We start from the raw sequence: 71,269 nt of genomic DNA, 5'->3' as shown, positions 1-71,269 counted from the left end.
TGATCTCTTATAGGTATTGTGGGTATATAATCCATAAATTAATCATACAGAATTGCAAATCAGCTTAGGAAATGTCCATCCTAATCTACTGCTGTGGACCTCTGCACCCAAAAGCAATGAATGATGTCTGTGTAGGTAGGAAAAAAAGAGTCTTGATCAGATACATTGCTCCAGTGGACAGGCTTGGAAAGCTGGAGAGGGTGAGAATTTAGGGACATCAGCAATCAAACTGTGAGGTACCTGAAACCAGAAATTGGCCAAGTTTACAGAGGTAAAGTGTGACCATTTTTGTAACAATCTGATGTGAATATTATTTATAACACTACTGATTATAGGCACAGCTGACAGGGAAAGCTTTTCTGCCTTTCTGTGAATATTACCAAAGGGTAATGTCTTCAAAGAAGTGAATGATTTCTGTTAATTTGGCTGTGGTCTCTCCCTGTAGAGAACCTGCCCCTTCAGCAGGTGATGGCACTGACAAAGGGGTTTTGGGGTTATGCTTCCAGCAGGTTTTCCTGCTGACAGGAGGAGGCTGAGTGGAGCCTGCATGAAGCAGGAGCTGGCTGAGCCCTTGGAAGCAGCAAGACACATGCACAGTGATGTGTATTGAGTAAAACACACATTTATCACTCCATTGCTTTTTATTAATAGGAGGAAAGATACTAAAAAATAACTCAACCCCAAGACACAGAATGGAGATAAAGCTGTTTTATAGCAGCTGAAAGCATGTGGAAAAATTGTTGCATGGCTGGAACTTATTTGGCACTAGGGAAAATGTTTGTTGAGCTGCCAGTAAAAGTGCAGAAGAGGAAATGCTTATAAGAAGGGATCTAAACAAGCACTGAGCTTCCTTCCCATCAAGGTCAAATAGAGCATTTGAAATCATTAGAAATAAGTGAAAGAACAGATCATATTGTCACTGTAATGACTCAGAAAACAATTGGAAATTCAATATTTATTGTGGTAATCACATTTGTAAGGATACAAAAACTTTCTGCCACTCATGGAACTGCCCAAGATTTATTTCTTGAGAATTCTGATTCTCATAGCTGGGGCAGAGTTCCCAAAATTCAACTGGTGTGGCCTGAAGGGTGAGCTGTGCCTGCAGTAGTGCCACTCTTGCTCATATTTAACCCAAGGGGATATTTCCCTGCCCACCACCCTCCATGCAGGAGATGTGGCAGCATGCTCTGGCACAGCCCTGGCCAGCTGCTGCAATGCAGGGCACTGGAAGACTCTGTGGCTAATCTGGCTGCTTTAAAGGATGCACCTTCTGCTGAAGAAAACTGCATCCAATTTGCTTTCATGTGGAAGCATTGGCTCAGCAGAAGCACTTTGTGTCCTGTGGCTGCAGTGATTTTTTCCTGAGTATAACACACAAACCCAGCTGCTGAGAACATTGATATAGAAAGTATTCAGTGGCAGTAGGAAATCCCAGGCAGTCAGTGCACTAGAAAGTTGACTGTTGTAGGCTGCTTTTGATTTTCACTAGAGTTACACTGGGGTGTTTTCAGATGACAAGCTGACTTCAGGAACAGAGAAAAAGCTCTATATATTTTGGCATTATTTGAAACCTTCTTTTATTTTGTATTGCATTTCACACAAGAGAAATAAGAGGTTTCTTTCTTGTTTTCAAAGCAAAATATGCATTTTGCTCTGTTTCCATGGGCTCTAACTAAGAGTCTTCTGTGATCATCTTTTGCAGCCAGTGTGTTGCTGGTTTTTTAAGAACTTGTGGTCATTATGGAAGATAAATGACAGTCCTTGGAGCCCATGGCTGAAGCACACATTAGTCACTAGTAAATGATGTATAAAAAATATTCAGCTTGCAAAAAGATAATGATGGTTCCTGTTTGAAAATGCAGAAAAATGCACATATCTGGAGCACAAAAGTGTCTCATCAATATCTCTGTGGGTAGAAAACTAACCTGTCAAGAAGAAAATGTTGAAAAGATGGGGATATTTATGCACTTGCAGCACTAGATCGTAATGATCTAAAGGACTATTAAAGCAAACTTAAAACATTAGATACTGGAGGTAGACCACATAATTGTTTTTTTCCATGCAGCCTAGGAATGCTCTAAAAAAATTCAGTAAGGAATTGCTCATTCCACATCTTTGACCTCCAGTGATCCTGCCTTTCTCCATTTCATTGTTATCTGTAAATTAATGGCCCTTCCTGATGTGACCTTTTACTGACAGCAAGGTCCTTCAGCCCCTGCAGTGCTGGAGCTCAGCACTGGGCCAGGGAGGGAGCCCAGGTGTCAGCAGCCTGTCCTGGTGGCTCTGGCCAGGGCTGTGGCAGCAGCCACAGTGCAGGGCTGGGGTGGCCTCTTGGCTGCTCTGTCCCCTGGCCCTCTTCCCCACATGGCAGCTCCCAGATGAGCCACCAGCCCTGCATTACACAGAAAACCTCATTGCTTTCCCAGAACAGGGAGTTCTGCCTTTTCCCCTGGTGGGGTGTCAGGATCTCTGCTTGGTCAGAGTGACCCCGAGAAAAGTTGGAAAGTCTCTTTTCCCAGCCCGGCTTGAAGAAGGAGTCAGGGCTCTTCAGTTCTCGGTCTCAAGGTTGTTTATTGTATCTTATCTGTAAAAAAATTTCTCCTGTCCACCTGAGGTCTGCTCAGCAGGACAGTTCCAGGCACTCTGCCTGCCTCCAGGGCAGGGTTATGTCTTTATACTAAAAACTACATGTACAATGTTTACAATTACTTCCCAATATCTATCACCTATGTTAGACAGTGAGCTTCTACTCTAAACCAATCCAAAAGTGCCAACATCACAGCAGAAGATGGAGGCCAAGAAGAAGAGGGAGAAAGGCTGGACACACCCAGTTCCCTCCATCTTGCCTCCTGAACCCCCATACCAAAAACCCCAAAATCTACTTTTTCACCTCGTGATAACTTCACTACTATTCTACCTAAACTGTTGTGGCTTGCTGATTTTCATATAAGGTTGGTAACTTCCTCCACGGGTCATAATCAAACCCACAGGTGTTTTGGGCTCTGTGCCAGGGTCTCTGAGCCCCTGGCAGGGGTCCTGGCTGCTCAGGACAGCCAGAGGGATGTTCTTGGTTCTGACAGTGGGGAATTTGGTGCATTTATCCCAGTGCAGGGCTCCAGCCCCCAGGCTGGGCTGAGTGAGTCACACACAGGGCCAGGAGGTTGGGGTGTGGTGCAAGGGGGAGCTGCCTGCCAAGAGTAGGGAATCCACTTTTAGCCAATGCTTTATATCCTTGTGAACCTGTTTTTCTCACCTCCCACTCCTGTCTCTGTAAACCAACCTAAGGGAGAACCTTTTCTCTGTGGGTTACCAGCAGGATTGAACTGGCTGGCTGCTGTTGTTGCTGTTGCTGCTGCTGGTAGACCCAGAGCTTGATCCACTCATCCAGAAACCTCCAAATATTGATGTGTATCTATAAATTACCCAGCTTGATTTTCTGCCTGTTGTGTGAGATCAGCAAGAGATCCTCCCTGGAGCAGGAGAAAGGAGTCATGGGGTAGACATTGCAGGATCACCCCTTCCCAAGTCAGTGAACCACTGATGCAGCCCATCTGTGCTTTTGAACTATTTCTTACCCACTTGGAGGGCTGGGACTCAGACCTAGACGGAAAAGTCAATTGATCAGGTTATGTTTCATTTTCTTTTCCATTAGTAACTACAAAATCTGCAGGAAAGGAGAAAAATGGCAATACAAACTCCTTCACAAGAGACCTTTCTGCATGGGCAATGCTCTGTGGTCACTCTATGCCTCTACTGACTGATCGTAGAGATAAATATTCACCTTTAGCTCCTTCCTGGCACACGCTGCTGTGAAGGGGGTGATACAACACTGTCACAGACATCTTTTATGGAAAATCCTTTCCTTAGGATTTTTCCTCCTGAGAAGCTGAGAGGCCTCAGGAACAAAATGTAAACATTGATTATCTGCTGCTGTGGAATGCAACAGGTGGATCTGGGATTGGCCCATGTTGGTTGTTTCTAATTAATGGCCAATCACAGTCAGCTGGCTCAGACAGAGAGTCCGAGACGCAAGTCTTTGTTATCATTCTTTTTCTATTTTTAGCTAACCTTCTGAAGAAATCCTTTCTTCTATTCTTTTAGTATAGTTTTAAGAAATAATAAACCAAGCTTTCTGAAACATGGAGTCAGATCCTCGTCTCTTCCCTCAACCTGAACACCATCACACAACTCCACAACCTGAAGGGTTATATATTCCTCCTTTTACAGGAAAAGCCTGTAGGGTGCAAAAGAAAAATCATTCAGTGGCTCTGGACATCAGTAAATGATGTGTGTCAGTCAGTCAGGTGCTGCCCAGTGCTCAGAACAGGACCTGGGGTCTCTCAGCTGTGCTTGAGGAGTCTGTCACAGCTGTCCTGTTGCAGCAGAGATAACCCTGACTCTCTCTGAGTGCCTCTCTTCATCCTTTACAGCTGGAAAGGCTCCCAGAGCTTTGAAATTTTGATCTACAGTCCTTTTTTCCAACTTTCATAACCCATGGAAATGAGGGGATATTCTGTGTGAAGGGAGGCTTGCAGAATTCACCTTTCTCCTGCCAAAGGTGCCCTGTGTGGTCTGCCCTGGGGGGGTTGAAGGTTTAACTCTCAGCAGAGCTGCAAGAAGCTCTTTGGCATCACACAGCAAAACAACAAATTGAACCTGCCCACCCTCTGACCTGTGCAGCTCTGCTGGAATGAGAAGCAGTCAAATTCAGCATGCTGCAACTTTATTATCAGAAAACAGAACGAAATCTCTTTAGCAACACATTATTTACTTCAGAAATAACCTTGAGTTGTCAGCTGGGGAGAAATATGCTGCTTTTCTGTATCCACTTCACATTTCCCTGGCTTCCAAGGTTCAAATCTGAGGCAGTTTCTGCTGCTGTGGGAGAAACAATAGCCTGTGCTGAGTGCCTGGTAAAGGTATTTATAGGTGTACATTATAGTCAAAGAAAGTGCTGTAGCATTATGTTTTCTAGACACAAAGAACAGCTCCATGTTTTCAGCTAAAATGTTTTTTATTTGAAATGAAGACAGCATCATAAAAAGTACAAAAATCCAACTCACGCTGAGGAAGCTTGCAGAGCATTTTTCTTGTGAGCTCTGCTGCAGGAACAATGACAGCAAAATTGTTTCTTTGCCAGGAGTACAGGGAGCCACTTTAGGAACTCAGTCCCCAGCTAGCAAAGGTAGTTACCTCATGGCTGCTTGTTAGAGCAGGTTGGAAAAGATGCTTGCTGTCATCCATGGCATTTCTATTTCAAAAGAGTAGGTAACAAAATATCCTGAAGTTTTCACTGAAAATGGGGGAGATGGGAGGGATTCTGAAAGTGCCATCCTCTTGTTCACATCTCTTCCCCTCCTCTATCTCCCTGCTGCCACTGCTGGGGTATCTGGGGTGGAAATAACCTTCCAGGCTGTCTTACTTTGCATGAAAGGTTTTGTATTTGTGCCCTGCATCCTACAGAGTAAGGAAGATTTATACAAAGAAAAGGAGAGTAGAAAAACAACTAAATAGACTGGAATCTGCCTGGATTGCCTTATGTAAAACAAACAAAACCCAATATGTGTCAATTGGGAATATTCTAAATTTAATGCATCCTTATGTGGTTTGAGTAAAGTCAACACAAACAGTTGACTATGGAGATTAAAACTTATAAAACACAAACCTCAGCTAGCAGAAATAATCACAACATTATTTTAAATGCTTCATATGTCGGGCTGAAGTGCAGCCATGTACTGTTATGGAGAAAATAAAAACACTGTGAGGCAGGATGCTGGGGGAAGCCTAGCAAGGTTTTATAGCTTCTCTATATGGACAATATGATTTTATGAGGCAAATTTTCCATTGCACATCTCAGCAAGTTGCCCCTTAGCCACTGACAGTCCTTGTAGCTTATATATTTTTCTCTCCTTCCACTTTCTTCCCCTCTAGGGAGAAGAAAATGTGACCTCTGAGCAGTTTAGTTGAGAACAGAACTTTTGGGATGCTGAGAGGCAGCCTTGTGGTGGAGTTGTTTTGATGGCCAAGGAAATGCACTGGGAGAAGGGACTTTACTGAGCCTTGTGGCCCTTTCCAGTCCTGGTGAATCTCTCCTGGAAGTTCTTGGAAGGGAAGAACAAACTGTGCCCTAAGGGGCTGTATGGGACCAATCTGCCCAATATTCACTAGATACACTGGGGGAAAGTCAAAGTTTCTGAGCTCAGGCAAATGGTTTCTAGCCTATGATCATTGCCTGGAAATTAAAAGGTTACAAGACAAACAGTGGCTTTTGGAAAATAATGTCCTGTTAAATACTAAAAATTTGGGCTAATTAAAGCTACACCATCCTTTGGGAATGGGTCATTTGTATGTTTGTTCCAAGACTAAATTTGGATTTTGGTGGCTGTTTGCCAGCAGTGATGAGTATGTTTTATATTTGTTTTAAAACATCTTCAGGATTTCAGCTCACAAATGGAAATGGAGAAAAGAGGCAGATTTTACTGGAATAAATAAAACCCTGTGGTCTAATGTGACATTTGAATAAATTACATTAATTACATAATGTCTTGGAAATTTTTTGTGCTGGGTTTTGACAGGGTTGGCCTCCAAATGATAAACTACACTGGAAAAGTTATCACTAGATTGAAGACCCTGAGTCACATTAGCAAAGCAAGATTACCAGCATCACATTTTTGTTAATTTCTGGTGCAAAGTCAAACAAAGCAGTAAAATTGCAGCATGGCAGGGGAAAGAAAGGCAATGGGAACAATCTCTGCAGTACTCACAGTGTCCATTTAGAAAAATACCTTTGGGGAAGTGGGAGGCGTTTGCCATGCCACGTAATTCTTCTCCCAGTGGTCAGGTATTGACACAAGAGCAATGAAGCGCAGGGTGTTTTAATTCAGTCAAACAGCTCAAAAAACTCAATGCTCTGAGCTTTCAGGCATCCCATTCCCCCCTGCTCAGAGGCAGCACAGCCCCTGCCATGGAGCAGGCAATCCCACTGCTGGCTGGGCATCCAACACCTCCCTCACACTGCCTGGATCACTGAACATTGCTCCTTTAGGTCCCTCTCTTGGTTTCTGTCTTGGTTTGGAAAGACAGGAGGCTGCTAAGGAAGGCAGGAGCCTCCCCTGAAATGGAGAATGTAAACCCTCCCCACCCCTCCCAATTGCTATAAATTTTAAATTAAGACCTCTCAGGTAAAAATATGGGAGTAGAAATAACAGTTCCTTAATAGGGAAGGAAAAAATAAAAGGATAAAATAAACAATGCAGTACACTAGAATAACACTGACAGAGTCAGAACCCAACCTGACACCCTGTGGGGTGTTGGTGGCAGTCCCATTGGAATTGTGGCTGCAGCCCTTCTGCAGTGTCAGGGGTGGTTCTGTTGGAGCAAGGGGGTCCTGTAGAGAAGGATGTATTCTTCCTCTGAAGATCCAGTGGAAGGAGAGACAGCTGCTGTTCCTCTGGGGAATCCAGTGGAGAAGCCGTGCTGGTGTCTCAAAAACCTCTGGATTATATCTGGGTAGCAATGCTTGGCTCCTCCCTCTGGGCAGAGCATCTCACAATGGGATGTTGTAGTTCTTATCAGTCATGCAGTGCCATTCAATAGCTGTTATCAGCAGATGTCCCCTCCCGAGGGAGGTGTGAATGTGGTCACTCAAAGAGAGAGATAAAGCAAACTGCCCACTTGACAAAGGTAATCTGCCATACAGATGGTAATTGAAAACATCTTGCATTGCATCTTCAAAAATTTCTTTCCAAAAAAAGTATCCACAACCTGAAATCCTGAATTGCTTTAGCAGGACAGGAAGGAAGGTGAGGCTGCCTTGGTTTGAAGCTGCTCTCCTGGTGCACTGTGGGGAGCAGAGGGAAACTCATGCAGTGAGAGCATCCTCACCCACAGAGCTCTCAGAGAGCAGAGAGGCTGAATTAGAGAATCCTAGTTGCAAAGTGTCATCAAATATCCACTGACCTGGGCCTGTTTTATGCTTGCCATCTCTTCAGAGTTTCCTGCCTCCATCCTGGCAGCAGAGGGGTGATGGTGCTGAGAGCTGGCATGTGCTGGGACACTGGCAGCCAGCTCTGGGAGGGGAGCTGGCAGCATCCTCCCTGCTCCAGGGTGATGAGGCTGGAGTCGTTGTCATGGGATAAATAAAATATTCACGTGTTTGAGAGATGTATTTCCCTCACACTTGGGCACTGCAGGTCAGAGCTTGTTCTCAGTGGTGAGGCACAAATCCCAAACAGCTGCTTTGCCTGTGAATGTGTGCATGAGATTCTTTTTGCATCAGTGTGAGGGGTACCAGGGAATCTGATGCCTTCTACAAACTGTTTGGAAGCTGTTGATTCAAGAGGAGAACCATTGCCAGGCTTTAGGGATTGCTGTTTATACAAGTATTTTAAATAGCAGTTGTTCTTGGAAAATCTGATTTAAAAATAGCATTATGCCTTTGTATTCCTCTGATTGCCAGATGAGATGCTCTGTGTTCCCAAGGATTTGTTTGGGTTTACTCCTCTCTAAGTGCCAACACTAGAAATTCAATCTCAGTTCTGAGAGCAAACCACGTCCTTCTCTTCTCACATATCCTCAGCAGTAATAAAATCCTAAAGATCAAAGCATGCCCTTGGTGGCACTTCTGCAACCTCTTTATTTGCAGTGATCAGCTCTCAGCTGGAATCCTGTCAGCACTTCTGTCCTGGGTGCCTGAGGAAGGGCAGGACCCAGATTGCTCCTTGTGTTTTGTCTTCCTCGACAGCCAAAGAAAACCAAGTGCAAGACAATATCAAAAGGATGGGGATGTGACTACACGTGCTATACCTCACTGTTACTGGGTGTAATATTATGTCAGTGTTGTTGACCTGCTGAGAAAGTGCTGATTTTGTCTTTAGGGAAAAATTTTGCATTTTAGTGCACCTTTAGTGAACTGACAAATGCCAAAGTTGCTGTTCCCAACAAATGTCATTTAAGCCCAGGGAGCAGAGGAAACAAACTCTGAAGCCTCCAATCCATGGCTTTAAACCCGAGGAATTCAAACTCCAGTGACACTCCCTTAGGCTGTAGCTCATTCTCTCCCCTCACACCACTTTCCTGGCCCCAGAAGGACACCCCTGATGCTGTGGAGTCAGGGATGGCAACAAAAGACTCCAGTCTTCAGAAGGTAAATCAGAAGGCTTTAATGAAAAGTAGCACATCTTTTTATAATGTGACTCATTAAGGTGAGACTTGATTGGTCTCAAAATAAAAACCTCTCACACTATTGGTGAACCATGAACTCTGGAGAATCATATCTATCAACAATGGCTACAGAAAGAGAGATAATAATTGTTTTAATTCTTTTCTCTAAGTTTCCCAAGCTTGGCCTGGGAGAAATTATCTCTGTTTCTTTGATTGAACTGAGAATATCCACACACCCCTGTGGTGGTGTTCACAGGGGTCTCAGAAAGAGGGAAGAGATGAGGATCTGACTCCATGTTTCAGAAGGCTTGATTTATTATTTTATGTTGTATATTATATTAAAGCTATAATAAAAGAATAGAAGAAAAGATTTCATCAGAAGGCTAGCTAAGAATAGAAAAAGAATGATAACAAAATTCTGTGACTGACTGAGACAGTCCGGACAGCTGGACTGTGATTGGCCATTAATTAGAAACAACCACATGAGGCCAATGACAGATCCACCTGTTGCATTCCACAGCAGCAGATAACCATTGTTTACATTTTGTTCCTGAGGCCTCCAGCTTCTTAGGAGAAAAAATCCCAAGGAAAGGATTTTTCATAAAACATGTCTGTGACACACCCCCACAGAAAACAGACTGAGACACCCCATTACACAGACTGCTCAAGCAGTTCATGAGCATTTCAGACATGACACGCTCAAATTTAATAACTTATTGAAACAGGTTCTGCTGGCATCCAGGTTGTGCTTTCTGCCCTGGGGGTGGCAGGGAGGGCTTGCAGTGCCCCGTGGCCCTGAGCCATGCCTGGAGAGCCCTGCAGCTCACAAGGATGCCCGTCCTGTGCTGGCTGCAGCTTCCAGCCCTCATCTTGCTGGCACCAAAGCTGTGCCCAGCCTGGGATGTAAATTGAATCTTGTGGGAGCTAATGGAGTGAGGAATTTGACACACCTTTTCCTTCTCTCTAGATGGGAGCCATATGGCTCCTGACTCTTACAGCGTTCCTCAAACTGAAGATGAATGAGCATTAACATATGTTCCCTGGAGTAATTAAAAATGTGATCATAAACAGAGCCTGACTCACTGAAGGCAGATTGTTGTTATCAGGGAAAAACTGAATTGAGGGCAGTGCTTCAGAGGTGAGCACCTACCTGGGGTCCCAGGTGCAGGTAAGGGTGCAGGAGTTTGCATTCAGCATCAGTAACAAAGACACTGGGAAAAAGGAGGGAGATGTGTTTGATGTAAAACCCATCAGCTTAAAGCACTCTCAAGGAAATTTGAATTAAAGCATTTCAAGGGTTTGGGCAGATGTGGCTGGTGCAGCTTAGTTTGGTGAGGCAACTCACTGAGCCAGAGGATTTTAGTTCTGTGCCCAAGTCTTAAGAAATTCCAGCTGCTAAATTTGAGGGATGTTTGAGAATTTCCCTGGAATGCACGTGAGGAGACAGAGAAGCAATCTCTAATGCTGGGGGAAGAGGTTTTATGTGTCTCCGAAATGAGCTGTATTCCACAGCCTGGCTCTATCAGCAATAGAGACACAGAAATATTCAAGGGAAATTCAAGTAACCCATCATGGAAAGCTCTCTGAAAAAGGAAGAAGTTTCCTATTTTCCATCTCTCCTGAGAGGAAGAAGTGACTGGGTGTGAGGAGAAACCAAAATAGTTAATGGCTTAAACACTGTTAAGGTCATTGGAAGACTTTAGAGCAGAGGACAAATTTTAGGAAACCAAACTATGAAAGGCTAATCTGAACCCAAGGAGAGGTTTGGCAGTGCTGGGTTAATGGTTGAGTTTCATGAATTTAGAGATCTTTCCCACCTAAACTGTTCTATGATTTTGTGAAGGTGGTAAGAAAACTAATAATATCAAATGTAGGAGAATTTCACCTCAGGAAATACAATATTAATAAGGGCATAGGGTATTTTAGAGGTTTCAAAGTGAAAATTTTCAGTTGGTGTTCATGAATATTGCAAAACAGATGTTCTTCAACTGATTCAAGGTTCTCCTTGCTTATGACTGGGAAATTATAGACAAGGTGTGTTGACTTCTCCAAATCAATGAGATCTATTAACAGGAAAAAAATAAAAAAAGAAAGAAACAGGCTATTAAAACCAAGATAACATCAATAACCCCCCCATGATCAAACATATATCTTTGAATTCAATGCTTTATCTGATGGCACCAGCTACTTTATTTCCTGTTTTAGAGAGCAGACATTTTTATTTGAATTACTTTTGTAGAGAATTTCCAAATGTATCATAGGTCAAAAGGCAAGCAGAATAAAAGGCAAATTTGATATAAATCATTTATTGCAAATACTTTGCTTAGTGAATGATGAACCAGAATAACAGAATGGATTTAGATCTTCTGCCCTTCTAGGTCATGATTTATTACTGCCTGCAGGTCTTTTCTCATTCTTCACCCACTCATGTCTCCATAAAATGTCTTGAAAAAAAAGTGAATAATATCCCAAGTCCTGTTGTCCAGGGACTGTCAAATGGGTGGAGAAAAAAATGCATCAAATGTAAATGTAAACTCCACTCTGCAATGTAATGGTAGGGCATGATTTGCATAAATATTGTTTGCAAAGAGCAATTAGCACTTCATTTACATTCAGTGAAGTAGCAATTTGCACATTTTCAGGAAACAATTTCTTTACCCATATGTGCAAATTTTGTGCACTGCAATTGACACGCTAATAAAAAGATCTTAATAGACCAATTTTTTCTGAAATATTGATTCACCCTCCTGAAATATTGATTCGGTGGGCTATTTGTAAAAACAGAAAAATGCAGATTTGAATTTTTAAAACTTGCTTTCTAGAAAAAAAATCAGAATTAATTTAAGATGTCTGCAATCTTCATGGTCTTTAAGTGGTATTTTAATGGGTATCTTTGTCAGAGAAATATAATAAGCATTATTAAAAAGCATTAGCAAATTCAGTCTCCTAATCTGCAATAACAATGAGTGTATTTGCATATTGCAGTATGGAAATAATACAGTCCATTTCCTAGTGTCAATGACAAACTCAATTCTCCATTAAATGTTAATAAAAATATTTCACATTTTCTCCAGAATGAAGAAACTTCCTAATTAAGAGACAAATTTCATACTTACAGCAAATGCAGAGAATTTTTATAAACAAAAATTTACTGGAAGTTGGACATGAAAAGAGCAACACAGTGAGTTCAGCCAGCTGTTGTCAATGGCCATTTCTGGCCTCTGCAGCAGGAGAAATTGATGTTAAGTGATTTATTTAGACCTCCTGCAGCTGTGTCACTAACAATTGCCCTGTTTGTACAGTTTCCTTCACTATTTTGTCATTTCTCCTATAGATGCACATTTGGAGAGAGGTAGGGATTGGGGTTCCCACAGAAGTTGGGTTGTGCTGTGCTTGGTAGCTTTTGGAGGAGAGAAATCTTTTGGGCCAAGATTGCTGATATTTGGAACATTGCATTTTTCCATTCTCAGTCTGAGTTTCCTAGAAGGGTTTATTTTTGGAGGTTGTTCAGTTGCCCATTCTGGAAGGGTAAGCATGAGGACACAGCAGCAGAGGATGCAGATGTTCATGGATTTCCCTGCCAAGCAGGCTGGACACAGGCTGCCCCTGCTCTGCAAGCCTCGTCCCGACATGTCCTGGATGGCAGGTCCTAGCAGGAGACCCTCAAATGGAAATATTTGCTAAATTGTCCCTAGTTATGAGTTCAGGCAGTCAAATGCTCAAAATTCTGCCTGTTACTCTTCAGAGGCAGTGCAAGAGAAACATCCAAACATCACAGGGCACCTTTGAAAACCTTCCTCATACTGTGCATTTTAATAAAAGGCATTATGTATCAATCTTTGAACAATCACAAGGAGAATGAATAGCAAATATGACAACAAACAGCAAAGCCTCCACAAAGTCCCAGTTTTATGTGCTTATTAAAGTAATTGTTACAATAATGATCTTGTATTCTTTGCCTTTTCATCTCTGTCACAAGAGAAGGGATCATTATGGTTGCACCCAGGAGTGTGACATCCAGATCTATTTTGAGGTCTCATTATTGTTGGTGTTGTCTTTTTACTTCACAAATCACATATTTATATTTCATCTCCTGTGTCAGGTATTCAAAGCTCTGCTTTGATCAGTGTAAATTGCATGTGCCCCTCACATAAGGTGGGACCTTTGTTTGAACCTACAGAGTAGTTAATTTTGAGATCTCATGTGAATCTCTGAGTTACTCATCATTGGTTTACTCTATTTTTATTTAGCCTTTTTTTTCCTGTTTTTTCCTATTTTTCTTCTTCTTCTTCCTCCTATCTTTCTTTGTCTTATTTTTTTTTCTAGCATTCTACAGAGCCTCTGAGACCTTTAGCAATATTAACTCCTAATGCAGTCGTGTCCCAGCCATGCAGTAACTTCTGGGGTGCTCAGGATTTACCCAAGCAGTGGGTGTTTTCCTCCCTGTACAGACCTTTAAACTAAAAGTCCACCACATCATTATGTACATTACAGACAAAAAACACCCTAATGAGAAGGGGCATAAATACCTGAATCTTTAATGTTTCTATAGCCTCCGTGGGACTACATTTTTCAAATGCCTCATAACACTACAAGAGAGGCTAATGATAAGAATGCAGTAATGACTCAAGAAATTTAGGGGTCCTCTGACCTTCAGCAAGCCCATGGGTTTATTGTTTGCAAAACAAATAGATTTATCCAATTTTCTGTTGATTAACAATAACTAAATCCAGTGACAGCAACTGATCCATGAGCAGGAACAGCTGTGGCCAGCCTGTGTGGGTACCTGGCAGGTAGCTGGGGCTTGGGCTGAAAGATGGAAATTGATCTCTGCAAAACCACCTGGATTTTGTGGTTTCATCTGCTGAGTTGAAAACTGCACCAAGCCAAGAATGTGATGATCTGGGGCTATTTAAAAAGAAATAGAAATAAAATTCTCCTTCTTTCTCAGTAGCCTTGAGAGATGATGCTCCAGGTCAGACCTGCTGGCTGTTTTAAGTTGGTACCAGCACCTTCAGCTGGGAAGCTGAGCTGAGGAATGTCTGTCTCCATCTCCCATATGAGCAATGTCACTAGTGAAGCCACCATACAAGACAGAGCTGTTTGAGGGCCACACCCATCTGATTTCCCACTAAATCTTTGTATCTGCTGTTTTACTGGGGCTGGCTCTCAGTTTCCACAGCCACCTGCCTAATGGGCATTTTGGTGGTGGGACTGAAGTTGAAAGTCTTTAAAATGCTGAGTGTGGGCTGTGACAGGATTGCATGATAAAGAAGCCACAAGACCCTTGTACTTCAACCTTTAGCTATGGTTCCAGAATCAGTCTAAATCTAGTTTTCCCCATTACAGCTGCAGTGCCCCATCTACAACCAGTAGAAAAACCACAGTTTAATGTTTTGGGTTTTTTCTTGCCGCCTCATCAGAAGTAAACAGTCACCATGAAGTTCCTCCTGTCTCCAGGAATTAAGGATGTGCTTCTGTCCTGATTTATTCACTTTTGAGACAGAGTTTAATTTTGCAAAACGTCTCTCTCCTCAGTCTTTGCATTTATTTTTGGCAGGAGCAGTTGCCTGCGGCATGAGCACCGAAGACTGGCTCAGTGTTAATAGTTGTCAGGGAAAATGAAGAGGCTATTTCTCACAGCAGACTTTCACCCTGCATGACAAATGCTGGTATGAGCAGATTAAAAATCAGTGCATGGTACAATATGTCACACATAAAGCAGCTCCATGTTATTAATTGGCATGCTACCCATTAGCTGCCCTCAGTGTGTGCCTCTGTGAGTGGAACAGGAGCTGCTGAAATCAGGTGGGTCAGAACATCCTCTGGTATGAAGGTTTGCAGCACTGATGGAACTAATTGAGGTGTTCTGATTCATAGCACCCAGTTGCTTGGATAAGGGTTTGAGATGCTTTTCCCCCCTCTAAAATGTGATTCAAACTGCATTTTATTACAATGAACAGCAGAGATACTCTGTGATATGTGTTCCCCTGAACCCTAAAACCTTTTTAACCACAATGGGCCATTTAAAACCTTGATGTGATTTAGACAGTTTTTTTTTTTTTTTTCCTTCTTTTCTGCTGTTTTGTGACAAATCCTAATTATTGAACTTGAAAATTTCCCAAGGAAGTTATTTGGTCTTAGGACACAAATTAGTTGCTACACACAAAAATGGGTTTACAAAGCAAAGCAAATCAGCAAAGGCTGAAGCTCATTTTCCAAGTCATATTAGGGCTGGGAATTTTTTCAATAATCTTCAGGAAAACCCCAAAAGCTAGAACATAATTTTCAACAGGTTCAGAGTTGGAGTAGCAGTCTTGCAAGTGCTGGGCACCCCCTACACCAGACTTGGCGCCAGCCTCCCTTCTGCCAAGTTTCCATGACAAGTAGAGGCCTCAGGATAAAACAGCTTGGAGGTCTAACCTAACGTTGCTCCTAGGGTTCTGCATGCTGGGAGAGTTACCCTGGTTAAAGAAACTTTTCCGTGAGGGGGGATCAGGGACAGCCCAAGGGACTCTGTAGCCCTTTGTGTGGCTGGTGAGGCACAGCCTCGCCTGCTCCTTCTGCTCAGTGCCTCTCAGAGCAGCAGGGACATTGCAAAGGGGCACAGCACAGCCTTTTTCCAGGGGAAATAGTTCCTTTCCAGTGATTGCACAGGCAGGAAAAAGCAGTTCAGACAGAGCAGGACACTGGAACAAACTGTTGCAGCACACAGGGGCTTTTGGGTGTGAATGTCTGCAGGTACACAAGGCACAAGCTCTGAAGAGTTTTGAGCAGACACAGGGCTGCTCAGACACATGAGACCTCAGTGACTGCTTGACTTGTGGTTGTAGTGATGTTGGAGTCCTTGGCAGTCACAGGTTAAGCTGCAGATGTAGGATGTTGATGTCATATGTAATGACCCCATTTAATCTGAAGTGGGGCAGAGTTGTATTTACCCTCAGGCTGGGATTTCTTGCTTGGACACTGTGGGCTCCTAATTTGCTGATCTCTCTTCGGTTATTTTTTTCCCCCCTCCCTTTCATTCCTTTTATTCTTTTAAACAGTCTCCAACTCTCCCTTGCTTCTCTAACATCTCCTTGGTGCCAGAAGAAAATTCACATTCACTCCTGAAGCCTGTTTTCCTGATGCACTCTCCACCTGTGCAGAACCTGGGATCAGAACCTTACAAGAGTTTGTCCTACCCTTGTCATTACCTCTATCATCCTCCAGAGAACAGCAGAGGCAGCATGACCAACTCATGTACCCTTTTGGGGACACATTCCTGCCAGATGTCACAGCTCTCACAGGCTGTAGGGTGCTGTGGAGTCTGACATGCACAAGTCACTCAGATTTGCATTAATAATGCTCTGAAAATCTCAAGCACCCTTTTTTATTATTATTACTATTATTCATTATTACTATTATTTTATTTAATTAAATTTTAGTTTAATTTAATTTATCATTATTATTTTATTTAGTTTTATTATTATTACTACTATTTTTAAATTTTATTATTATTTTATTTAATTTTCTAAATTTATGTCTTAGCCACAGCCTGGGCTTGCTTAGTTCAGAATGTGAATATGTTTGTTTTTCCTTGGCTATCAAAATAGAGAGGTTATTCTGTCTGGACACATTCATGATAGTCAGTTGTTTCCTGATAACTGCTCCATTAACATCTGTCAGCATGGCCCCCTCTGCTCATAACCTCCACACAGACCAGACAGCTTTCCTAGCAGAAGGGACATACAAGAAAATAAAAGGCAAAATGTCAGCATGTTCCCAAATGAGGTGCCCTGGGAGATTCATGACACAGTGGTAGCTGTGAAGAAATGCAGATGTGACAGGTGGCTGACAGTTTGCTACTTTGTCTATAATCCTTCTGAAGTAGTGGCAGAGATTTTCTTAAATACAGTGATTACCATGAGAAACCTCTCCCCAAAAGTGTTGTTTACATCAACAATCATAAGATGATAAGTGACAGGCCTGGGTCCTTTCCATTATTTTCAGAGGACAAATACCATGGGTCAAGACTTTTGGAGGAATAATAATAATAATAATAATAATAATAATAATAATAATAATAATAATAATAATAATCAGCAGCAGCAGCAGCAGCAGCAGCAGCAGCAGCAGCAATGGATTAATATAATAATAAAAACAGACCAGCAAGCCTGAATAAAATAGAACACAGTCTGAATAAAACAGACTCCAAAGCCTGGGGCAAACTGCATTTGCTAAACCATTTGGTAAAATGGGCTGAGGCAGATATTTGCGCTAAAGTAAATCAGGCAGAAGTTGCCTTTGAGTGATTGAAGGACAGGCTCAAAAGCATTTGGACGGCCCAGAATACAGACATATTGCTCCCTGGGCATCCTTCTGCAGAGGAACTGCTGTGGCTCTGTGCTTCTCTGCAGAAATAAGCAGAGCATTACTGGTAGCAAGGTGGTAGCCACCTTCTAGACATGCTGCTGCTATTTTTCTTGGACCACAGAAATGATATATCCAAGGTAGAGTAAATATAAAAACAAATAAAACTGCTCTCAAAAATGTTTTTGTCTCAATAATTAATTCCTCAGCAAATTTTCTCATCATAAAACATGTCCTAATGAGCTACCAGGAGGAGAGGAAATTCATCACTTACCTCACAAATATCAACTTGAGAGCACTGCTCATGTCAGATGGCATAATTAATGACTTGAGAGGGAGCATGGAGCAGCACAGCCAAAAACACCATCCCCATCAGTCATTCCACATCAGCCCAACTCATCCATGATGCTTGATCTACAGAGGATTAGCCAGGCAGCTAGAAGGAGATATGGGGCTGAAGGGAATGCAGGCAAATGTGGTATATCTAATCTTGATTTATCCTAGCTGGTTTCCTGCTTGTCACCGAGGTGCCATGGCAGTTGGTCGTGCATTGTGTTTTGTTTTTGTGGTTTTTCTTTTTTTTCCCAGAGAAATAAGATTTAAAAACTTTGAACTTCACCCTCCCTGATGCTGAGCAAGCCATCTTCAGCCCCCTGTCAGAACAAGGTCCTCTTGGGGTTCAGCTCCTGTTCAGCAGGCCTGGGGGGTGCACAGAGCAGGTGAGACCTCTCTGTGCTGTGGTGAGAGTGTCACAGACATCTTTTGTGAAAAATCCTTTCTTTAGGATTTTTCCCTCTTCTGGGAAGCTGAGGCCCCAGAGAAAGAATGTAAACAATGGTTATCTGCTGCTGTGGAGTGCAACAGGTGCACCTGTGATTGACCCATGTTGCGTGTGTACAACTAAGGGCCAATCAAAGACCAAGCTCTCTCTGAGAGAATCAGAGAGAGCTCCTTTGTTGATTGATTCCTTTTCTATTCTTAGCTTAGCAGCTTCTGAACTTCTCTCTCTATTCCTTTTAGTATAGTCTTAACGCAACATATATCATAAATTAATAAATCCAGCCTTCTGATCATGGAGTCAAGATTCTCGTCTATCTCTTCACCCCTGAGGAACCCTTGCAAGCCTGGCAACAGTGAGAGGGGATGCTGTGGTCAGGTGGATCACAGAATGCCAGAATTTCTAGGTTGGAAGAGACCTTTAAGATCATCGAGTCCAACCCATGTTCTAACACCTCAACTAGATCATGGCACCAAGTGCCACATCCAGTCTTTTTTTAAACACATCGAGGGATGGTGACTGCACCACCTCCCTGGGCAGATGATTCCAGTATTTGACCACTCTTTCTGTGAAAAGCTTCCTCCTTAATTCTAGCCTGTATCTCCCTTGGCGCAGCTTGAGACTGTGTCCTCTTGTTCTGTCTGTTGTTGCCCGGAGAAAGAGACCGACCCCCAGCTCACCACAGCCACCCTTCAGGGAGTTGAAGAGAGTGTTAAGGTCACCCCTTAGTCTCCTTTTCTCCAGGCTGAACAACCCCAGCTCCCTCAGTCGTTCTTCATATGGCTTGTGCTCCAAGCCCCTCACCAGCCTCGTTGCTCTCCTCTGGACACACTCAAGCATCTCAACGTCCCTCCTAAAGTGAGGGGCCCAGAACTGGATGCAATCAGGGGGATGGTCATGGGGGGCTGCAGCGGGAGCACATCTGAACTGTTCTTCCTGTGGTGGCACCACCAGAGCTGGGGGAACGTGCAGCCTCCTCTCATCATGCTCATTGCTTCTCCCAGTGCTGTGCAGCTGCAAGAACTGCCCCACTGACTCCTGCAGTGTCTGCTCTGGGGCAGGTCCCTCCTGAGGGCATTCACAGGAGCCAGGGTGTGGGGGATGCTTTGGGGGAACAGCTCTCCCCACTTGGATGGGAAGGTGAGACACCAGGCTGGGGCTGCCAGTGTTGTAATGAGAGCCTGAACTGCCAAAGGGGGTCAGACCAAGGGGTGATCTCCTTGGGCATCCTATCTCCAAGGCTGCCAGGAGCAGCTGCTTGCTTTAGGGAAGAATAGAGGATGCTGGAGATGCAGAGGGATCATTTTGTGACTCCACCTTCCCAGCAACCTGCTTTGAGGGAATCCTGAGCTGAAGTTTAATTCACCACTGTCACAGGGGCTCTTGGATGAGGGGAGAGACGAGAATGTTGACTCCATGTTAAGAAGGCTTGATTTACTATTTTATGATATATATATTACATTATAGCTAACTAAAAGGAATAGAAGGAAAGGTTTGGTCTCAGAAGGCTTGCTAAGCATAGAATAGAAAAGATGATAACAAAGGCAGCTGGCTTGGACAGAGAGCAGGAGCCAGCTCTGCCGTGACTGGTCACCAAATCCAAAAAATCCACAGGAGACCAATCACAGATGCACCTGTTACATTCCACAGCAGCAGATAACCAATGTTTACATTTTGTTTCTGAGGCCTCAGCTCTTCAGAAGGGAAAAAATCCTAAGAAAGGATTTTTAGTGAAAAGATGTCTGTGACATTCCCCAGCTCTGCATTTCTCAGGTCTTTATGGAACTCTTTTTACCATTTATTTATCTAATATCTTTTGGCACCAGCATTTATTTTTTGCCCTCTGCAGTGTCCCATGATGTGTGCCACAGAACAATTATTGAAGTGAGAAAAATGTGCATCTTTTCCTGTGTTTCAGAGTTTCTGCTTGGCCAGTATATGTGGTGATGTTTGTAGGGGTCTCAGGACTAGGGAAGAGATGAGAATTTGACTCCATATTTCAGAAGGTTGATTTATTATTTCATTATATATATATATTACATTAAAACTATATTAAAAGAATAGAAGAAAGGATTTCATCAGAAGGCTTGAAAGGAAAGGAAAAGAATGGAAGGATTACAAAATCTTGTGACTGACCAGCGAGTTTGAGACAGCTGGACTGTGATTGACTATTAATTGAAAACAACTACATGAGACCAATCAAAGATCTACTTGTTGCATTCCACAGCATCAGATAATCATTGTTTACATTTTGTTCTTGAGGCCTCTCAGCTTCTCAGGAGAAAAAATCCTAAGGAAAGGATTTTTCATAAAACATGTCTGTGACAAGTATATCTCATGTTCTCCATTCCCTGTGATAAAAGAATGAATGAATGAATCATCATTCACCTTGCCTTTCTCCCTCAGTTTCACCATGCTGAGAAACGTAAGCCTATCAGATTTACTCCACTGAAATGACTCCATGTTTCTGAAACCAATTCCAGCCTAGCAGGATTTTTTTTTAGGATTTACATGAGAGGCAGCTCCAAAGTGAAGGCTGACAGGTTTTATCTCCATCCCTTTGCTCACTCCAGTGTGTGCTCACTGCTTAAAACCAAGCTCCAGCAGCTGTCAGCCTGCTAAGTGCAGCTGTTTTACATGTCTGCTCACATTTGCAAATGCCTGGCTGTGCTTTCTGAAACTCTCCAATAAATGCTCTCTTGAGTTAGTTCATCAGCCAAGACAACTTTATCTGCTCTAGAAGTGGCCCCACATTCCTCTGTGCAAGCACCCTGGTGCAGCAGAGCCCTGTGGCTGCTGCTGGCAAGATCTGAGCACGGGGCTTGCCCCAGGCAAAGAGCCCTTGGCACCTGCTGGCCCCTTCTCTGGGCTCCAGTGTAAGCAGTAACTGGGCTTTTATGTCGGTGCTGACCTCCCAAGTTAAGTTCAGCAAACATTATCTGGCAAATCTGATGTGTCACATTTCAAAGGAAAGAGTTTCCCACCTCAATCCAGGTCTGATTTCTTTACAGGTAAAGGATAAAACCCTTTGGGAACCAAGCACTTCTTGGAAGCAAGGTTAAGAGCAATAAACTTTCCTCCTTACCAATAGACTGAAATGTCTTTTCTGTTAGGAGCACACATCTATCCCCACAGGGCCAGGTCAGTGCTCTATAACTCATCTTACAAAACTGAAATACAATTTTTGATGATCAGAGCTGGGTAAGGATCAGAAAACTGGCCTGACACATTTCATTTGTAATGAAAAAAGTTTTTATTGAAGAGATGTGGCATTCACAAAGAAATGCTTTCCCTGCACAGATAGAGTGAGATTTCAAGATAATATGCATGACAAATGATTTGTAATGAAGCTGTGAATTAATGTCTTTTCTGAGAATTCCCTGAGTGCCCTCCTCTGTATCTGGACTGTATCTGTGACCTCTTACCAGCACACAGAAATAATTTTTGGTTGCCCAATGGAAACACCAGCCTGAATTCCCATGTGCATTATGTTTGGGGTCTCTGTCACTCATCTGCTTCTCTAAACACTGCCTGGGAAGTGGCACACTGATAAAATGAGCATAAACAGCCCTGGGATTGAGCAGTGATTTGAGACCTGCAGCTGATCTCAGATTGGATGTGGTTGGGAAATTAAATTAGGAAATTACCTGGAACTGGACATTAATTGTGGTGTCTTGTGCTGGACAAGGATTCATGCCAAGATGGAAAAATGAAATTGGGATTGTGAGGAAACTATAACTTGAGGACAGTTTAATTTGGATTTCTGTGCCAGAGTGATCTGAGCACAACTCACATTTCCCTTTTTTGTGCCTTTTGCTTTCTGGCATCCTGGCCTTGCAGTTTTGGGTCCTACAGCAGAGGGGCTGCTCTGGTGTCTTCCCAAGCATGGTATGGGGCAGGCAGCTGCTCAGCCCCAGGAATGAAATGCCATCTGTTCCTGCCATGTATTGGACAGCAATGTCCCCTTGCTGTGCTGCTCTGTTCTCAGCTTGATGCCCAGCAGGAACGTGCTTAAGGTTATTTTCTTCCAGCCCTGCTCCTTCTGCCAGCCAGGGGATAACAGAGCTGATCCCAACCCCAGGCAGCCCCTAAATGACTTTTCCAAGGCTCAGGAAAGTTATTCCAGTTCTGGTGAGCCTTTGGTCCCCTTGCAATAGCTTGGTAGGGGTGTGACAGCCTGGGCTAGGAACAAAACCACTGGGTCTGTAGGGGCTGGATGGAGTGCACCCTGTCTATTACTGCCACTGAGGCTGTTGGCCAGATTTTTACAAACTTGGGTCGAAATTTCCTGGGATCCAGCAGCTAGGATGAGGCCAGTCTGCTGGTTTGGGGTATTTGTGTGTGTGCGATGGCAATCAACAGGGTGTTGACATCAGTGACATCAGTGTCCTGTGTCATTTGGGGGATCCCCCACTGGCGGTCCCGGCCCTGCTGGAGACTCACGGACTGATTTAACCCCCTGGGCGCCAGAGGGTAGTGACAGCCAGATTTTCCCGAAGAGAAAACACAACAGCTGTTCCTCTCTCCTCTCCTCTCCTCTCCTCTCCTCTCCTCTCCTCTCCTCTCCTCTCCTCTCCTCTCCTCTCCTCTCCTCTCCTCTCCTCTCCTCTCCTCTCCTCTCCTCTCCTCTCCTCTCCTCTCCTCTCCTCTCCTCTCCTCTCCTCTCCTCTCCTCTCCTCTCCTCTCCTCTCCTCTCCTCTCCTCTCCTCTCCTCTCCTCTCCTCTCCTCTCCTCTCCTCTCCTCTCCTCTCCTCTCCTCTCCTCTCCTCTCCTCTCCTCTCCTCTCCTCTCCTCTCCTCTCCTCTCCTCTCCTCTCCTCTCCTCTCCTCTCCTCTCCTCTCCTCTCCTCTCCTCTCCTCTCCTCTCCTCTCCTCTCCTCTCCTCTCCTCTCCTCTCCTCTCCTCTCCTCTCCTCTCCTCTCCTCTCCTCTCCTCTCCTCTCCTCTCCTCTCCTCTCCTCTCCTCTCCTCTCCTCTCCTCTCCTCTCCTCTCCTCTCCTCTCCTCTCCTCTCCTCTCCTCTCCTCTCCTCTCCTCTCCTCTCCTCTCCTCTCCTCTCCTCTCCTCTCCTCTCCTCTCCTCTCCTCTCCTCTCCTCTCCTCTCCTCTCCTCTCCTCTCCTCCCCTCCAAGCACTGAAACCATTCACAGGGGCAGCTCGGGCTGCGGGCGAGGGAGCAGCCGTGTCCGGAGGAGGCATCGGACCGCACCGCAATCCATTGCATTGCACTGCGCATCCTCCCTCCCTCCTTCCCTCCCCACCGCCTACTGCTGCAGCCTGCCTTCCTCCCTCCATCCCTCCATCCTCCCCGCTTCCCACCTCACATCGCTCCCTCGTGTATCCCTCCTCCTACATCCCTCCCTCCTGCATCCCTCCTCCAGCATCCCTCTCTCCACTCCTCCCTCCTGCATCCCTCCCTCCTACATCTCTCCCTCGTGTATCCCTCCTCCAGCATCCCTCCCTCCTGCATCCCTCTTTCCACCCCTCCCTCCTGCATCCCTCTTTCCACCCCTCCCTCCTGCATCCCTCCTCCTCCATCCCTCTCTCCACCCTTCCCTCCTCCCTCTGCCTGCGCAGAGCCGCGGACATGGCGCTCAGCAATTTCCTCTTCGCTCAGTGCATCTGCTATTTCCTGGCCTTCCTCTTCAGCTTCATCGTGGTGGTGCCACTCTCCGAGAATGGCAACGACTTCCACGGCCGCTGCCTGCTCTTCACCGAGGGCATGTGGCTCAACGCCAACCTGACGGTGGAGCGGCAGCGCTTCACGGTGCAGGAGTGGGGGCCCGAGGCCGCCTGCCGCTTCAGCATCTTCACCGGGCTCCTGTCCCTGCTGCTGGCCACAGTGCAGGCCTGGAGGACCCTCTTCTTCCTCTGCAAAGGGCACGAGGAGTGAGTATCCCTGGGGCTCAGCCCGTCCCTGCCACAGCCCGGGGCATGTGGGAGCAGCCCGGGGGTGAAGTGCTGGGGTTTTCACCATCCAGGTCATTGGGCTGCCCAGAGGGGTTTGGGGAGAGCTGGTGTATCACCCATGTCTGTCTGTCTGTCTGTCTGTCACACACCAGGCACTCTCCCAGCCGTGTCCAGGACCTTCACCATGGGATGCTTCTGTGGGGTGAGGGGTCAGACCCACCCACAGGCCTTTGGCAGTCCAGTGTGGGCACCCAGCTGCAGTGGGCCTGGGAGGATTTGGGGGCTGTGGGGAGTGAGCCTGGGAGGATTTGGGGGCTGTGGGGAGTGAGCCTGGGAGGATTTGGGGGCTATGGGGAGTGGGCCTGGGAGGATTTGGGGGCTGTGGGGAGTGGGCTTGGGAGGATTTGGGGGCTGTGGGGAGTGGGCCTGGGAGGATTTGGGGGCTGTGGGGTGATGCTGGAGGCTGGGGCTCACAGGGGCCTCTTGACCACGGTCCCACAACACACCCGTGCCAAAGGAGGCCCTCCCCAGGTGTGCACTGGGCCTGTGAAAAACCTTGAAACAACATGGTTGTGTGTGGGGGGCCATGAGGGAGAAGTTGGTGCCTCCCCTCTCATTTTGGTGCTGCTTTTTCTGTGTACATGGCAGCTACTGCAGACAACAACTATTGCTTGGTTACAGCATGAGAGCAGTGCTGAGAGCTCCTGCAGCAGCTCAGGGTGGCACTGAGGGCTGGCTCCTGTGTCACACAAGCCAAGGGACAATCCTGTAGCAGTGTGGGGAAGGATTCCACAGCATCCCACCCCAGCAGGGGTGCTCAGAGGCTTGGTGGGCCAGGCATCAGCTCAGGAGCGCTGTGATGTTCTGTGCTTGCCTCTCTGGTGGCCTCAGAGGGCAGAGACCCAGGTGCAGGTAACCCAGGTGCTACAGCGCCAGGGCTGGACAATGCATTGGTGCCTGTCTAAACTAGGCAAATATTTTCCCCATGGTTTAGGAACCATGCCAAGGGTTAATCATTCCCATCCAAGTCTATTTGGACTAGAGGTTTCTTGAGTAAGGGACTGGTAACCCTGGAGACTGGGTAGCAGTGTTGTCTTTCTGGCTCTTTCCAACCACTCTCAACCTGTCTAATACTCAAACATGCTGCCGTAACTGAGGACCAGAAACTTATTCCATATTAAAACATACCTTACACTAAATACAACCACAGAGTTCTTAATATCTTTGAGTTCAGCTTCCTCTGGTGATCCAATATCTGTAGAGGGTTAATTGCACATCAGTGCTTTGCAGGTCAGAGCTAGCTGATTTTTAGAAGAAACCAGCAGTGAAAACCCTGTTATGGTGACATTTGGATTAGATGTTTGGCCTGCTTCCAAAAGTGGCTGTTAACTTCAAAACTGTTGGGCAGGCCCCTGAAAAGTGTCCCTTCAGGAGCTCCTTCAGGCTCCTTTGAGAGTTGTGTAACTCTGTTGATAGCTGCTCCAGGCAAGAAAGGCAGAGGGCTGTGTGGTGATGGGGAACAAAGACAAAGCAAGTTGGGATAATGAGATACCCACACAAGGCCACAGGATGGTACAACATGGCAAGATGCTTGGGAACAGCATTTTCTTGGTAAGAAGGAAAGTCTGTCCTGTTCCACATCAGCCACCATATGAAAAGCAGGCCAGGCTCACACTGTCCTGATTTTAGACAGCCGTTTGTTAACAGTTCAAATGGGTGCAAAACCATTTCTGTTTGGATGGAGGGATAAATGTGAACTCCTCACCACCCATGAAAATTGTCTGTTCTGATTAGAGGTTAGCTGAGGGGGAGCCAGAATGCCATAACTGATGATCCTGTTGAGGAGGATCACTGCTCCTGGGCCAGCTCCAGGGTGAGCCAGCCAAGGCAGTCAGGGTTAGTTAGCACCCTTTGCATCTTCCATGTCCAATGGCTTTGAATGATTGCTGACATGCAATCTAGCAGTTATGACTGCTAAAAAACCTTAAAAGGGTCTAAGCACCCCTTGTCTCAGCAGCCTGGGACTCTTCAGCTCAGTTGGAGGATAAAGGAACAACTCAGATACTTCATTGCTAGGATTGCAAAGCAACTTCAGGTATAAACATTCATTATTAAAGGGCATTCACTCAATCTGTAATGCATAGCTTGAAGTTCTAATCTAAGGAGGAAAAATCAGGTAATCTAGAGATCCAAATAAGCAGTCTGTCAGGATGCCCTGGCACTGGTGATGGTTTTTCTTGCCAGATGCAAATCAGGTGCAAGGCTTAGCCCTGCTTTGTCAGTGTGAGGTCAGATCCTGGGCCATGGAACCTCTCTTGCTGCAGGGTAGGAAACAGAGGGAGAACTGCAGATCCTGGGCTCTGATGACCCGCTGAACAGTCCTGGTTACTGGTCCTTCTCTAGAGCTGTTACTAATTCTGGTGCCACTTCTGTTTTAAAACAATTTTGTTTTATTCTGTGAACAGCTCAAGTCTTTTCTGCCTCCCAGGCCAGCATTCCATGCTAAGGTGCACACAGAGGATATGATCTGACTTCAGCAACGCTTGGGATGAAATCCAGGCTAGGTGGAAGTCAGGGCAGAGAACCTGCAGAATTCTGGAACCTCAAGCAGCTCTCACTGTATGGGTGACCTCAGCACACAGCAGAGCTGAGCTGATCTACTTCACCAAGCCCAGCTAAACCAGAGCAGGATTCAGCTTATTGTTCATCCAGAAGTCAGGTGTCCTGGCATCCATCACCCATTACAGTCTCTAGGGGCACTTCTTGAAGGTGGTTTATTTCACTTTTCTATCAGTCTTGGCGTGGAACAGCTGTTACTTTGGAGAGAGCCTAGACAGTCCCTCTAGGGCCTCATCAACCCAGAGCAAACATCCTAACTCTGCTGATAATTGCTTCCTCATCTCATTTTAAAGAACTTCCCCTGAGGTCACAAGTGTATCATGTATAACCTGTAGAAATTAGGATTGTCCAGCCCAGAACCTTCCAGGACTCAGGCACTCATTTAAAAAGCCTCTTGGCTTTTCATTTGATGAGCAACCAGAGAAAAGAAATGACTGAGGCTTTTTTTTTCTTCTCTGGGGTAAGTAGAATCATTCTATCACCAGCACAATGGTGAGAAATTTGTCATATTCATCTTTACCACTCACTGAATAGGTTGACCTGCCTCCTGGAGCTGCCAGCCTTTCCCCAGCCTGGAGCAGATGCCCAGTTTTTACATAATGTCACATTCCAAGGTGTCCTATTGTAAACAGCCACTTAGAGAAGTTTCAAGTAGAGAAGGGCTTTGCTGGGTGACTGGGATTAGAAACTTTTCACAGCTAAAATTCAGGTGAGGAGTTAAAGAGTGAAAATGAGTGAGAGATTCCATGGCCTTATGGGAAATCTGTAAGCATCCCACCCATCCCTTTCCAAACACTGCTTGTGCTGAGGGCAGGCCCTGCTGGGGCAGATTTAATGGGGCTGAGATGATAAGTTGATATTCAGCAGGCAGACACAGCATACTGACACCAAAGCCAGAGAAATCCTGGGAGAATCTGGCCTGCTCTGCAAATTGCCCATAAAACTGAGATTCGTGTCCTATGATGGCAGTACCTTGTGTTACATTGCTTAAAGTGATTGTAGCTATCAGTTCTGTGTTTTTTATTTTTAGTTTCTCTCTTCTAGGCAATTTTTGTCCCAATTATCACTTAAGTAATGTAATAATTTTAGCTGCAGTTACTACATAACTTGAGCTAATGACATTTATTTTAACAATGGTGATTTTCATCATTACAGCTAATGAAAGCCACATTGTGTATGAACAATCACCACTCATTATACAAAGTCACATCTTCTTATGTTTAAAAAAGAAATCAAAATCAAAAGCATTTGCAAGCAAAGGTAGTGTGACTCAAAATCGAGCCCATAGTATTTCAATGTATTAGGTGTTGTTAATTAAAGATGTGTTTTAAATGGGAACTGATATCTTTGAGCCCACTCTGTGCTGCTTACAGAGACTGCTGATGTTGTGTTTCAGCTGTTTATGAGTTACATTTTTCTTCCCTTTTATTACAGCTCTTTCTTTTACGCCTTCCTGAATCTGCTGATCAGCGCCTTTGTGGTGTTCATCACATTTATTGCCAGCACTATAGTGAGTGTAGGATTTAACATGTGGTGTGATGCAATTACTGAAAAAGGAAGCATGCCAGATAGGTTAGTATTGAAGAATACATTTTATTCCTTTTATTTTTTTTTCATATAGGCACAATTGAGCTGTGCTGTTACAAAATGTAGTTATTACACGCAAGGTGGGCAAGGGGGAGAAGGCATCTATAATATGAAAATCCAGAGTTTTTTCATGTGGAACAAAACAAAGCAAATCAAACTTCTTTTTGTTTGTTTATTTAGAAGCCCACAAAGAAAAGTGTGTTTCCATCATATTTTGTGGTCATGATAACATGAAAAACAAATCCATTGTGTTAAATTTTTTTTGTTTCCAGAGGAATGCTAGACTTAGAGTTTTTCTAAGAATAGGGGGAGTTGTGAGCAGGGCAGGGGGCTGGAGGCCAGGATTCCTAGCTTGCAGTCTTGGTTCTGCCCCCAACCCACTGTGTGACACCAGGCAAGTCACTTATCCTGCCTGTGCCACAGCTCATCATCAGACAAAACATTTGGGGTAGAGTTCCTTGCCTTGTAGTGATGCTCTGGATGCCCTGAGAGCCACAGGATGGAAAGCACATTGTAAGTGCCAAGTACAGATGGCTGACTGTTACAGTCACAAAATGCACAGCTCCTAAAATTGCCCAGTGTATCCCACAATGCTTATGCTCCTTATAGGGAACATGATAAGCCAAAGAAGATTTTCTCCTGTCAAAGAAATAATGACGAAAAGAGAGGAAAATGTGACATTTTATGTCATATGATATTGAATAAATGTACTACTTGAAGCATACATTTATGTTGCTGCACATTGTCATATGTTGTAAAATGCCATAGTGAATGTTCTGTTTAGGGCTGCAACGATTAATCGAATTACTCGAATATTCGGTTAAAAATTCAGTTCCAAAAAGCATCTAATCGAATATTCGGGTAAGAACCCGAGATGACCGACAGCACTGAAAAGGAGAGAGAAGAGGCTGCAGAAATCAACCAAGAGGTAGAATGACAATCTCAAAATCCTGGGATATTTTTCACACCAATAATGGTCCAAGTTATTTGTAAAATCTGTAGGCAGCCCCTATCTTACCATCAGACTATCGTCTCCTTGCTGGAGCATCCGAAACAAAAACACAATTCCTTCTTCTGAGGCTTTTCCTGATGAAGTCAAAAGGTAACAGAGGATCATACACTTTGTTTCATTGAGGGGTGAAAAAACCAACCTGGGGTGATGCCAGGGGCAAATCTGTGGGAGGCGAGGGGGCAGTGGGAAAGAGGGGATTAAGGATGCTGTTCATAATAACTATCACAATTCCACTTATGAAAGATTTGTGTTATCACTTACAAGATTTTTTTTTTTTTTGTAAAAGAAAGTAATTCTTATCTTAGTTTTAGAGAAGATCAGCAAACAACCTGATGATTGCAATAACTTAATCATCTTTTGATAGAATGTGCCATTGTGACTGTTCAAAATACATTTAATATGTTTTTTCATTTTATATTTGGTTTACCTAGAATATTTTAAATTTTTTCTTTTGTTTTTCCCTTCCAAATGCCTTTCTGAGTAGCTGTGAAGAGTTGCAGGATATAGATCTTGAGCTGAACTTGGAAAACTCTGCTTTCTATGACCAGTTTGCTATTGCACAGGTAGGTCAGACTAAGTCATGGTTCTATTCCTGTTAATTTGCCATTTGCTTATTGACCTGGGATTGCTGGAGCTGAACTACCATTCTCAGAAATCAATGGGAATGTTTCCACTGACTTCAGTAAGTGCTGAATCAGAATGATAGTGATGGGCACATTTGCCTTTTAAATTCAAAACAGACAGTTTTGAATACAGGTGTGTTAAAGCTTCACCCTACCACTAATCTTTGTTAATCATGACAGAAAATTCATTGTTCATCCAAAGGATGAGATCTGCAAGAGTTGCAGCACTTTGGTGTCCTGGATCTCTCAGTTACTGTTCAAAATAACTTCTGACCTGCACCACATTGTTGGGTTCCTAGTTTTACCTTCCTTGACTTTGAGATCACGTAAGCTATATAAATATTAGACCATTGAAAATAATCAAAGATTTATTCATTCAGATAGGGCTGTTTTCTGATGGATCCATGAGAATTAGACCCCTAAGGCTGTCAGACCTTTCTGTTGAATATTCTAGCTCCAAGCCAATGATCAGCCAGTGAACACTGGGACATGAGCACATACTAATTTTGCAGGGATGACAGGCCCATCCCTGCAGGGCTGTACCCTTACAAAAGCTTATGTTATCCCACATGGACAGAGGCATTAGCTTGTCTGGAACATTCCTTGAAGGTAACCCTGCCTCTTGGGCATGAGCCAGTTTTTTGTCTTTGTTGCCAACATTGGCATCTAGATGCCCAGCTCAGGCATAACTGCATTTAGGAATGAAATATGCCTTTGTATGAAGAACCCCAGACTCCCAGGATTTAGCTTGGCATGACTCCATGGGTTTTGGTGCAGCTGACGTTTGCATAATCACCTGGACAGCTGACTTTGTTTCCACAATACTGTGGAAACGCAATACTGTACTGACCTCTTTATGATTTCTTTGCTTCTCCAGTTTGGTCTCTGGGCTGCCTGGCTGACTTGGCTGGCAATTACCATCCTGGCTTTCCTGAAGGTTTATCACAACTACAGGCAGGAGGATCTGCTAGACAGCCTGATCCATGAGAAGGAGCTGCTGCTAGGAAGATCCCCTTCACGATCCTCTTTGCAAGATGACAAAAGTGGCATGATCTAAAGTGTAAGCAAATTTCCAGGGCAGGATCTAGATTTTATTATTCAGTAATGTGAGCTGAAGTTGAGTCAGGGTATTGAGTGTGTGAGATCTTTTCTTTTCCTGAAATGAAACGTAATTGTGAATTACTCACTTCCCCCATGAGAAATTGTTGGCAGAAATACTGATATTAAGATAAAGAGAATGAACTACCCTATGTGCCTGTGGCACAGCAAAATTTCTGTCCTGTGCAGGCAAAATTTGTAACCTGCCCTTGTCAGCAGAGCTCCCACGTGCCCATCGCTGGCTTTTGGGACAGGGGACATTTCTGAGGACTGAGCTGGCAAGACCAGGCTACAGCATCCAGGTTATTTCTTCAAACCATTCTTCAACAATAGATGTAACTGGAGCTGTATTCAGTCCCTGCTCTCTCCCTCTCCTCCCTTTTGCCATTGGAGCTGCCCCTTGTGGTGTTTTTATCCTGGGAAGCTGCAGCTCTGGTTGGGATGCTCTCACTGTCTCTGCTTTTGCTGTGTGTGGATACAGTGCTGACAAACATGTTGCTCCTGCTCTGATTTTATTTCAAACATAGAGACCTATGTTCCAGACTTGATATTTAATATTGGACAGTGTTAATGAATTCCATGAAACCTGTGTATTATTATAGCACCTGTCAAAAACTGTGTATAATATGGAAGGATGAAGAAGAACATTTTTTTCTGGTTGTGGCTTTGTTTCTTCTTAGATTTTGGCATGAGCAGCATTTATTATGACTCCTGAAGTGAACTGTAGCTAGAAATTGCTGAAGCTTGCATACTAAGAAATTAAGCTGAATAGATAGTAATAATGCTTGTGCATTTATAAATGTAACTTGGTCCCTAACATTGTATACTATTCTGTTTTGAATATTAGAATTTATTTGTGATATTTATTTCATGTAGGGTGTGCAAAATTACTGTAAGCATTTGCATTGTAGGTTTCTAGATATAAACATAGCAAGGAGTTCAAAGAGCTGAGTTATTTTATTGATAGTTCAGTGCTGAATGAGTCCATTCTCCCCACTCATGGGCAGGAGTTCCAGGGCAGATAAATTTTGCTGTGAAAAGGATAAAGAATTGCTGTTTACACAAAGCTCACTGGTGACTGTGTTGTTGCTTTCAGTTTTATTTGGCCAGTGCTTCAACAAATCAGGTGGATTGTTGAGATCAGAGGTAGCGCTGATGATTAAGAGGAGTCACTCAGAGGAGTGTGGGGTTTGCATGGCAGAGAAGTAAAGCTGTGCTAGGATTAGGCATTTATCCCCAGGTACCATTGCACAGAAGGCCCCAAATCAGCAGAAAACTTAAGCAAACAACTAAGTTTGGACTGAAGATTTTTTTGGGAGTACACTGACACTGCCTGTGGTACCTGTGTTTGAGTTGAGACTGAATTTATTGTAACAGAAGTGCAAACCACACATGATTATATGACCTGGTAAATCAGAATGAGGGGAGAGAGGACAGCAGGCTTCTCCCACATCAGAGCTCAAGCCTGGGGTTAGCACAACCATGCAGATTTACTGTTGGCTTCTAGGGACTCTCTGATGCTTAGCTAAGTACCAGCTTAAGCATTTCATTGAAACAGAATTTCATGTCATGACAAATCCCTCAATTATAATGTATTTTAGGGCATAAAATTTGACATTGTATTTAAGTGCCAAAATGTTCTCACAGGTTTAGAGAAAAAACCCTCCATGGGCCCTAAGCAGTAATCCAGCCCTGTGAATATTGCTTACAGCCCCAGCTAAACACTGCTTATAGCCACAGCTCTCTGTAGAGAGGCCTTGTTCTTCAGCATGATTTCTGCACTCAAGAAAATGCAATTCCTCTGAAAGCTTTGCAGCAGTGGCATATTTTTTTTTTTTTTTTTTTTTTTTTTTTGTAGTTGGGAGTTCACATCAGAGGAGGACTCCTGGAGAGGGAATCAGAGATCAAGTTAATTATTGCCAGTTTAAAATTCGGATATCAGGACTGTCAGAGTGCCTTTTTAAAAATTCATTTTGTCTAATAATTTGGATATTAAGAAAAGTCTCTTCACTGAAAGGGTTGTCAAGCACTGGAACAGGCTGCCCAGGGAAGTGGTGGAGTCGCCATCCCTGGGTGTATTTAAAGGAAAGGTGGATGTGGTACTGAGCGACATGGTTTAGTGCTGGCCTTTGCAGTGCCAGGTTAATGGTTTGACTGGATGATCCTAGAGGTCTTTTTCAACCTAAATTACTCTGTCTCTAGTAGGAGATACACTCTTGCAAGCACCTGAGTCCCTTGCCAGGGAATGTTCTTCTTCATACCCTGAAGAAGAGCTTGGGTCTTGCAAGTTAGCCTGTTTTCCCAGTTTCCCCAGTTGCCCCAGTTTTTCCAGCTGTGAAAGGCAGTCTCACTTTCACTCAGCAGTGATGTCTCTTGCCACAAATTACCTCAGTGCTTGCCTTACTCCTTGTGTGGAACCATGATGCTGCTTTGTATAACATATTTTATGAATATGCAAAATCAGACTTAGGCTGAAGTGAGGGGTGGGTTGAGACCACTGTTCCTGGTGTTTCCTGAGGGTTTGAAGAACCATGAGACAGAAGATAACAGGTGTCTTCTTGTGGTTCTTGCTCTGAGGTACCAAGGCCCAAACTTTGCTTCTGAAAGAGAGGATGCTGCTTGTGGGTGAGGCTGTCTGGAGCTCGTGCTCTCTTCTACCTCTCCTGTCCCAAGGTCTTTTTCCTCCTTTCCACTTCCCTGAAGAACAGCAAATGCTGGTCCTGGGTTTGGAGTTGCCATGCAAAATGGAAAGAGGCTGAAGCTCTCCTATGAGTCCCATGTGAATGGGGCTGTTTTTCACAGCTTTCCCATACCAGTCTGGTTTTCACAGCTTCCCTGCCTTCACCAGAGCTGGTATCTCCTGACAAGATCAGTGATGCTTAAAAGCAGAACTGTTTTTGATGGAAGCACCTGTGTGAGTCAGAAGGCCGAGCATGTAGTGAGAAGGCTGACCCAAAGGGAGGAAGGGTATCCTGCAACTCCCAGTTTTTGGACACACTTGGTGTTTTTTTATTTGCACTAATTTTTCTGCAACCTCTTCTCCTAAAGCTTAGGCACTCAGGCCAAGCTGGTGGTGCCAAGCTGGAAATGTGTAAGAATTGTGGTGTAATTTATGCACACACACATACCTACCTGTGGTATAATTTATGCACACATCCATACCTACCTGTGGTATAATTTATGCACACATCCATACCTACCTGTGCTCTCTCTCATGCACTTCTCTCTTTTGCACATTTCTGACGCCTGATTTTAGTTACCCATTGCCAGCCAGCATATCGTGGGGCTGAATCAAATTTTGCATTTCTGTGACATTTCAATACCTTTAATTTGCCATGTCCAAAGGCAGGGAACGCTCTAGCAAGAGTTGTATTCAAAGAACTAGAACACTGTATGGTACTTATACTGTATTTATTTATTTATTGTCACATGGTGCAAGGGGAAAAAGCTTTGTGGCCTTTCCAAGGCACTGGGCTGTTGCCACACTATTACTCTGTTGTACCAAATAAATTTTCTGGCTACCATCTGTGGTTAAATTCCCCACCATTTCCCTGCCAACAGTCCTCATTGGGCTGGGAGAATCTGAGCTAACAAGTATCATCTGAGCTTTTAGACTAATGCTGTTTCTTATTATTTTTTATAATGGAGAAACAATTGGAGCCATCTTTTGGAACAGAACTTCCTCATGAGTGCATTCATGCTCAAAACATCTTATACCACTGACTCATGAGGCATCTTTGAGCTGGGAAATTTCAGTGGGAATCACAAAAATAAGAGCATGATGATTTACTGTAAAAACTGCAGGACACATTTGTACTATAGCAGTGATTCTATGGCCCCTTAAAAAAGGAGGTGTTATAAAAACCAGTGATGGATGATTGAGTGTACAGACCTTGTCATGAAAGCATTCTCTGTGTGTGTACAATGTACACAGATAAATGCCAGTTCCACTGCTCTTCTGTGATGTGGGTACAAGTTCTTCTCTGAACAAGCAGCTTTGGCTGGACTAGTTGTTAGAATGCCTTAAATTTCTACATTTCCTTTTACTCAGCACTGGGACTTTACTCAGCAATGACAATGAAAAAAATGACAATAGTTATTATGATACCCAGAGGTGGAATTGATGTGGGCAGAGTAGGAAAGCACTGGCCAATGCATAACCTGCCAAAGGCTGAGATGAGTTTCTAATGCAGGTTTGCAGGTGTTTTAATTCTTCCCTTTTATCTGAATAACATCCTGCTGCTAGTCTAAATTAGTCCAGGTGGGAACAAAGTCAGATTTCCCTTCAAGGCCTTCACTCCTCCAATCAGCATGGAACATTGCTGATTTAACCTGTGTAGTGTTCAGGATGGAAGCAGAGTTGCAAGGAAGAGGAGCTGACACTTTACAGTCATGTTGCACACAAACCTGGTATTGGGTATATGTGGGTTTTGTCATCTCCCTTTTTCAAAGCCTTCTCAAACATATTGTATGTAAAATCACTTTTACCATTTAAATTATAACTTTAGCAAAAATTCAGGCAGTAATTTATACTGGAAAGACTGTCAGTACCTTGTGAAAAACCAATCTGGATTATGGCAAAATTTTGGTTTTTTTTCTGTATCAATGGCCTGAGTATCCTTGAGTGAATGAGCATCCTGGCTGTGTCCAGATCCTAAATCTGTGCCTCAGACCATTTCCTTTGCTGATGGAAAGAGCCCATTTTTATCTCTTGGAATCTTTGCTTAGGAGACCACAAATATCCTTTCCTTCTGGTTAGGCAATCTGGGAAAAGAGGAAGGCTTTACCTGCAGTGACAAAATGCTCATGTAACTCCTTAAGCACAGAAATTGTTTTCAAACTATTTCTGTCCATGGCACTAGTGCCTTGAATTACATATTTCTATTTTTGTCCTCCATAAGAAGGAGGAAAACTATCCTGAGTTGTATTTTAGTACTCACATACATGCACCTAAATGTTTGGTTTTTTAAATGACAAAATTCAACTCTGTGATTTATGAAGTTAAGAACTGCACAGAAAACAGGACTTTGATGCTCTCTTGATGTAGAAGGGAACTGCACTCTCTCAGAAAAACTATCTTTGTTTCTGAACAAACAGGAGGTTAGAACTAGAATTTACTTAAGATATTGTAAATACTGCTTTATTTCAGTGCAGGCACTTTATGAATAATGTCTTTGCATCCTGTTGTTGGGAAGAGTATTAGCATAGCCATGCTTTCTCTTTAGTTTTTTTTTTTTTTTTTTCCATGCCAAAGAGTGTAATTGAACTGCTATTGTAAACATAAATTAATGTGAATGTATGCACCCCAGTGCTTAAAGGTCTCTACCTCTCACAGCTACTGAAACTGCTTGAAAAAAAAAGAAAAAAAAACCCTGAATCCATGTGAGAGTTTAAATCCTATTTCCATAGACAGCTAAAGGATTTAGGATTTCATGCTTATTAGCTTGCTGTAAAATCCTCATTGCTAAAAACCAGGCATAAGTACCAGAGAAGTGCTTGTGAATAGCACTTTGCATTGGTCAAATAATGATATAATTTTAGTTTGGGATTTTTTAATTTATTTTTTTCTCACCAAAATAAAAAGACATCAACAGCAATTTGTTAGACATGAAAGGTTATCCTTGATCCCCCTTGAATCCTCCTGCTGGAGCTCTTCTACTTGGATTGAAATTCCTAAATAACAATTATTTAAAGTGCTGGCTCTGGTGTTTATCAAGGAGATAAACTACTTGGAAGCAAGAGCTGCTCACTGAAATAGCTGGAATTATTTGTATGTGGTGGAAGCCCAATATGAGAAGGTTTTGTTCCCCCTTGCTACTCGACTGTGTTGTAAAGTGAGGGTTGAGCCAATCTGCCAGGAGGTGAGAATGATGATTTGTAAGTACTGTTGGCATCTTGGATGATTTCTCACACAAGTGGGTAAACTGTCCTGAGACTAAACTACTCTTTATCTCTCCTTATTTTCTCCTTGTTTTCCCCTAGATTTGGGCAAATTTGACTCCACTGTGGATACAGACTCTGAAGTGTATTTATGAATGTGAGAAAAATCACAGTGTCTATGGAAAATTTTGTCAAAAAATTAAGAAAAGTAGTCAAGGATTTTCCCTGTTCTCATTCACCCTCTCTGGACTGTGCCACTGAACCCTTCCCTTTACAAAAGCCAGACCTGATTTGGGTGATGTGTTGCCTTGGGAGGTTTCCAAGGCTGGTGCCACCAGTCTCTCCAGGAACCTGGTGGAATTAAATGAGTGCTATGTTAAACCATAAAAAAACTGTTTGAAAACTGTCATGGTATCCCACATTACACAGTCCAGACCTCTTCACCCCATCTCTCCTGCAGCAGAGAGAATTATTTCTCCCAATTAACACTGAAATCCAGCAGTCTGTGTCTGAAACACAGCACATCTTCCTGGAACACACAGGATCTGGGTTGCATCAGTGAATCCATTCTATTTTCTAGGCTGCTGCAACACTTTTAGCCATGGTTGTTGAAACAGGGTCCAGCATTTGCCTTCATAAGCTTCTGGCAGCCTCCTTATTAAACCCCATTCTTTGAGAGCAGCAGGCAGCCCCTTTGCTCTGGGGTGCTGAGAAGTTTTGTACTCAACAGAATCCTTCTGGGGGGCACCACTCCACTGGGGTCTACAGCCAGTGCACACTGATGGCATCAGAGCAACTCTGGTCAAACACACTCTAATTAAAACAGCCCAAGCTACACAACTGAGGAATCAATATATGGTGATCTGAAGTACACTCCAGAGAGGTTTTTGAATGTTTATAACCAAAACAAAAATAACAAAACACCCCAACAGTTCCACTGAACTTTCCTCCCTCTGCATCCTTTAATCTTCAAAAACATTTCTGCAAACTTCAGAGAGGATTTTATTGCTATCAAGCTGATTGGGTCTTGTCTCTCACATCCCTTCCTAACAGAGGTATGACAGGACAGTGGCATCAGTCTGAACAGTGCATTTCCTGTGAGGGATTTCAGCTTTTGGGCTGTGACAGGAGGGAGTGGTTTTGACACTTGTTTCAGCCTCTGCTTGGCCTGCTCAGCCCCTACCTGCCTGTGTGGCCTCACAAACTGCAGAGCATCCTCTTGAAGCATGTGCTGACCTTAAGTCAGCTTCTGGAGAGAGCCAGCTGTGCCAGCTGTGCAGGTATCTGGTGTGAAGGTGCTGACATTGCCACCAGGTTTGGAGGAAAGCAGATCCAGATACCCTGCTGCCCTTTGTCCAGTGCAGCTCTTGATTTGCCCAGGGAAGCACTGACGATTCCCAAATCTCTGTAGAGTTGGCATTTGTGAGGACAGCTCATTAGCTCCCATAATTTTAAAAGGTTTTAAAATTTTAAAAGGTTTTGTGTGTTCCACCTGCAAAGATCTGAAGCAGATCTTTCTTGCTTGTAAGTCAGTTCAGAGCCTGAAAGCATTTCAGCCTCTCTGAAATATGTGTCCTCTCATGTATGAACTCAAGAGCTCCTGTCTCTTACAGCCACCTGGGAAAAGCTTTGTAAGAGTCTAGATGATCCAATTTTAAATGTTTAAATTTTTTTTTTTAATGCTGCTTAAGAAGTTCCTACAGTGGGTATTTGGGGAGAAAACAGAACACTTTTTCATAATTTGTTTAACCACTGAAAGCAGTTGAGGAGCAGATCCCTCACCAGTGTACATAGATTATCCTGTGAGCAGCTACACCAGTTCACAGAAGCTGAGGGTAGAGCCTGGCCTGTTTTGAATATTATCTCTATTTGTATGGTGTTTTGCAGTGTAATGACTGCTTTAATTGCATGTGTTTGACAAAACCAGAAAGGGAGTGAGGTTTATTATTGTTTTGATACAGTCTCAAAAGGGAAGCTTTTTACTAGCATTTTAATACAGCCCTTTGTAAACACCCAGCAAAGAAAAATACTGAATCCAATCCTTCTGCTAGTGCAGTCACTGAGTTTCCTGTGGCTTTAGTAGGAGCTGGGCTGGGTTCAGTGTATGTGGTACTCTCCAGCATTACTGATGATGAGTTAATGTGTTTTATATATTGATGCTTTTTGCTGAACAGTGCATCGGCTTTTTATGATTTGGTGAAATATAAAAATAAATTATTTGAAAATTCATTGTTTCTGTGCCTGTTCTTTGAAGGTGAGTTTAAATTGTTACAATATAAGATTAAAAAAATGTTCTCAAAGTCAGTGGTAGAGTCTTTGTAGTCATTCCCCAGCCTCTCCATGCCACAACTTGTGTAGTTAAGGGTACGTCCAACCATCCTCAGCTGCCTGAGCCCTTTTGGATCCTCTTCCAGCAGTTCACCCTAATGCCATTGGAGACAAGGAGAAAATGGTCCTGTGTCAACACGCAGCTGGTTTGTTACCAAATGTAAGGGGAGACCACAGGCTGCATGGTCAGGCCATTTTTCCAAATGCCAGCTGGTTAATTTCCTTCATGTAGCATCAGTCTTTCTCTTCAGAGGTGGGCATAAAGGTTCCCAACAGCTATCTTGGAGCAAAGAATTAACAAGAAATGAGTCCACACTATTATCTTAGAGGTTCCTGAGTTATTCCTTGAGGGCAGTTGGTAACTCTCATTTATAGTCACAAGTTGCCAGCTCTTCTGCTTGTTTCTAAGTGACAAAAGGCAGAAATGACAATTACAATTGCTGCTGTGGGCTCATTTCCAGACTATCAGAGTTGGAGAGATGAAAGGAAGGAAGGGGACTTGAGGCAATCTTTGGGACTGCCTTTCACTGGTGCTAATGCTGAGTGCATCAAAAGGTTAATGCAAAACCATCCAGTGTCATCTCCCTGTGTCTTTTTCTGTCTCCTCTGATCCTGTGGGTATGGATCCTGCTGCTGCTGCAATCAGGTGCTGTCGATGTGCCTGGAGAGGGTGTTGGCAGCTGCCCTCCATCCATTCACACTGCAGGAATGTGCTGAACACTGTCAAAACAACACTTACCCTTCTTCTGCTGTGGTCTGCTTGTTTCTGCTGTATGTTAGTTACATATCTCTGCAACAGGGGATTTAAGCAGCACTTCTACCCCTAGGGACTGCAATTAGTCCATTGTCATGCACAGACCTGCTGCCCTTCCCTGGCCTTTTTTTGTCTACTGCCACCCTGACACTGCTCCTGGGAATGCCTCTACCACTGTCTGCTTCAAAAACTGCACCACAGGTCCTGTCCTACATCACTCCCTCTTTCAGCCCTTTCTATCTAAAACACAGCCGTTTACAATTCATATATTTACAGTGCAATTGCATTCATTATACAATTGCCCAGAGCTGGTTGGCTGCAGCACTTTTGACTTCTGAAGCAATTCACCAGGGTGGCTCCAGTGTGAATTCAGGTGAGCATCTCCGCCTTTTGCAATAAATTATGAACTCTCTCTCTTTTTTACCCTCTATTGGGAAATTCTCAGGAGTTGTGCTGAAGGCAAATATTGCCCAGCATGGCCAGCAAGGGGATTATTACCCAACACAGATAATTTTATTTAACTTTAGAGAGCCAAACTCCCAAAGGTGTCATACCCAAAAAAACCCATTGTTTAACAAGAATAAGGAGATATCACATCCAGCTCACAGTGGTGAGGATAAAGCTGTGATGGCCAAAGAATGAAGGTGCAGAGAGGGAAAGGGGGTTATGTGTGTTTATACAGTATGGATGAATGGAAAAAGAGCTTCAGTGTGAGAAGGAAATAAAAGAGGTAAGTCCACAGTGAAGTTGTGCAGCAGTAAAGAAATGCAGGCCCAGGAATGGAATTTTTTTCTCCAATTCTCAGTCATGTTATTGACCCACTTCATTCACTCCCACATGCAGTGGCTTTCTTAACTTCAGTTTCTTCACCTACAGGATGCCACTGCTCTGCCAGAAACAGGTTTTAGCCTTCATTTTTTTCAAACCTTCTGGCTTCAAGGCAATTTTAGTTTGGCTTTCTGCTGCCTGCCAAGTATCTGGCTGAGCACAGTAAACAATCCTGACCCAGGAGACCTTGTAAAGCCATGGTGAGACCTCAGCAGTGGTCTCAAGATAACTTGAGTGCTGCCTTTTCCCATGCCCAAAACCGTCCCAAACAGAGCCAACACAAAAGCCAAAAATAGCTGTTCCTCTGCTGAATATCCCTGACAGCCCAGATGTGATAGCAGTTCTCCCTCCCACCAACAAATTGTGCTCCAACAGGAAGAATGTGGACATTTTCCTTTTATAGCAGGCTCAGTGTAAATGTGGTCCTCTCTCCATGCGCTGGGGAGCTGTGCAGGAAGGTGAGCACATGGATGGTCCTCACACCACCTCCATGTTTTCCCTCACAGTCCTAAGAGGAGTCAGCCCAGACCCAGAAAGAAACACCACTGATTTGCCAAAGAGTTTCAACCTGGACATTAAAAAGATCACAAATATTCCAAAAATGCAAACAGAAGTCGAAATCACCCCCCTGCCCCATGCAGGTACCAATCAAAACCTTTTCCCCAGAGATTCACCAGCACACAGGTTTAGAACCATTCTTCTTTATTACCTAAACAGCAGGGCTGAGGCAGGGTAGAAGGGAGGGAGGCAGGGGTGGGATTCACCCTTTGAGCTGGGGTACCTGAGTGATCTGCACACAGCCCATGAGCCAAGCCCTGCTCCTCCTGCAGCACCCTCTGCTTCCCTGGCCAGAGCAATCCCTGCTTCCCAGGCCAGCTGTGCCCAATGCCTGCCTGGGGCTTTGACGGCTTAGGAGGGGCAGGAGAGCAGTCACTGAAGGCATTTCTTTCTTTCTGTCTTGGCTGCAATTTTTCTGACTTGTTTCAATCAAGCTGCTGCCCCCTCTGCTCCTGAGAGGAGGTTGCAGGTTGTGCTCCTGTTTATCCTCTCTTTGTTAAAGTTCTTGGACTGCTTGGGAGAAGGTGGCTGGGGCAGATGTATGGCCCTCAGTTAAAAAAAAAACAAAACCTAGAAATAAAGCACCATTTTTTCTTTTTGATGGTTGCAATGGCAGGGGGAATATAAGCCAAGGTCTTGCAGACATCTCTTCATCTTCTCTGCAGTGTTCCCTGCCTACACTTTTTTTTCCCTTTTTCTTTTACTTACAGGTTCTGATGTCAATCTCACCATACAAAATAACCCCAAGCACACATCAGGTGCTAGCTGAGCAGAATCTAAAATCTAAAAGCTGGTCGAGCTGGTTCTTTGAAGCTCATGAACTTGCAGTCATTTGTTCTCCTCTCAGATACCCAGAGCAGCGTTTCACATGATCTCCATTAAAAGGATTCCTTCCAGAGAAATGCATAGTATGGTGGGACAATGATAAAGGAACTGTGCATCCAAAACCTTCATAAGCAGTCCATATTATCATGACATAAGGCCTTGGATACTCAGGCATAGCCTCTGTCTGAATACAAGCACTGTCATAAATCTTGCATGTCACCCTGTGGGGTTTATGAACTGAATCAAACCCAGAGGATTAAAACTGCTGTTGTGATTAACCTGGGTTTCAATGCTGCTATTTATTATGTTAGGCAAATAAACTATTTTCTGTTTAAATGAGTTTCCACATTCTTTTCAAGACCTGGGAGTCAAGTGAAGCATTAAGAACCAGCTTTTGCCCGCGGATGAATAAAATGCGTGAAAGGAAACAAGAAAGCCATTTGCTGGGATTTTACTAATAATCATTTCAGGTGTATAAATATAGCAGCTTGCCAAGCCTTTGGCCACCAGAGCAGTGTCTGTGCAATGGCTCAGCTTTATTTTAATCTTTGCAGAGTAATTCTTTGGAGACTTGAGGAGAAAGATGGTTTGGTATCTAAAGTCTTGACCCAGAAGAATTTTCGTCTGAGTTTGCTGCTGCCGACACAGATCAATTTATTCCTCTTTCTGCTTTTGCTCCTCATATCAGCAGCTTATAAACTCTGGGTAACCAAATCCAGATACTTGTTTGCTGTTCAGGGTGGATGGAGCACGAGCTTGGTGGGACCTCAAGGCATTAGTATGAATGTTCATTGATGTGAAACAAAGAAAAACAACAAAGAAGGAAAAAGGAGAACAAGTGTTTGCTGGATGGTGCACAGCAGGGCTGATTTCCTTGCTCTTTGAGGTGGATGCTCATGTGTTCCTTGCACGTGGCTGCAGTAGGCTGGGAGCTTTGCATTGATGTTTCTCAGCAGTGCCAGGCTGCAGGATGCTGCTACTGCCTCAGAAACCAAGTCCAGCACCTCTGAGCAATGTGTCTTATGTGCAGAAAGAAGATGACAAGTCGGGATTGAAATTCCTCCAGGACTGTGACATCCTGCTTCATGCTGGCGTAGTAGAGACTCACAGCAAGGATCAGCAGTGCACAAAACAAGAGCCACAGGAGCACAGGCAATCCAGATGATGTCCTGTCATCTGCTGAATGGTGATGAGAAGAAAAAAAGGAAGCAGCATTATTTTAGTGCCATCTTAAATGCTTCCCAAATTTGATCCCCTGCTGATGCCTTTGTCCCAGTTTTGTGGCAGCAGCAGGGTACAGAGGGCTCTGGTGGTGAGCACTTCTCTAGGCACCAGTTAAGTGATAGTGAGTCACACCTCCTCATGGAAGGTGGTGAGTATGAAAGATATCATCTAATGGAGCATTTAGAGAGTTTAATTATGTACAATAAGAACAGGATTAGCATAGCTAATGCATGATCTCAACTTCCCCTACAGCAATTATTTTTATACCTTTACCCTAAATGTTAAGTTGAATAGGAGAATATGAAGCTACTTGGTCTAATTATTTAATGTTCACAAATGCCCCATAAAAGAGAGAAGCTATAGATTTCTGTCCTTTTCCCTGGTAAGTCAGCTTGTTTGGGACTCCTGCTAATTCTGGGAAGAACCCAAACGTGGCTCCATTAACCAAGAGGCATGTTCAGAAAGCTCTGGCAGTTTGAACCACTGTGTTTGAGTGCTATGTGTGCTAATTACACCACAACATCCTCTGCACTTCCTCTTCAGCAAGAGGATGCTGTGAAGATTTTTCCTGCCTTCAAAATATTTTTCAAACATGTTTAAAGGTTGGGCACAGCACACATGTGGAAACCAGAGGGCTGCATTCAACCTGCTGACTGCTGTGTCCCAGCCCTTGCCTGTGTATGCATCCTGGGCCTTGGGGACCCAGTTTTGATTCAGCCCTGGCTGCTCGGTCTGACTGCATGGCCATTGCACACTCGGCGCTATTTCATAAAGCACTTAGAGTATTAAACATGCAGTATAAAGCCAAATTCATGCCTGAATAAAACCCATAGTGTGCAGCTATTTTCTTGCCATATGCACATAATCAATAAGGAGATAAAAATGTGGAGTGTATTATTATGGGTAAAGGGCCAACATTAGCTGTAACATATTTAAATTAGCTTCCACTCCGAGCCCTGGAATACACACCAGTCAATTAAACTGTCACACAGATGTACAGAGAGGAAGGTAAAAGTCATAAAACCAAGCCAGAAACACATAATAATGTATCAAAAAGTGTATGGGGAAAAGGTAAAATGTTAATAGGCAGTCATTTTATAGCTAACCAGAAACCAAATCAATGCCCCATAATAGACCTGAGTGAATTATTTGCAGCAAGTAATTTATTCATTTGAATTTAGCCCTTCTTTCTGTTTTCAAATTATCCATGTGCAGGCTTCAGATTTTATAAATTTGTTTATTTGGCATTATTCTATGCAGGGTTGATATGAAGGTGTTTAGCCAGGGAATTGCTCACCACTTTCTGGATTTGCAGAGATTTGTGAGTTGGGAATTGGTGTTTCCCTTTGTGAGATTTCCCACACCACAGGCTGCAGCTCCTGACTGGGTGCCCCACCTGCCTTTTCCAATGTGGGGCTTGGTTGATGAGCACATGTGGGAGCAGGGAAACCTTCCTGTGGAAGCTGAACAGCTTTTCACGTCAACCGTTTCATATGAATTGCTTGTAACCTGTTTCAACTTTTTAAAAGTTACTTTCCATGTGAGATTTCTGGGCAATCTCAAATGTAAAATTGGGTTTTCCATATATCCTCTCAGTCATGAAATATGTTCTATCTATGAACGGAAGAAAATAATGCAGAAGGATAATTCCACTTGCAAAATTGTGATGAGTTAAGCTCACAACAGCTTCAGCCCATCACTACATTTAGGTGTTGAAAATCAAATTTGCTTTTCTGGATTACAATTAGAAATTTAATGCTTAAATTTATTAGTTAAATTGCTTGTTGGAAGAGCACAGACCTGTGCCCAGTCTCATGGCAACTCATCTGAGAGGAGCACTGGACCTGAATATGGGAGATTTTGTTTCAGTTCCTGCTTTGGGTACACATTTCTGCCGTGCCCTGAAGAATATTTGATATTTGCTTTCCCCCAGGCCCTTTCTGGCTGTAGAACCCTGATTCCAGCCCAATAACAACCCTAGATGATGCCACCATTGTCATGAACACACAGCCCCCATTTCTGGACAAGAGCAAAAGCTGAGGGATATGGGGACATCTCCCTGAGAGGATTTTTGTCCTCCCAAAAGTACAGCTCTGTGCATGTATATATACATGTGTATAGGTGCCCCTCTCCCCTTCACTGCCTACATGTTGCCCAGGCCCTCTAGAAGTTATCACCATCATCAGAATATCCACATACACTCATCTTGGGGGTCTGTGAGGCTGCCAGGCCTCAAAACCCGATTATTTTTATTATTTCTACCCTGCTGTTAGCATATAAATGAATTGTCTCTTCCCCTCATACAAAACTCAGCAGGGAGAGCTATTGTTTAGCTTGGGGTGCTTTTCCTGCATATCTTAGTGAGAAACCTGCACCTATTCGAATGCCATAAAATATATTAATTATATTTAAATTAAAAATAGCTTCAGGGATTTAATTTTTGTTTCCACTATTTGTCTTACTAGATGTCTTGTTTAAAATTGCACCAGACCTCATCAGCACCTTGTGCTGCTTATGCTGAGAAGAAAAAGCAGCAACCACTGACAGCACAAACTGCTGTGCATATGGAGGGTGTATTTGCACAGTGCATCCCACCAGCTGCAAAAGCAAACTCAGGTTAATGCTATGGATGGCTCACAGTTATAATGTGAAAAATTCAACTTACCCACTACGTAGTCACAGCAGGAAATTACTGGAAAACAAAATGAAAATGTTTTTACTTGCCTGGAAAGGTCTCTTGGGAGCGGGTGAACAAGAAAAGCCAGGACAAAGCAGTGTATCTGAAATTGCTGCCACCTTGGAGATGCTGGGCAACCTCTTACAACACTTTTGGCTCTGGGTGAGCACCTACCCAATCCATGCAAATATGCAGATGCACTTCAGGAAAGTGAGGAAAAATTATTGTGTGAGAGAATTCAGAGGCAGGATTGCTGCTGTTGCAGAGAGGTCACGAAACAGCTCTGCTAAAACCCCTCCCTATTCTACATAATTCCTAGAAAGGAAAGGACTTAGACCAGCAGGCTGAAAGAATGAAAGTTAAGAAAGCACTGTCAGGCTAACTTTCATCAACAATATCCTGGAAATGTGTCTGCTTGGCAGCCAGGCCCAGACACAATCCAGGATGAAAAGTCCTGCATTGGAAATGGAAAAATTTCAGTGGTGCCAGAAACCTTCATTTTACCAGCCTTAATGTGAGTAATATTGTGTGGACAAACAGCAAACAATCTCAATCACAGACTGTTTGCAACACAGAATGCTAATTATGGGTTGGAACATTTCTCATGTCTCCATGAAAAGGAGTCTCAGAGTTTTCTCCATGCTCACAGCTCCCTGCATGAGCTGCAGCGTGGCTTTGCTGAACTCAGAGCCAGGGGGACACCAGCCTGGTCCCCTGGACTGACTGCAGGATTCCCAGTGCTGATGTGGGGCATGGACTCTGGCACAGAGCTGAGGGAGTTATTATTCCCATCAGAATCCTGCTCTTGAGCACTCAGATGAGCTTTGAGGAATTTAAGGCTGACTCACTGAGTCTCTCCAGGAGCTCAATTTTGATGGGAAAGCCCAGGCCATGTCAACAAGCTCATCAAGAAACAGCTTCCCCTTCATGCATCAGGAGGCATCCCAAACAATGCATTGCCAAACAAATGAGAGTTCTGTTTATAGACACAGCAGATGCCAAGCTTTATTTTCAGAAGCTGCAGCAGTCCAAACAGGTGGCTGACAGAAATTTTACCATTCTGCCACCTGTGTTTTAACCAACTGACATATCAAACCCATATAATTTTAGTTCTCTACCAATAAATACAATTTTCTTGGCTGGATGGGTTTGGGAAAGTCAGAAGGTAACACCAATTATTATTTGGTATGGCATACAGCACGTGCAGAGGTGTAAACTGGATCCTTGTGCCAGACCTCTGCTGAAGGTCCCTCCCAGCTGACCTAATTGCAATATTTTGGCTCATGAATGAAAGGTTTTGTTAGCTGTGTCAGTCCTTGGTTGCCTCTGTTGGCAGAAATTATTACATCCTGGCTGCTAGGCTCAGACCTCTGCTGCTGTATTCTGCGGCATCCTCATTATACACAGTGACATAATTATGTTTAAATTTGGTCTGAGTGGAAACATTGTTCTGGGGAAGCCCTGGGGCCCAGCCAGGCCCAGAGTGCACAATGACCCCTGTGGGGGCTGGCTCAGGAGTCACTGTGACAGCAGCTGAGGGTGAGGCAGGAGTCTGTCCATCCCAGGGCAGGCAGGCAAATGGACCAGATGCAGTTCTGCAAAGCACAGAGCAAACATCATCCATCCTCTGCTCTGTGCTGAGCTGAAAATCACAAATTATCACAGGGGGAAGCTGATGTGGACAGACAGGCTGGATGTTAAAAGCTGGAAAGGTCATGCCAAAATTCCTGATAGCTTGAGCATACCATGTTCAATGACTTCTTCTGGCTCACGAAACCGAACCCTGCGCTCTGCTCTCCGCTTCTCCCCCACAGCTGGGTCCACAGGTGGCCTTTTCCTCAGTATGGAAGGAGGAGAGCTGCTGTCATCTGCCTAAAGAGTTGATCAAAACACAAAACATGTCACCATCCAAACAGGGTGAAGCATTTGGGTGAAGTTTTGATCTTTGGTGGATGTGTTACTGTGTCCCTTGAAGGACATGATGTGTAACACCTCTTCTTGGACAGACCACTGTCATATTTACAGCCAAACAAAAGGGATATTCCTACGTTGCCATAGATCTGCAGTACTTAAAGCTGTATTCTCAGGGAAAAGTATAGGTAAAGCAATGGACAGCAAAATGTTCAGAAAAGATTTCTCTAAATTGTAACAAATATTTGCTGAAGGTGGCTGCTCAATAGCCTTGGGCTGTTCTTAGAAGAACATAAATGTGATATGAAATATATGAACCATATCATTTGGAGCACCTTTGAAATGTTCTGAGCTAAGCAGTTCCACTCAGAATGCAGCATTACAATTTCAACACCTGGGACTGTGCTGACTTGGGTTTGGACACTCCTGATGGGTACAAGAAGGTAATTTATTTGCATTTCAATATAACAATTATGATGTTGCTCTGGTTTTTGCTTGGAAACCACATTTAGTCTTTGACAACAGAATCATAATGCTGTGGATTCTTTGAAATTACAATAAACAGAGCTGCAATAACATTAATAACTCACTGTTCTGCATGGGAGTGCTCCCACAGTCAACTGCCCAAAGTGAATCCAAAGAACCTTGATTCAGACACCCGCTGTCCTCTGGCAGTAGAGAGCAGATGGCAAATTTTCTGCTTTTCAAAGTGAGGGCTAGAGATTCTTAACATTTTATTTTAAGACTGAAGTAATCTTCTCTAGCCCTTTCCATCTCTCCCCTCTGTTCCTCTGCTAGATAAAGGTTATTATTTCCTCTGGATTTCTCTCTGCTCCCTTTTCCCCCACTTTGTAGTTTGTTCCCCCACTCAGTGAATGCATGCTCCTTACTTCAATTCTTCTCCTTGCTTTAATCTTTCTACTCCTCAATTATCTACTTTTATCCTTTTTTTGACCCAAATGCCATTTCCTTTCCTTCTTGTTGGATGCTTTCCCCATGCTCACCATTTCACACACCCACTCCTTGGGCTGCAGGAGCAGGATTAGGTCCCAGTGACTGCAATTTGGGGGTGTCAGACCCCAGAGTAAAGGGGATAAATAGATTTTCTTACACATCACATTCTGGATAACCTCAAAAGACATATTGCATAGCTAGCAGGAGCTGCCATAGGGTGAGGAATGTCTTTGATCCCTTCTCCTGAGCGATTAATGAATCCAACCTCATCACTGATAAGGATGATTTCTCTGATCCAGGGGTCATATCACCTCTGTCTCATGACTGGGGACAGTGTGTGTTGGAGCTCTGTGTTTTTCATTCAGCAGCTAAGAATCTGGAAGCTCCATTCAGGTTATGGGAAACCTGGATTTCACTTCTTTCTGAGTCCAAAGAAATACAAAGCTATGTCTATATACACGCCTTCATCATCAGGGTTATGGTGCACACATGGGAGCAGGGAATCTCAGTCTCTGCCACTGGAGCTGTCTTGTTTGGCCTTGAATAATTAAATATTCATTGAGCTAAAGAAAGAAAGAAAGAATGACTTTACAGCCTCGTGTTTTGGTGCTCCCTTGGGGGTGGCAGAAGCCTCCTCCTATCCTTGCTCCAATGAATACTTAATATGTGATACTTAAATATTCATTGGAGCGGTCACTGGGAACAGGGTCTCTCATCTGCCAGGTGAACACCCCAATCCCTCTGCAACAGCCACACACACACATTACTCACATAATGAATATTTGATTATTCTGTGTAAAATGAAGCAGGTTTAGGGAGACACAGCCTAGCTCAGGCTGGGGGTGGTTATAGCTATAAGGGCTTCTCCTGTGGCACGACCAAGGAAACTGAATCTTGTATTTGAAGAAATTTATAACTCCAAGTGCAGCTGTTGCCCATATGAGCTTTTCCAAACACTTAGCAGTGACAGCACATCAGAAGAGAAAAACATGAAACAGCTGGCTGGTTGGATAGTACCTAGCCAAGGCAGACCTTAAAAAGGAAGTGATTTCATGATATTCACTACTTTAATATCTTACAGAAATCAAAGCTACGCATTGTCAGAATGAACAGAACACTGCCCCCTCAGACAGAAATCTGATGTTAGCATATTGTGACAAGAGTTAGAAACCTACCAAAGTGATAGCTGGGCAATTTTATGACCCTAAAAACAACCCATCTGTAACAAGCTGTAAGCACTGCACACAGGGACCTCATCCCCTATGAGAAGATGACTTACCTGCAGCTCTTTGGCACTAGGATCAGGAAGTGAGGCTGGACATACTTGGGACATGTACTCTGGATGCCAACATGAAGCCTCCCACATGAAGATTTGGATGGAAAGCCTCTTGCCCAGAAAGAGAGGGAGCAGGGAAAAGCTTCAGGAGCCCCCTGAGCAGGGGGATGGAGCCAGCAGTGACACCGTGCAGATGGGAGCGGAGAGGAGGATGAGGAGGGGGAAGAAGAGTTTGTGTCCTTTGTACCAGGGCTGGCGTGGGAAGGATGAGATGTACTCAGGAGCCAAAAATAGCGCCCAGTGATAACACTGGCTGTGCAGCTGGAAGCAGGGCTGCTCTGGCAGCGGGAGAGGGCCTGAATGGAGCAAGTCACAGATAAACACCTACGTGTTTGTTCTGCCGGAATGTGAATTGGGGGTGGTTTTTTAATAGCAATTGCTGCATTTCTGTGATTATGTTGGATTCCTTTCCAGAATCCATTACCAATCACAAAAACCTTGCAAGTGGGATTGCTTTTAATCCTTCTTCTGTTCAAAAGATGTGGGTAAAGTCACCAGCAAATTATACAAATGTAGTGGGAAGACAGATATCTCCCTCCAGAACAATTATGGCCTCACTTTATATGTTTTACAAATTAAATCCATTATTATAGTAATAAAGTGGGATTTAAACATTTGACATTTCTACTCATATTATAATAAGATTATTGATAGAAAGAGAGGTGATTTACTGTTCAAGAGACTTTAACAGTCCCTTGTCAAATACTGAAGGCTGGGCATCATCAAATATACAATTTCTAGTTAGAAATACCTGCCATGATTGCTGATATATACTGGTTTGTTGTCCCTGCAAGCACAACCTTGTGTTTTTATTTTGTTCTTTTCCTGGAGCTATTTATTTGCAGTGCCATGTGTAATGGACATGGTTTGGTTTTATAGCAGGTGGTTGGATGGCTATTTCCATGTCATGTTGAGGCTGGCCCTTGCTCTGCGGGGCAGAGAGGGTGGCAAGATGCTCATACTGGCACTGGTAACCAGAGGGCACAGCTGCTCTGTGGGTTTTACTACTTACTCACTTCCTTTCAGGGATTTGGGGAATGGGTGAGTAGATGGAAAGAGTTGGGATCCTCCTCCAGAGAAAACTGGGCCAGAGCAGCAGAGGTGGTTTCTGAGGCTGCTGTGGGGTCAGCAAACCCCTCAGGACTTGCTGCCCTCCTGCAGCTCAGCCTCTGCATGGGTGCACTGTCCTCAAGCCTGTCCTTGATGACATCAGCATCCACGTGGAAAGGAATAGATTTTGCTGGTCTAGGGCTCTCCACTGAATGCACCATATTAAAAAGTCCCCTGAAGAAAGTTACCTTACCTTCTCTTTCCTGTGCATTGGGGTGATGGAGGGCTTTTCCTCATGCTGAAACCAGCTCACAGCTGCAGGCCTTGTGAAATGCTTCCAAAATCCCCTCTCTGCTGTGTCCTGCAAGTGTTCCACAGAAGTTATTTCAGGAAATCTTTTGGTGGGGAAAAGACAGTCTTTTAAATTTTGTTCATAGTAGATCCTAGACAGAAAGGTGGCAAAACCTGTCAAACCATGGTCCCTGGCTTCTCTGGCTCCTCCTTCCTCCTGTTGTGATAATCACCTACTACTAATTCATGTAAGAAGGAATTTACCTGCCTGCTTTGGCCAGCAAAACTGATGAAGGTGGGGTTAGGGAAGTCAAAGTCTAGTAATCATCTAGCTTTGGCTTTGTCCATGGGAATTGTCTCATTTATTTTATTAGTGTCACCCAGCAAGGCACATAAAAAGGTCTTGTGCAGCCTCTTATTCCGCAGAGTGGGGCAATGCATTTGCCAGCTTTTACATCTGAATAAAAAACTTTGTTCATGTCTTCTTCACTGAACCTGACTTTGTTCAAAGGAAGGTTTTACAGTTTTCTAAGTATTTGGTCAAAGATATTTTGGTAATAAAAAAAAAAAAAAAAACAACAAAAAACCCCAAATGGGATTTACTGTATTCAAGAAATGGACATAGGGAGACAACATTTATAATTTTTCATGCCAGAAATAATTTCTTTTCAATTCTAGATTCCCCTTAAATGTAAACATTTTTTTTTGTTCATTTGATTGAAAAATAATTGGGCAGCTTATAAATGTTTTCATGAAAGATTGCTATTTAAATGCCAGGGAGGATAATTTCATCATGGCATTCTCACTTTTATCTCAAGATGTGCTAATTATATTGATAGTAATGGTTGTAAATGCTTGAATAATTAGTAGTTACCTGGGCACTCAAGTTTCAGTGGATAAAGATGTCAGGAGTTCAAATCTCATGACAGGGACAGTTCCATTCCTACTAAGTAAGCTTTTGATTGTAGTTTAACAACCTAAAATTGGATATATGTTAGGAATAAAACACAGCCCAAATGCCTAAAGTAAAAGAATCCAGGAAAATAACTTCTCTAGCCTCTGAAATCACTGATAATAAATAATAGTTACTATAGTGGGATGATTTCTGCATTAAAAGCTGTAAGAATTTCCTTTAATATTGCCCTTCTTTTTAAAATAATTTTTCATCTAAGATTTGATCTCATTTCATGCAAAGTACGTCAGAAACAAAGCTGGACAAATAATTCATAAATGAATTATTTAGCTTGTGAGTGTCACCTCTATTTCTTTCAGCTAATTGTTCACAAATAGATAGTGACTTTTGTCAATGTATTCATTATTCAGATTTATTCAGTGGATAATTGCTGGGAGTAATTCTTTGTCTGTAGATTGCTTGGAATCATTTTGCTGTGAACATTTAATAGTAAAAATCTATCAAGGCTTTCAATAAAAGACAAACTAAAATTATCTATAACTACTGATGTAGCCCTTAAACACGAACAATATAATGCAGTTTTAAAGAGCAACAGCAACATTTTAATCAAGGAATCCACTACTTCCCATGCTACATAGAAGAGAAAGCAAAAACATTTCAACTCTCTGTGTAGCACTGACATTGAATGGTGCACATTGTATATGCAAATAAGTTTTTACAAGAAAAGGGATGCTTAAGTGTTTGCTCAGCAGAAAAACAAAACATGCCTAAACAAAACATGATTGACTTCCCAGAGAATAAATATGAACAGTCCACACAAAGGAATTAACTGCACAGCCAGTATATTTTTCTGCAATACCTCAGTGGAAGATGTCTAGGAAATGAACATAACATGATAAAACAATTTTGCACTCAGAGGATAGCCGTGTAACCATATGAACTCTTTTTCCGTTTCCTTCTGTGGGAATAAATATTTTAGACAAGCAAAGTACTTTGTAAATGATGCCTTTGTGGGGATTCGTCTGGCCTGGTTCAATTATTCTGAAACCCGGCAATTTTCTCATATCATTGAATCTGCTTTTATTGCAAATAGGGTCATAGAAATAGTCACTCATTGCAATAATGGACTTCGTTTATCTTAACTATTAACACTTGCAGTAGGTTTACACACACACACACGTATATATTCAATATTTATGGATATGCACAGTGCATATATATTAATAATGAAGTAACTTTATCTCCAACAATCTGAAAACAAAATCACGTAATCCCATACAGTGTGGGGTGCAGTGGTAACTGGAAGCAGCATATCAGGATAACAGAACAGAAAGGAATAAATAAATTAGAGGGGAGTCTTCCATATCTTCCTCAACTTCCAGGGTGTCAATTGAGCCTTTGTTCAGTATTCCACCTTTCGCGGTTCTGTGTAATCTTGATTAATAATTTAGAGGTGCACCTTTTGGAAGCAGGGTAAATTTTGTGTTTGCCAAGAGTGATTTTCCACTAGTCAGCAAGTACATCAGGAAATAAAACAGCAAATTGCCCCACAGAGTATAATTGGCTGTTGCCTCCTTCCTTTTTCTGCCTCTGGAGAAACAGATTTACTGCTAAGAGTTCTGGGACACCCACGAGATATCATACAGAACCATTTCTTCTCCTCAACCTTCCAGTAAAGAAAGCATTGTGTAAATCCCAGCCTCAAGACAAAAATCAGTTCTTTGGATTGCATGTTTCCATTCCACATCCAGAAGGATCATGATTAATCTGTTGTCTGTTGGTCAATCCAAAATGGGGTTTTTTCATGGAGTTGGTGAAAAAAAATCAACAGCAAAGCATAATGGAAACAGAGCACTGAATGGGAAGATGATCTGGTAACACTTGGTGTGTGTAGCCAGCCAGGATGAAAGCAATCAGTTTTGCTTCCTGTATATCTGCTAGTTCCTGTGATGGCCAGAGAGCTGTGAATCCAGGAGTGTTTTTTCCCAGGGAAGTGCAGTTGTGATCAGTGCAAAGTGCAGCACCAACAATCCCTGTGGTGATCCATGAAGGACCCACAGGATTACCCTCCCAGTGGGACCTTTTTGCCCTTCAGTTATTACTGCTCTGTGCTGGAAGTTTTCATGTTCTGTAAGTACCCCTTGGATGGAAGTGGGCAGACCTGGGCCATTCACCCAGGACGTGTGGGCCTGGATTGCTAAACTTTGTAAAAATTGGGTTGGGGTTGTGGTGCTGCATGTGGCCATCTGATCCATCACAGCAGAACTCACTTCTGAAGGCAGAGTCATGGCCCTATTTGCAGATGTAGCATCTCAGGATAGTTTTTGTTGGAAAAGATCTTTAAGGTCAGTGAGTCCAAGTGTTAATCCAGCCCTGCCAAGGCCACCACTAAACCACATCCCCAAGTGCCACATCAAAATGTCTTTGAAATATCTTCAGGGGCTGTGACCCAACAGCTTCTGTGGGCAGTCTATTCCAGTGTTTAACAACTTTTTGGTGAAGAAATTTTTCCTTACATCCAATCTAAACCTTCCCTGGTGCAATCTGAGGCCTTTTCCTCTTGTTCTATTTGTTGTTAATTGGGAGAAGAGGCTGACATCCCCCATCTACAATATTTTTCCAGGTAGTTGTAGGGTGTGAGATGGTTTCTCCTGAGCCTAATTTTCTCCAGTCAAAACTGGAGCTGCTTCCTCAGCATAAATCTTGTGCTCCAGACCCCTCCTCAGCTCCATTGTCCTTCTCTGGACCTGTTCCAGCACCTCAATGCCTTTCTTGTAGTGAGGGGCCTAAAACTGAAACAGGATTCAAGGTGCAGCCTCACCAGCACTGAGTACAGGGGGACCATGCAGCAAATTCTTCAAAGTGATGATCATGCTCCTGGAGCTGTGGCACCAGTTTAAAATCCATATTGTGCACAGGTTTTTCCTTGTTTTAAACTGGGCTCTTTTTTAAGACAAAGACAGAAGCACTGAGGAGAAGTGTTGCAGGGTTTTGCATTATGGTGAGAAGATCCCTGCTGCAGGGCAGAGCAAACTCTGCTCTGTTTGGACTGACTAGAAGTGATTTAACTCTGTTGAGGAATTTGGTCTCAACTTATTCCTGGCATGAGTTCATTGACTTATAAAAGGCATGAATCTGTCTCCATTTCTTAAAATTGCCTCTCTTATTCATGTGTCTTTCCGGGTAGATGTTACAAATAACCACAGAGGACTTGTGATGATGTATAGTAAACATAGAGAGAATTTCTGGCTGCTGAAATGAACTTTCTAAATAATTACAGAATGATTCCACATCCATTTCATAATTAGACTCCTGAGATTGCAGCCAAGCTATTATTTGTGATTGAACATGCATTTTTATTTTAGAAATGTCCCACAGCCATTAGGTTTATTCCACCTGAGATTTTCTAATTTGTTCTGATCATCCTGTCACTGGGACCTATAATGTAAAATATGTATTGATCGAGTAAGAGTTACCAAGGAACAAAATGCTAATTTCTGCTGTTGGCTCACTGATTTCAAATCAGTCAGTCCTGTTGATGTGGGATGTGGGAGATGAACAGGGCTGGAGTGAGTGAGGTCATTCTTAGTCAGCTTTTGTTACACACTCTTTGTATTTTAGGAATGAAATCTAGTGGAGCTGTAACTTCTGCCCACAGCATGTGGGCTGCTGTTGTTGGCAGGGCTGCCATCAGCCATGAGATGAATTAGGAGAAACCACTGCCAGCAGGAGGACGTCTGAGCTGGCATAAAAGAGAAAAGGCATGCAAAGAAAACTCCTTAAAAACAGGGAAAGTGGAATTATCTTCAGGAGTTGTATTTTAGCAGTAATCACTCTGTGCTTGATGTTGTGTTCACTGCCCACATTCCTTGGTGAGCTTTGACCTGAGGAGAAATCCAGCAAGGATGACTGCAGGTTACAGCCTGAAAAGGGGATTAGTGGTTTTGTCTTAATCCCAGGTATCAAAAGACTCCAATTGACTTCTGTGAGCCACTGTGCCTCCCCTAAAAAAGGATTTTAGAAACCTGGCAGCCATTAATGCCAAACTGTCCCTAAGAGGGGCAACAAGCAGGGCTGACAGCAATGGGAAGGGAAGGAGCCAAGGGAATCACAAAGCACCAAGACACAGGCAACTGCATAACATGATTTGAGGGCACTGATGTAAATGCACTTGAGCTCCATTTGTAGTGTCACCTTGGAAGAGGATTAGATTAGATTAATGACATGAAAGAGCAGAAAAATGGAGAAAAGAGCAGATTGAAGTGTAACGAAACCCCAAATGAGTAAAAAACCCCCGTGAATTGGAAAGCATTTGGATGATGATATTGGATGATAAAAATGATAAAAAGAAAGTGGCAAATTCCTCTGTCATTGGCAGCTGCTTTACATTAATGTTAAGTCTATTAATGATGATATTTGTTTTTCTAATTAGCATGTAAGTCTCTCTTCTCCACCTCTCCAAGCCCTGGAGACTGGTGATTTCAGAGAAAAACAAATAGGTTTAACAAAAAGTAATTGGTACAATTTTCAAAACTGGCTGAGAGCTTCTGGAGTTTATATTCAATTTCGTCTCAGTTTAAGCTGAGGCAAAGAAAATAAGCAAGGGAAAATTCAGGCAGAACATCAAAGTGCACTTGTTGGCATCAGGCTATACAGATAAGTCAGGTTGAAAGCCAGTTATGTTTTGCAGAGGCAAACTGAATATTTAAGTTGTGCTTTCATCCCAAAGCAGAGCATCCTTTGGCATCCCTGCAAGAGATTGTAGGATCCTGCTCACACCAAGAAAATTTGTGTCTTACAATGGGGTAGCTGAGAGCAGGATGTGCTTTGAGAGCAGAGTGGTCCTGCTTTGACCCCTGGCAGATTTGAATCAGAACCTTCAAGTGCAATGCCCCTAAGATGCAGTTTCTTGTTAGCTGCCTGCTAACAGCTCAGCTGTCTCTCTCTTTCCCCCATTCCCTCCTTCATTCTTATCAGAAATTTGGTCCAGGACCAGGAAACCTCTCAGCTTAAATTAATATGCTGCTCAGAATCATCTCTGCCTCAACAAATGGATATTTTTTTCTAATGTGGAGCATTTTCATGGCTATATTTTTCATCATCTCAAATGTATGAGCCTTTAAATCAGTCTCCTCAATGAAACAATGGAAATGACTTTGCTTTTTCTTTTAAAGGCAGAGAAATGCAAAGGCAAGGAATGAAGCTTCATGGGGCTGCTGTGGAGATGCTGAAATCAGGGTGTCTGAAGGGAGAAGCATGGAAGCTGAGCTCTTGGTCTGTTATGTGATTCTGACTACATGGCTGTTCACTGACAAAGACAAAACTTCTGGGTACACTGAGCTGGCGCAGTGTCTTGCATTCTCTCTTTCATGCATTATACCCACTCCAGAAAGTGTTTCTGGGGGAAGTTTTGAGACTGGAGTGTTCCTATACTTCCAACCTGTAGTTGGAAGCGTTTCTTCCAATGTTTGGAAATCTGGGAAAATATTAGATTCTTTCCAGAGCATACTGGGCCAAAATGCTCTTTGAAACTTAAAAGTGAAGATGATGGAGAAGTGACACCACCACTCCTTCTTCCCAGAAGTTCTCTCCTGACTTTGTGACACCTCTGTAGATAAGAAACATATTTTCCTGACACTCCTGCTTCTGGCAAGGTTTGTTACTTGCTGTGTGGATAATGCCAGAACTGGGAAATAGTATTAGTTTCTTCAGTGGTACATTTGACAGCCCAAATCAAAAGGTTCTTAGCAAGGGATGCTCCAGAAGCCACCACTGTCCTGTCTTTCAGGAGGATCCAGTGTGAGCCAGCATCAGTGTCAGAGATTTAGACTAAGAAGTGCCAGGTTAATCAAAGCTGGTGGGTTTGCTCTTTTCTGTGCTCTCCATTGCCGTTTCAGAAAGGAGACCTTCAGCTCTTTTGCCTTTACCAGATACAAATCAAATAACTGCAAGGCAGAAAAATGACACTATAACACTCCTTTTTTTTTTCTTTTTTTTTTTTCTATGAAATATAATTTTTAAAATATGAAAAATAAATTAAAAATACAGAGGACGAAAAAGTGAATTTGGAGAATTTAGAGCAGGTGGCATTGGTAACTGCCACCTTTACTTGTCAGTTCAGAGTTTGATTTTGGGGCAGCATGTGGTAGAAATGGGCTGGCACTGGAGAGAAGTTGGTGCTCTATGTAGCAAACACCTCACAGCACTCCAAGCTATCTACTTATCTCTTTTACAAAACCAAGGCTGAAAATGTCTTGGGGATGATTTCTTCTAAATCTTGGCACTGTCCCAGCTCATGCAGTAGTAGTTCTGGCCTCTCTATCTGAAATCTTTACTTTATTTGTTCCCCAAAAGGTAAAGTAGCTGCTCCAGGATGAATATCTAGAACATTGTAAATTCAGATACTTCTCAAAATCTTTTATTGCAAAACATGCTCATCTGAATCATGATCCATTCATTCTAGGTACTTTACCTAAGCAAAATAGAGTTTAATTCCCAGGTTTGGGTATGCCATTAGGAAGGGAACATGGAGCTTTCCTGATCGGCACCATGTTAAGCAGATCAGACCTCCTTTCTGGAGGAAAAAATGAGTTATTTGGGATTTGAAATGTTGGTAATCTTCTTTTCAACATCCATAAAAAAAAACAGGCTCCAGAGAAACTGATTACCATATTGCTTTTATACTGATTCAACTCTAAAAATCTGATGAGTTATTTTATTACAGCTCCTAACAAGGGTTACTATTGTTCATAAACAATTTGCTCAATTTCATCAGCCTTGTTTAAGACCAGAGCTGTACAAGAGCTGCAGACACTGGCAAAGAGGCTGCTCCTACCCTGCAGTCTGTATAAACTGAAGGAGCAATGCCACATTTTTTTTACACCAGCACAAAGATCTGGCCCACAGCTTTCAGAGAGGCTGAATATAGAACATTAGGGAAAAGAAGTCAAGAAGCTGCAGTATTTTGACAGGAACAGGTTAAGCAGTTCAACAACAGAGGCTCTCTCTACACTGGCCTGTGCAGCCTAGAACACACAACCTTTTTTGGACGTACCTGTTGGTCAGGATGAAAAATGTAGGCAGCATCTCACACTGACGTGTCTGGCTTGGGAGGCCTGCTCAGAAAAATCCCTCATCAGGGCAGCAGCTGTCTTCTTCCCCAGGGCAAATTCCTTTAAAGCTGTCAAAGATGCTGTAATCAGACTAGGTCATCAAAACCGGTCCTCCTGAGGACTGGAAATAAGATCCAGAGATGAGCATTCAGCTCCATGGGTAAGGTCTAAAACACTAAAGTTTCCATTGAAATTAAATGAAGAGACTGTAATTGCTGTGAAAGAAAAGAGAGGCAATCATTGGGAGAGCCAGAAAGCTTTCAGAGCACCTCCTGAAACGATGCTTGCTGGAAAGGAGGGATCTGTGTACTGGATAACAGAATCTGATAACTGAGCACTGCTTTTACAGGGAAACAACTTTGATAACTGCTGGAGCATTTGACTGTGGCTCTTGGAGACGCAAATTTGAATTGAGATTTCACCACACAGCTGAGTAGTTTTATTATCAGGTTAAATAAAAAAGGTTAATAAAGTAATAAATATGGATTCTTTGGATTCTTGGCTTCAAAACACGGAGCCATGGTCAATATGCTTAATAATTTGTAAATAGAGTGAAACAAAGCCCAAATAGCCATGGTGACCATGGAGAGAGGATTGCTGTGAGCTTGTACCCTCCCTTGCACTTTTGCTTGCATTAGCAGTGTTTCAGTTTCCATAAATAAGGTAAGGTAAAGAAAATGAACTGAGTTGCTCTCTGTCCAATGTTTACTGCTGTTACTGGAGTTACATCTGGGACAAATTTGTCTTGGATTTGACTAAACCCTATCTTGGATAAAATAAAAATGTATCAGTGTATTTGATTTTAGCTATATTTACTGTAAATTATTTACAGTGTCTCTGATTTTAAGTGATTGATCCCTGCCTGAGGAATAGTATCAGAGTAAACAGATCAAAACAGATCAAAACTTGTCCTTTATGCTTCTCCAGTGCTCTGGCATTACACCAGATACTGGCTGCCAGCTCTTTCCTACTTTTTAAATTTAAAAAAAGCAACAACAAAACACCACCATACATGATGTGAGTGTTCATGTAACTACAGAAAAAATGGGAAATAAACAACCTCTCTGCTGAGCAGGAATAGCTGAGGGAAATCACTGACTGAGCTACCCATGGGGGAGCAGGCAGAGCCTTGGCTGCTGTGGTGGGCACGGGAGAGGGGATGGGGAGCTGCAGGAGCTGAAGTAATTAACAGGAGGGATCCCAGGAGAAGGGGAGAAAGAAAATGGAGGTAATATGCTCCACTGGAGCTTGTGAAGAAGGATAGTTGGAGGAGAGGTTGCTGAAGCACAGGAGAGGTGGAGGTGTGCCAGGGAGGCACGAGGATCTCTGAGATGGAAGAGCTGGAAAAGCAAGGCATGGAAAGCTGGGGCAGACAGGCAGGCAGCAGTCCCAGGGGTGGATTGGGAGTGATGTCATGGAATCTATTTCCCATTTCTGATTGCTGTATTGTTCAGAGTGCCCAAGAATATGTTATGCCTCTGTACTGATTTTTCCATCTGTCTGAATGGGAAGCAGAGGCACCAGGTTGCAAAGTGACCCTTCCTCTCAAAAAGACAAAAGCAGAGCTGAGTGCTGGGGTCAGTTTACTGCTCATCCCACCTCCCAAACCTCCCCTGCTGCCAGGGGCAGTGACTGCTCTGAGACACTTAAAGCAAAGGCTTCTGCAGGCTCTGCAGCTCACAACTATCCAGGGAAAGCACCCTGAGAATAAACAGATCATAAAACCTGTGGGAAATGCTGCTGTAAATCCTGTAACACTGAAGAACATCCCTGTGAAAATTTTGCAGAGCAGATTGTGGAGCAGGAGCAAAGAGGAGTAGTGCAATAGATATAAAGCCATGTACTTGCCTGAGCACTCACCAAAGGCTCTGTGTCAGTGAGCAGCAGGGCTTCCTCAGCTGTTTATGCTGCTGAAGGGTATTTAACCACCCAGTCAACTGGCTGGAGCTCAGCTGGAAACACACAGTGCCAAAAGCACAGGAGATGGAGCCAGTGCAATAAACACAAGGCTGCCTTGATTTTTTTTTCCCTGTCTAATTATATATCTATGTTCAGTGTTCCTGGGACTGAATTATAACCTTAAATTTGCTTTTCCTTCCTCAAAGGTTTTGTCCCTGAGTTAAGTGACCAAGAACAAAACAAGAAGTGTCTTTACTCTGCAATCTCCTTGTTGCATTATTCCCATATCAAACCTGGCAGCTTCCAGCCCTCCCAACACTATAATTAGAGCATCTCTAGCCATTGGAATAGCCCTCACCCTGCCTGCTTTGCAGCTCTCATCTGTCACACACAGCAGCTCCTTCCACACACAAAGCAAGTGTGTGCAGGGGACAGGGATTTTGCATTTTGGCACCCTGAGCCTGCACATCATCCTGCACACCCTGCCCTGTGTTAGGGCGAGCAGTGCCCCAGTTCGCCACTGAAATGGGGGAGCTGGAGGAATTAAATTTGACATTTGACATCTCTTCAACCAGGCTGCTTCTTGAATTAGTGCATGAAATTCAGCTCTTCTGTCAGCATTTCATTCTTGTTTGATATATAGGAACATGCAAGCAGGCTGTGGCTGGCTGTACAGACTGCTGATGTAGGGAGAGCTGAGACTCCAGGATAAATTAACACAGCCTGGTTTTCTTCAGTCTGTTCTGTTTGTTGGGCTTCCAGCTCCACACTCTCAGACTCCCTGCAAGGTCTGGGATAAGAGGAAAGAGCAGAGGGTTTCCCCATCCAGCAAGGATTGCCATCTTGTGTGTGGATGGGCTAAATTTGCCCTCAATCTGCTTTCTCCAGGGGGCATTCAGAGTGCTCTCAGTATTTTGCTGAGTTTCATTTAGAGGCATTTATCCTCCTTAACAAATGGAATAATCAGCCAGGAGAGGTGCAGGCAGTCACAGAGAGCACCATGCTCATCCCATTCCCAGAGCTGTAAACCAGATGAGCTGATAACCCCTGCCCTGGGCTAGGGGGGAGCTAAAAGCTTTCTGCAGGGAGCCACCATGTCTGCCTTGGGTCAAATATCCAAGTTTTATGGAACTGGGAGCACACATGGGCTGGGTTCCACTCTGAGTGGGAATGAGCCAGTGGGAATGGGCCAGAGCAGGAGCCAGGGTCAGGGGTTTCACTGCTGGGCTCACACTGTTCAGCTGCCTTGGGGACTGCAGGCTGTGAGGGTTCCAGTGCTCTGCTGAAATGGCCAGGACTTCTGCATCTTTCCCAAAATTCTTACCCCAAATGAGCTCGCATGCCTTAAGCACATGTCCTAGGGTGACATTATGATGCTTGTATCCCTATTCATGTGCTCTGTTTACGCTGGATATTATGTTCTGTGCTTTTAAGACTGGCTCTGAAGAGTGAAAGTTTTGTTTGGGTTTTCTTATCAGCCTGGCGAAACACAGAGACAGGGCAGTACATGGGGCTGCTTTTGCTTTTAGCTTTGCTCCCTTGCTCTTGCTTCTGCTTGCTCTTGCTTCTGCTCATTAGTTAGTTTAGCTAAACAGTCCAAATTTCTTCCTGGACTGTTTTACCTTTCCTTTTTTTGGAACTACTCGAGCCTGCTCCGGGCTGGGCCCTGGCAAACCCCGAGAGTTTGCACCTTGTGGCCCAGCGGGGTCTACTCTGGGCAGCAGCTGCCCCAGCGCTGAGGGACTGAGAACAGAGCGAGCACCCCCAGAGAGACTTTCTGAATTTGTCATCTTTTTCAGAGTGGTGTCACCCAGTATTGTTCATTTTGTGTGCTGGGGGTGCTGTGCCTGTTAAATAAACAGGTTCTTTCTACTTCTCTCCGAGGAATCTTTCCCAAACTGGTTGTGGGGAGGAGCCGTGCGGGTTTGCTTACTGGAAGGGTCCTTTGGAGATTCTCTACCAAAGCCGGGACAGCACAGCACCCCCTTCCTTTCTCTCCTGATTCAACCCAGCAAAAAGTGGAAAAGATGCCAAAAGAAAGTGCGGCTCCCCTTCATATCAGCTGATTGGCAAATCCTTGCTTATCCGGATGGAGCAAAAACAGGAGTACCTGCACCCTGTGTGGGATTTCCCCCGCCTCAGGAAACACTTTCTCTCACTGACTGGAAGGTCAGGACTCAGCTGCTCAGATATCTGCTGCCATGCAGGTGCCCCACAGCTCAGAACATCACCCCAGACTGCAGTCAAGGGAGACAAACAAGACTTTTAGGGGCAGTTCATCCACACTAATTAAAAACCCTAAAATAAATAAGCTGTGAGTGAATCCTATCCTGCAGGTGCCTTTTCCTCTCTCCATAGCAGGGAGGACTGGCTCTGATGCTGATGTCTCCATCCAGAATGGTGGATCAAACCTGCCCTGCACTAAGGCAGAGAAAATTGCTTTTCCTGAAGGCCAGAATGACATTTTAATACATATTGCTTGAGGCAGGGGAGGGGGAGATCTTCCCAGGGTGACCTTGCACTGAATGTGAGCTCTCTGTGGTGTCTTCTGGGCTGCAAGGGGAAAAGCAAGGAGGGGTTACCAAAGGGAAAACTGACCCCAAACTAAAGCCTCAGTGCAGAACTACCCAGGTGAGCTGATGTGCCCTGCACCAGCACCTCTTTCTCTTTCAATCTCTCTGTTACTGTGTTTCAGAGAGTTAATTTTAAATGTAAACCAAGGCTTTTACCCCCATTCTGAAGTCTTTCTTTGTGTGTCACAACATAACTTACATTTTCTTTTACTTTTACGGGAGGTTTGCATTTCCACATATGTCAGCAGTGCACAGAACCAGCATCTGAGTGGGTGAAGTGGAATCTTGATTTATTGGAGGAGAGTGCATTATCAGTAAATTCAAGAGACTAAATCTGCCATGGAGAGGACTTCTTTTGTTTCCATCATCAAGTCAGACATTATATCCTGTCAAACATCCCAGGGGGCACTTTTGCTCCAGGCACCAGAGGTAATAACTCAGCTCAGAAATGTATGCTGTGTGCTGAGCCCTTCATCTTACCAAGCATCCAACTCTTGTTAAAATGCAGGACACAAGTGAAAGAGAATAAAAATAGGAATTAATCCTTAGTCTTACCAGCTCAGTGATACCTCTGCTTTTTTCAGTGCAGACTGTGAAGTTCTTAATCTGAACTTCTTCTCCTGGTATGACCCATGGCTGAGGGTGGTGTTGTGTGGTGAAATTTTTAGGTTTGGATGAACTGTCACAGCATGGCAAACATCATCTGGCAGTGTCTTGTCACTACTGGGATGACTTTATCACCTGCCAGCCCTCAGAGCAGCTACAATGCTTGTAATTAAAAGATGGATGGGTTCTCCTTCTTCCTTTAATCCCCTTGCCTGATAGTGATGAAATGGAGAGGTGGCCTCTTGCTCTCATGCCCCTTGGCACTGCCCCTGGTCCTTGCACAGAGGGAGGTCATGGTCAGATCCCCTGTCCCAGTCTCTGTTTCACTGATACCAGTGCTGACTACAGCACCCACACCATGTGGGCCCCTTGTGCTGTGATAGAACACTTGTTCGGTTCAATACTGTTCTGTATTGAGCATTAGCTCAATAAGCTCAGCTCTGGTGGCATCTGTGGACAGCCACCAGGTCACCTCTGCAGCTCATCTTCACCAGAATGTTCCTTTGCCAAAAGCATCCTTTATTTCCTTTTTTTTTTTTTTTTAATTTTTTAAAGAAGTCAATGGGACCTGTGGTGGAGGAAAATACCTCAGATATCAGCATTTTGCAGCATGCGACAAACACAGTTGAGTTTTAACCCTTCTGCTTCTTCTAATGCCTTTATGGAGCCATTCTGCTCTTGACAGATGTCTGGTGACCAGCAGCAAAATTTAGTGACAGAATTTTGACCCTATTTCAGGCTTCACAGGTCACTGAGTCACAGAAAGGCTTGGGTTGGAAGAGACCTTAAACCCCATTCAATTTCCACCTCTCCATCATGGGTAGTGGTCCCTTCCACCAACCTTCCAGATTGTTCAGAGCCCCATCCAACCTGGCCTCACACACTTGCAGGGCTTGACATTCACAGCTTCTCTGGGCAACCTGTTCAACAGCCTCACCACCCCCTGAGTGAAGAACTCCCTCCTAAAATCTAATCTGAATGGTGACCCAGTGCTGGCTCACTGAATGAAGCTCACAGCAGCTCATGGAGGGATTGTTTAGTGCAAATTGACTGAGGAAATGTATGGTTTAGTGAGTTCCACAAAGCAGAGGGAGACTCACTGAACAGCCAGCTATTTATGAATAAATATATCTATTCAGAGGGGGAATCTCATAAAACAATGGGCTGGCAGTGGCTGGTAATTTAAAATGCAGCAGGCAGCCTGTTGCTGGCATTAGTAACCTGAAAGACACATAGTTTAAATAGCACAATCAACACCAACCAGCTCCTTGGGAATTACTGAACCATTTGTGCTTCTGTGCCTCTACTTATTCTTAGAGAAACTTGCTCTTCAGTCTCTATTGCATCTGTTTTCTTTATTTACATAAACTTGCTAACTTTATGTGACTATGGTTTCCTTTAAACCATATGCTATTATTATACAGAAAGCCACATTTAGTCAACCCTCAGTATTACTTACTTTGGGTTCTTGGTAGGATAATAATATTTAATAGTCCAGTACTATGCAATTTGTTTATTTTTGTAATTTCTTTTCATCTTTGAAGTGCATCATATTCTTCTCACCTCCAAATTTGCAGCTACACTCTATGCATCTCCCATGAATTGTTTGTGCCTTTTCCTAATCATTTCATATCATAACATTTCCTTGATTTTTACAAATACCATCTGCTGTACCACAGACACTGTAATGATGGGCTGTGTTTATCTGGTGGCCTTTTCTCTACCCAAGGGCTGTGAGGAACATGGAGGTGAGGTCATATGTTTGATGTGAGAGGTGGATTTTTGAGAAGCAGCTCTGTAGATCCTCACCTGGCCTCAACTCTAAATGGAATTAGCTCTGCTAAATGCAATGAAAGGTGCTGATTTGGCCCAAGTTGTCCAAGCATGAACTTGGATAGGATCATAAAGCAGAATAATCATTGCTGGGATCACCACTGGTGATGTTGATCCTGCTCAGCCTTTCCTTTCTTTCCATTAATTGTTCACTCACACTTTTTCCATCAACTGTATCAGGCTGAGCTGAGCTGAAAAATAGCAACAAAAAAAAATAACAAGGCAGGAGTTCACCCAAGTGAAAGAAAAAGAAGTAAAAGCTTGTTTTAGTTCTGGTCCTCAAACATTTTAGTGACCTTTTTTCCCTTGTTTTACCAGACAAGATATTGACATCATTAATGGAGATTGTATTGTCTCAAAATGACAGTCCTTAAAATCAACAATGAAGAAATGAATTTAGAGACTTTCTAAATGCTGACTGAGAAGGAAAAAGATGCAGTAGGCATTAAATCCAATCCCCTATTACAGGCAATCATATCATACAATTCCATTTCTAAATGTGCTAGACTTCACACAGTGGAGCAACTCTCAGTGCCCAGAGTCCTTCAGAAGCCCTTTTTAGACTTTCCTGCATCCTAATCATCATGTTTAAAGTTATTGATGGCTAATTTATAGTAATTTATTCTCATGGCAACATCCTTTAGCTTCCACAACTACTCCACAAAAAAAAAAAAAAAAAAGAAACCTGCAGCACCATTTTACTTTAATTTTTAATTATTCACATTAGAAATAAATGCAGTTAAGTGCTAAAGATCAGGATGAGACCTAATGTGCAGCTGTGAAGGGGGAAATCATTCCCAGATATCCTGCTGAGCCCATATGGTAATTTCTATGTTTGGGAATGCTTGTAAATGTCTGATTCAGCATCATGGGGGAGTGACAAAGTACTGAGGGAACAAGAGAAAAGACATAGCTGAAGACATTTTCCCTCCTTCCCTCCCCCTTGGCTCTCCTCCTCTGAACAGGGAGCCTCTTGCACGCCACCCTTCAGCAGTAATAGCTGGAACTGAGATTTTTATCTCCCGAGGCATCATTTCAGAAAGTCCCTCTGCTGCACTCTGGGCAGCTCCTGTGATGTGCCAGCAGACAAAGGTGCTGTGGCAGCTCTTGCTCACCAGCACAGCTCCATCCCAGCCCATCCCAGAAGCTGAGACAGAAGCTGATTTTACTGCTTCTTCCACATCCAATTTCATCTCACTCTTGTGAGTGACAAGGCTTAGGATATGTTCATTATGCAAAACTGAATTTGTGCTCCAGCCTGCTTTTTTGGAGAGGGTTTGGCCAATACAGAGTCTTTGTGGTCCAGGAATTTTCACACTGGCTCTCTTATTCCACACAAGGCTGCTGTAAATGATGATTCTTCAATTTCACTTTCCTCAGTAAACAGATGCTTAGATATTTAATTAGGAAGCAAACCATATAATCAACCTTCTGCAGATAGAGCTGCACACTGTAATCAGTCCTGTTCAGCTTCTTTGCATGCTGCTGGAGTACCAGCAGCTCCTGAATTTATCAACACTGAGGCTTGAGTGGCAATTTGCCCAAGGATTTCTCAATTAATAAATATGAAGCAGCAGGGAGTTTGAGCACTACACAGGCTATGCTGCACATCTAACATCGTGGTTTCACTCTATTTTTGCTGGGAAAAACAGCTCCAAAAAAAAAAAAAAAATCAGGCAGAAACAGAAGTTGTATAATAGCAAGCTGTGTTTATCATATTGTGGTTTGGTTTTTTTTTTCGGTACTATTTCATCTTCCAATTCTCCCAAAATGCTTGTCTCAGTGCTAAGTTATCTCAGCTAGCATACAAGGCTATCACATTCTTGGTGAATGGTCCAGAGCCTGCATGCTAGGCAGGTAAAAATATGGAAAACAAGAGCAGGATGCATGGCAGACATCAGACATGCAGCAGAGATAGAGATTGCCCATGTCAAACTCAGCCCATGGCTCCACAGGTCTTAGACCAAGGAGTAAAAAGAAGTAATTCTGGGTCAAAGCTGATGCAGGATGGAAGTAGAATTCCTGTCAGGGTGGTGAACTGGAGGGAACAGGAATGGATGAGCATTTCTGTATGCTCAGACTGGAAATTTCTTTTTCTGGTACTTCCCATGTAAGCATGGAAGGAAAGGGTTGAATTCCGAGGGTGAATTGAATTGAAGGTGTCTTCTGAATAAAACCTTCCTTCTTCTTCAGCAGCTAATGGATGAATACTGACCTCTAGCAAGTGCCTGTGCTGGGTCTCTGAGCTCCCAGCAAAAGTGTCCAAATTTGCAATCTGTGACTGTCCAGAGAGTGCAGACACTCCAGCAGTGGGATAGTCTGGATTCTCATGCTGAAGGCCACCAAATCACTGATACCCACCACACTTGGGTCCTGCTAAAGTCTAAAACCACAAAAGGTGTGTTCTGTGCTCATATGCTCAGCACCATTTATTTTCTTTGCAATGGTGCAGCAGCAGAAATGTCTCTGATCTGACCAAATCAGCTGGTTTTGAATAAAATGCCTGCAGGATCCATCCCAAATCTCCTCCTGTCCCAGGCCAGAGGAGCCTGCTCTCCACTGGCTGCTGCAGTTAGTGAGGAGCTGCACATCTGTCAGAGCAATGCATCAGAAGAGCCTTCACAGACACTTTCTTGTTATTTTGGTTTTGTCAGCCCTCAGACCCTTCATGCCACAACCATTTTAACCACTGACACATTAATCCATTTTGACACTTCCAGTTCTTTCTGCAGTCAGGCTCCAATGAAACATGAAGTGCGTCCCATGTTCCCACCTCAGCCTGCTCAGAAGTACTTGCCTGATGTCCTGGAGGAGGCAGAGCTGCTCCATCTCTGCAGGAGAATGCTCTGAAGCATCTGGGCTTTGTGCACCTGTGTGACACCAGCATGGGCAGCAGTGGGACAAACTGGGACAACCTCCCGTGGCTCCTTGCCACCCAAGGGATGTTTGGTGCAGGAAACTAAGGGCAGTAGATGATGCAAAAGGCTCAGATAAACCATGCAACTCTGAGAGTATAAGAAGTGATTGCACATCAGCAGGTCCAGAGCAAACTGGAGCCTGCGTGTGCTCACACTGATCATGGCAAATGGGTGGGATTCAATTTATCATGGAATCAAAGAATGGTGTGGGTTGTAAGGGGCTTTAAAGACTCTCTGGTTCCAACCCCTTGCCATGGGCAGGGGCACCTTCTACCCAGACCAGCTTGCTCAAAGCCCCACCCAGCCTGGCCTTGAACACTTCCAAAGATGGAGCATCCAAAACTTCTCTGGGCAACCTGCGCCATGGTCTCAGCACCCTCACAGTAGAGACTTCTTTCTAACATCTAACTTAAATCTCACCTCTTTTAGCTTAAGATTATTTTCCCTAGTCCTGTCACTATTTAACCATGTAAAATGTCACTGTCCTATTGGATGCTGCTCTGAGAGATCCACACTATTGTCCTTTTTTTCTGCCAGTTAGGAAGACTTATTTTAAATTGCTACCAGAGTGCCCCTGATCTGCAGTAGGTTTTTTTAGATGTAATTGAAGTGCACATATATCTGTGTAGCTCTGGAATACAGAAGGATTAATTAAGTTTACATGTTCTATGGAAAAAAGAACTGGACACTGACTTTGAAAGCAGGCAAACTACACACTGAAAAGTCTGCATTGAATTTGATGTTCAGGGCTATGCCTGAACACTCACAACAACATGACTTTTCCAGCCAGATGATGTTCAGGCTGTGTAATAAGCCAATGATTTTTTTATTTTGGCTTTGACTCAGAAATGGAGGCTTAGAGATTGATAGACTTTTTAAGCCCAGAAAAATTCATATTATTTGATTACCTCCATAACACTGACTCACACTGAGCAAATATGTAGTATTTGACCAAAACATGATTTCCCAAAAGGTGCCTGTACATCATTTGCAACAGAAAATAATTGAAAAGTCCCAAGGCCCAATTCCCCACTGCTATGTAATTACTGATGCCTATGTAATACACTATTGATTTGCCCATGTTTTCCTACACTCATTTTGCAGTTGCTAATGACTTACAAAACATAAAATGTTGACAAAAACACCCCCAAAGTCTTAGCAATAATAAATCACAGTTCAGAGGCCCTTAATTCCCTTTTTTTTTTGTGGTCTGCATCCCTCAGCAGTCACCTGGAGGTTAAAGTGACCTGAGCATGGTAATGTTCCCTGTTTATGGCCTTTCACCTGTAAATGTAGCCCCACACCCTTACTTGCTTGCTGCCAGCAGTTTTCCTGCTGTTTTTGTGGACCAAAAACAACAAACAATGTCTGCTGCTCTGGAGATCAGGAATGCAGGGATTCTTCATGACTTCACAGCCCTTTTAAGGATCCCAGTGGTCCTGGCAATCAATGTTTACTTTTAATGAGCCCAATTAAGTGCATCTCTCCAGTGCAGGATTATGAGGATTAGAAAAGGGTCAATTTGTAATTGTTCTTGTGGTGGTCACTGCTACTTGCCACATTAATGAAGATTTATTAAATTAACAACACATGTTTTTTTCAGCAATTCAAAGTTCACACACACACACACACACACACACAGACAGAGTTAATTAGTGT

General features: G+C 43.5%; 2 protein-coding genes across 4 annotated transcripts; one reads left to right on the top strand and one right to left on the bottom strand.

The window, feature by feature from the left end:
- Nucleotides 1-23,878: 23,878 nt before the first annotated feature.
- TMEM179 (transmembrane protein 179) lies at nucleotides 23,879-32,671 on the top strand. Its single transcript, XM_058807635.1, has 4 exons — nucleotides 23,879-24,180; nucleotides 28,255-28,392; nucleotides 29,904-29,982; nucleotides 30,920-32,671. Exons 1-4 carry the CDS (start codon nucleotides 23,879-23,881, stop codon nucleotides 31,097-31,099), a joined length of 699 nt encoding a protein of 232 aa, XP_058663618.1. The 3' UTR covers nucleotides 31,100-32,671.
- Nucleotides 32,672-41,615: 8,944 nt separating this feature from the next.
- C6H14orf180 (chromosome 6 C14orf180 homolog) lies at nucleotides 41,616-51,823 on the bottom strand. Of its 3 annotated transcripts, none has more exons than XM_058807480.1 (4): nucleotides 51,719-51,823; nucleotides 47,960-48,086; nucleotides 46,203-46,229; nucleotides 41,616-43,492 (listed from the first exon to the last, which is right to left on the bottom strand). In XM_058807480.1, exons 1-4 carry the CDS (start codon nucleotides 51,734-51,736, stop codon nucleotides 43,290-43,292), a joined length of 375 nt encoding a protein of 124 aa, XP_058663463.1. In that variant the 5' UTR covers nucleotides 51,737-51,823; the 3' UTR covers nucleotides 41,616-43,289. The 3 variants fall into 3 exon arrangements, with proteins under 3 accessions (XP_058663463.1, XP_058663461.1, XP_058663462.1); XM_058807478.1 differs by lacking the exon at nucleotides 51,719-51,823 and adding an exon at nucleotides 50,359-50,582; XM_058807479.1 differs by lacking the exon at nucleotides 51,719-51,823 and adding an exon at nucleotides 50,359-50,582 and having other exon boundaries at nucleotides 41,616-43,489.
- Nucleotides 51,824-71,269: the final 19,446 nt, after the last annotated feature.

This window comes from Ammospiza caudacuta, chromosome 6 (assembly GCF_027887145.1).
Source record: "Ammospiza caudacuta isolate bAmmCau1 chromosome 6, bAmmCau1.pri, whole genome shotgun sequence".
Lineage (NCBI taxonomy): Eukaryota > Metazoa > Chordata > Aves > Passeriformes > Passerellidae > Ammospiza > Ammospiza caudacuta.
This window is presented reverse-complemented; position numbering and strand designations above follow the sequence as displayed.

Excerpts from the sequence above, each read along its gene's own strand:
- TMEM179 (XM_058807635.1), top strand. The coding sequence starts at position 23,879 with ATGGCGCTCAGCAATTTCCTCTTCGCTCAGTGCATCTGCTATTTCCTG. Across the intron at positions 28,393-29,903 it reads AAAGGAAGCATGCCAGATAG|CTGTGAAGAGTTGCAGGATA; the intron begins GTTAGTATTGAA and ends CTTTCTGAGTAG. Across the intron at positions 29,983-30,919 it reads ACCAGTTTGCTATTGCACAG|TTTGGTCTCTGGGCTGCCTG; the intron begins GTAGGTCAGACT and ends TTGCTTCTCCAG.
- C6H14orf180 (XM_058807478.1), bottom strand. The coding sequence starts at position 50,445 with ATGTGGGAGGCTTCATGTTGGCATCCAGAGTACATGTCCCAAGTATGT. Across the intron at positions 46,230-47,959 it reads AGAAGAAGTCATTGAACATG|TAATTTCCTGCTGTGACTAC; the intron begins GTATGCTCAAGC and ends TTTGTTTTCCAG. Across the intron at positions 43,493-46,202 it reads CTGCTGTGACTACGTAGTGG|CAGATGACAGGACATCATCT; the intron begins GTAAGTTGAATT and ends ATCACCATTCAG.